The sequence below is a fragment of the Cynocephalus volans genome, chromosome 10 (genome assembly GCF_027409185.1).
Source record: "Cynocephalus volans isolate mCynVol1 chromosome 10, mCynVol1.pri, whole genome shotgun sequence".
Taxonomy (NCBI): Eukaryota; Metazoa; Chordata; class Mammalia; order Dermoptera; family Cynocephalidae; genus Cynocephalus; species Cynocephalus volans.
The window spans coordinates 102,429,080-102,487,321 of record NC_084469.1 but is presented as its reverse complement, the minus strand read 5'-3'; the positions used below and the strand labels follow the sequence as shown (position 1 = coordinate 102,487,321).

General features: G+C 40.9%; 2 protein-coding genes and 2 pseudogenes across 5 annotated transcripts; 2 read left to right on the top strand and 2 right to left on the bottom strand.

Moving 5' to 3' along the window:
* Positions 1–16,147: 16,147 nt before the first annotated feature.
* On the bottom strand, positions 16,148–18,614 carry LOC134387583 (ral guanine nucleotide dissociation stimulator-like; annotated as a pseudogene).
* Positions 18,615–20,281: 1,667 nt separating this feature from the next.
* LOC134387582 (alpha-1,3/1,6-mannosyltransferase ALG2-like) lies at positions 20,282–25,383 on the top strand (annotated as a pseudogene).
* On the bottom strand, positions 24,497–41,392 carry LOC134387214 (zinc finger protein 266-like). 4 transcript variants are annotated; one of them, XM_063109618.1, is made up of 8 exons: positions 41,305–41,392; positions 40,945–41,033; positions 33,626–33,777; positions 33,063–33,154; positions 32,298–32,424; positions 31,387–31,467; positions 30,816–30,892; positions 24,497–30,162 (listed from the first exon to the last, which is right to left on the bottom strand). In XM_063109618.1, exons 3-8 carry the CDS (start codon positions 33,648–33,650, stop codon positions 28,543–28,545), a joined length of 2,022 nt encoding a protein of 673 aa, XP_062965688.1. In that variant the 5' UTR covers positions 33,651–33,777; positions 40,945–41,033; positions 41,305–41,392; the 3' UTR covers positions 24,497–28,542. The 4 variants fall into 4 exon arrangements, with proteins under 4 accessions (XP_062965688.1, XP_062965690.1, XP_062965689.1 ...); XM_063109620.1 differs by having other exon boundaries at positions 33,626–33,770; XM_063109619.1 differs by having other exon boundaries at positions 33,626–33,754.
* Positions 35,323–35,856, top strand: LOC134389278 (malignant T-cell-amplified sequence 1-like). The gene has a single exon (XM_063112805.1). It carries the CDS (start codon positions 35,323–35,325, stop codon positions 35,854–35,856), a length of 534 nt encoding a protein of 177 aa, XP_062968875.1.
* Positions 41,393–58,242: the final 16,850 nt, after the last annotated feature.

Genomic DNA, 58,242 nt, shown 5'->3' with positions numbered 1-58,242 from the left:
CAATCTCTTTTTGTTCTATAAAACAGCTTCAAATGACTAGTCCAATGTTTAGTCTCAGTAATGTCATGAATAGAAATGGGGGTGCCCAAGGTTCCTAATAGACAGGTGCCTCCCATTCTCCAGCTATTAATGCATGAGTGCACCCATGGTGTTCCCTGGTAGCCTCTACCAGTACCTCAACAACAAATAAGTGTCCTGGAGGTGCACATAAAATTCCTGAATAGTTTTGTAAATTGAGCTGGGAATCTCGGGGGAGAGCAGCCACAGCGGACATAAGCCACAAGACAAAGTCCGAACCTTAGGGTTAGTCTCCCAGTCGGCAGGGCCCAGAAGGTCAGGTTTTGAAAATTGTTCTTTTACACAATCTGGCAAAGGCTCAAAGTGCACAGTTTCAGTCTTTTCCCATTCCGCCTTAGTCAAATCAAAATAAGCTTCACAAAGAGTAGTAGTTTGATTAGCAGTTCTGGTGCAGGCCAAATCCAAATAATTCCAGGAAACAGCGTCTTCAAACCCATGAAAATCATATATGCAAAATTTTTTGTCAGGGAAATTTTTTAGATGTCAAATTAGTTAATTTGTGAGCTAAAGTACCATTTACTGGATAGCTACAATTAATAATCTTAGGGTATGAAACAATTTCTGTATGAATCCAAACCTTTGACCTAGGAGTTACAAGGTGGCACTCTAACCAGCTGAGCTAACCAGACAGCCCTTTAGGTAGGATCTTTTTCAAACTGGATAATTCGTAGTTGATATGCAGTCGGGAGAGGTTTACTGTATTCCACAGTAAATGTGGAGACTTCATTATAAACAGCATTAGCGATGGGTCCTGGTTATCTTATACTGAGAGAGATTCAGGATGACAAATCCAACAACAAGATAAATTCCCTGTTGTGGCCAACATTTGGGAAATTCTTATCATAGAATTACTATGCCGTGCTCCAATTGAAACCCAAAACCCAATAATATAAAAGAATAACATCTTGTCCTTGACAATATAAAAGGTTATTAAATGAAAGGTTAATTTCTTCAAGGTGAATAGCAAGTTTGATTAATGTTCTGGTCCCAGTTCACAGTGATACTGATCAGGTCCAGGCAGTGTTGCTGTTGGACCGCTGGAATTGGGATGGTGAATCTGGGTTTTGTGGGTTCGTGGTTGGGTCTGGAACCAACTTCATGTGGGTATGATGGACCCAAAATCTTATTCTGCCTAGTTTAACAGAAGAATGTGTTACAAGTAAAACCTGGTAAGGTCCCACCCATCAGGGTTAGAGTTGATTCTCAGGATGTTTCCTTCTCCAAGTTTTAAGGAGCACCAAATTCCCAGGTTCAGTGTGATGTAAGGGAACATCTGTAGGATACCTCGTTCTGTTAGAAGCAAATTCATAGATAGCATTTTAAATCAACCCCAAAGATTGTACATACCTGATGGTGCCTAACTCTTTAATTTTCAAACCTGAAGTTTGTTTATTCGTCAGAATAAAGGAAGGGTCTCCCATACAAAATTTCATAAAGACTTAATTGAAGCCTGCTTCTAGGGGTGACTCTGATTCTAAGTGTTGCAACCAGTAATACCTTATCCCGAGTCAAATTAGTTTCTTGACAGACCTTCTTAGGGTATGGTTAATTTCTCAGTTTTTCCTGTAGACTGAGGCCTCCAAGATGCATGTAAATTTCATTTGGTTCCTGATCGCTTAGAAACTTCTTGAGTCACATTAGCAATAAAAGCACTGCCATTGTTACTCTGTGTTGAAGATGGCAATCCAAACTGAGGAATAATTTTCTTAAGTAAAACTTTCAGCACCTCTGAGATCTGTTCTGACTGACAGGGAAACACTTCCACCCATCTGGTGAAAGTGTCCACCACCACCAACAAATAGCAAACATTTCCTTGGGCTCTAGGCATCACAGTGAAATCTACTTGCCAGTCCTTTCCTGGCTCTTCTCTTCTGGCCTGGACTCCTTTTGCTAAGTGGGGAGACCCTCCCTTAGAGTTATTTTTAGCACAAACCATGCATTTCTGAGTGACTCTTTGTATAGTTCTTTGCATGTTGGGTCCAATTAAATACCTTTGAATCCATTGGAGAGTAGCGTCTCTCCCATAATGAGTGGTTTGATGTGCTAGTTCAATTATTTCTTTCATTAAATGTTTGGGAATTAATATAATCCCTTGTTCATTAACAAGCCAAGTGTCAGGTTTTAAATGGGTAGTATCAAATCTCCATTCTTGTGATCTTTTTAAGTCTTCTGAAGAATACTTCAGACTAAAATGAGTTAAGTCTACATTAGGTATCAAAGCCATTATTAATAAGGCAGTTAGGCTCAAGCTCAAGTTTTGGCAGCTTGGTCATCCTTATTTCCCTGGCCAACATCACAATGCTATGGCTGTTTTTCAGGTGCACAGGGCTCAGGTGCTAAGTTAAATTTACACTGTCAGGATAGAAACCAGAATTCTTGCTTGGTATCTCTAACTTCTTTCACTGGCTGTCTCCTCCCCCATCCTTCAATCTAATTTCCTATCAAATCCTTTGATTTTTCTTCCAAAATTTATACCATATTAATCAGTTTCAATCATCCCTGCTGCTCCTGTCCCTGTTGGACAGAGTCAATGATTACATTTCTTTCAATGGGATTTGCCAAGAGCGTTTTGCATTTTTTCTGTACAGTGTCTCTTCGTATGTCTTGCCTTCTTTTCAGGATTGCTGGTCTTTTTCTGTATATTTAGAAGCTTATGCGAAGTAAGAATTTAGCCATATGTGTGGCCTGGGGGGAGCTCAATGGGGGGGTGACAGGTAATCCTGTAGATAAGACACCTGTTGAAGGGATAAATGGACATTGGATCTGTGAGGGGGAGGAATGGCATACTGAGAACACTTTGTAGGGTACAGAGAAGTGGGTGTCAAGGCTTTTATCTAGGCTTCTGATTAGAGCTTCAGGGCTTTAGGTCTAGTATTTGTTTTTTTCTTACCTAGATGGGGAACCAAGAGAAAGTGGGAGATCAGGTTTAAGGGAAGGTCAGTTCGGGTGTGACAAGTTTCACTTGAAGTACCCATGGGGGATCCAAGTGGCCAGAGTCAAGCAGATATATGTGCTGGGAGCTCAGATTTGAGATCCAGGCAGAAATTCAAGACAAGGCCATGTAAACATGGAGGCAAGAAGCTGGGATTGATGCTGCCACTTTCTGGTTGAAGAGGAGCTTGTAAAGGAGATGGGGTCAGATGAGTAGAATAGGAGGGAGATGGCCAGGGGAGTGTGGTCACAAAGGCTTCTGGAAAAGAGTGTACCTGGGGGGGAGAGAGGCAAGTAAGAAGGGCACGGGGTATTCTCTTGGTCATTGGTGATCTTATTAACAAAGATGGTGCCCGGGGAGTGGGGAGCAGGGCTGGCATGGGCCTCTGGATTGCAGTGTGTTGCAGAGCAGATGGCCGCTGAGGAATTGGAGGTAGTGAGAGTGGAAGTGGACAACTCTAGCCAGAAATTGTTTTTTGTTTTTGATTTGTTTTCTTGAGAAGGGGAAGAGAGAACATAGGCAGAAGCTGCAGGAAAAAGTGCAGTGTGGGTGGGGGAATAGTTTCAGGATGGGAGAGGTCTGAGTGAGTTTAGCTGCTCATGATAAGGTCTCAACAGAAAGAAAGGGGAAGGTAAAGGAGAGATGAGATTAATGGTTGGCTTCAGAGTTGGGGAGGCTGGCCTTAGAAGGGCATCTTGTCATCTGTTCCAGGACACTAGGAGGAAACCTGGTAGCACAAAGGAGCGGTAGCTTGCTTTCATGGTTACCCTCTTCTCTGTGAAATAATAGGAAGAGCATCTGCGGAAAGTGAAGGCAAAGGTGCGAATGTGTGGATTTGGATAGACGAGAGAAAGTTGGAAACGGTCTCCTCACAGAGCAGGAGATGGCAGAGACAACTGTAGTCATGACAAGGGCCCTTGCCATGTGCTGACTGTGCAAGCTGATCTGCCCAGGCTTGGTCATGTGTCTCACGGATGGTTGGGATCCTCCAGGGTCAGGGTCTGCTGGTCAAAGGTGCTGTCGGGGCACAGCAATGGAGGAATTTGGGGCTTAGGCAAAGAAATGATTGAAATATTGGGCCACAGTATCCAAGTTGAATAGATGGAGAAGTTGTGGCAGACGGTTAGCAGGAAGTGGAGTGACTAAGCCCCCGTGGGTAGAAGAGAACATGGTTGTGAGTTAATGAGCAACCAAGTAGAAAAACAGTGATGGGCTTTGAGTTACTTGTGGTGGCGGGGTGCTGTTTCAGGCAGTAACTAGGCCTTTGGAACGTGAGGCCAGGGTGCAGTGAGGACAGAGCCTTGGACATGAGGAGGCTGTGGTTCTGGCTGGGCAGGAGACTGGGACTCAGGTTTCATGAGTGAGGGGTCTGGGCGGTGCAGGCTGTCAACAACAGCTTAGATGGGCAGAGAGAGGCATGAGTTTCCCTGGAGCAGGGCTTTTGCAGTGGGCGGTTCTGTTTATGCTCTCAGGGATGGAGATGTTTGGAGATCCCCAGTGTCTGAACCCAAAAGAATGGCTCAGGGTCAAAGACATAATTGGCATCGAGAAGGAGCAGCTGATGAGACTGAGATTGTCCTTACTGGCAGGAGAAGGAGAAGCTGCCAGTGGCCATTAATGGCTGTCATAAGCACAGCAGGCCTGCCCGGAGAGGACTGGGAGCAGGACAAGCAGCGCCCAAGGATTCCCACACGTCACTGTCAGACCCCAGGATGGCAAAGTGTCCCTCATCACACAGTACCTTCGGAGGTTGCTGCCCTCAGAGACCAGGATTAAGTGGCCCCAACACCACGGGGTGGGGAGAGAGGAAGGGAGGCTGAGCAGCCATGGGCAGAACTGGCATGAGAATCTGATTCCGGACTAGGTGGGAGTGGAGCCCCCAGTAGCCCCGAGTGTGCTCCTGTCTGGGTCGGTGTTTCTTAGGGTCTGAGATGATGGTACGTGTGTGTCTGGACAAGGGGGGCAATGTTTGTTAACTCGGGCAGTTGACCGGCTGAGTCTCTGAACTTGAGTGCCCTCCACCGTCACAGGAGTTTACTAACCTTCCTCACCGGCAGCCCGCCCCACAGCCTTCCATTCTGGCTGTGGGAGAGACTGGACTGCTCAGGCTTTGCAGGAAGCCTGCGTGCGTGGGTACGTGCCTGCATGCGTCTATGGGCACATGCAGGTAGTTTGCAGCCTCCCAGCTTGTGCAGGCTGGAATCTAGGGCGTGGCCTGGCTCTCACACCTCCTCTCTTGTCCTCCTTTTGTGCCTGTACAAGACTGGCTGTGTCTAGGAGGGGGACGTGGTGGGGTTAGTGATGTCCCCAGGGCTTCTCACACCCCAGTCACAGGTAACTGAAAATTCCCACCTTTCCAACAGGGCATCTCCCTTCCCTGAGGGTGGATATGTCTCCTTCCAGTGGCCTGGAGCCTGCCAACCCGATCAAACTTGTCCCCAGCCTTCCCCAACATGCTTAGTCACTAATGGTGGCTGGGAGATTTCCCACAGGATGCCCGCATTGCCTCAGGGTTGTGAATTTTCAGCCTTACACATTGAAGCTCAGTAGTCACTGCAGGGCTGTGACAGAAAACCAAGAAAGGCTATGAGACACCTTTACCCCAGGAATTCATGGACTCATTGGGGAAATCATTCATTCATTTACCAAGTGTTTCTCCTGGCATGGCATGAGCTCAGAGCTGTGTGGCAACTGACTGTGGGGACCCAGGTGGGATGGGTTTCCAGACTAGTTGTGGATAGAAAACTTCACCCACGTGTTAAAGAGGCTGGGTGAGATTGCTGAGGGTGTGTGAGTAGAAAGATGAGGCGAGGGCCACCGCATGCACTTCCTGTGCCTATCTTCTCTCTCCTTTGGTACCATCAGCCTCACCCCCCAACCCTCCTGGACTCTCCCGGGCATGGTCTTTGGCTGAACCAGAATGATGTTTTAGGACTCAGTGACCTGTAAGGAACTGGTGGTGGACTTCTCCCAGAAGACGTGGATGTTGCTGGACCTTGCTCAGAAAAATTCCGTACAGGGATGTGATGCTGCAGAACTATAGGAAGGAATCTGGCCTCAGTGGGTAAAGCTGACTTCATAGGTTTTTCTTGCAAGTATTTCTTAAGCCTGTGACTTGAGGACCAGTTCATGCACCCTTCAGCTGAATGAACTGGGCCTGGGGCTTGTCCGTCCAAAGCAGACCACTAAGTAGCCTCAAGGACTTTTACCATGAAAATGGGATTTGCAGGCCTGAGCACTGGCTGGCCAATGGGTGGCATGGCTAGCTCACTCAGAAGCAGGACACTTGGCTCCAGGTACAAGGGGATGCCTGCTGGTCCCAGAGCCGTTTGTTGCAGACTTGATGGGGTCTCCTGGACCCTGGCTGCCCCAGCTCTGGCCTAGGGCTGTGCTGCTCACAGACTCAGGTCTGGAGTGTAAGGGACAGGGAGGTTGCATCATAGTCCATGACCTTGACTAGTACTATTGCCCTTGGACCCTCACTTTCCTGGTGATGTCCACTTGGTCAGTAGCCAGAAACATTCCTAGAAGTCCTGGAGGTGGCTGGGGGAACAAGACAGGCTTGGGCACTGTCCCCAGGGTTGGGGGCTGTGTGAATACCTGGGAGGCATGGGACCCCAACTCTGCCTGAACTGGCCATGAGACCTGGGGCAAGTCACTGAGGTCTCTGGCCTCCACCTTCTCACCTGAAGGACAGAAGCACTGGAACCCACTCAGGTTATATTCATTCGTACATTCATTCATTCAGTAAATATTGACTGTCCGTCCATCTGTAGATGCCAGGTGACTTTGTCAGCATTGTGCACATATTAACTCTTTAAACCTGTATCACCACCCCTTGGGGGTGGCAATCATCACCCCCATCATACAGATGAGGAAACAGAGACACAGAGAAGTTTGGTACCTTGTGCAGTCTTATAGCCAGTACGTGGCAGGGCAGAGGTCAGAATCCAAGCCACTGGCTGGAGCCTGTGCTTTCACTACTACATCACCCTGCCCAGGAAAGGTGGCATGAATGAAGCTGTTGCACTGGAGGAGCTCAGTGACATTGACCTGCACTGTATTTACTATGAATGACAATCCCAGCCACCAGATAGTGTCTTCTAAGTGCTCCATGACAGATTCACACCCGCTGGTCCTCAGCAACCCCAGGAGGCAGTTGCATCATTTCCACTTCAGGGGCCAAGAAATTGGGCACTAAAGGGTAGAGGGACTGGGCTCAGCCTGGGTGCTAAGTGGAGCTGGGAGTCAGTCCCCTCCCTAGGACAGCTGGAAACTGGGTGGCAGTCTCATAGCCTGAGAATGGTGCTGGCAGCCCAGGGCTTGAACAATTGTTCTGGGCCCTCCCTAGGGTCAAGGGTAGGGAAACACAATGATGTCACTGGCTGGTCACTGACTAGCCTCAGCAGTTCATTGAAGAGAGGCAGGGACCTGGACAGCCCACAGGCCTCCTGGAGACATGGCTTGGCTCCACACCCACCTGTCTCCACCAACATGAACATGGCCTTCCACATGCCCTCCATGCCTGCAAGTCCACCTTTATCTCCCATGGCAGTGGGCAGAGGACCACAGGGCTTGGGCAGACAGGTGGCACAGCAGGCAGAGGGCAGTCAGTAGTCAGCCCTTTCATAGGAAACTTGGGAGCACTTATAGTGAAGAGAAGTCCTAGAAACAGAAGCACATGAGAAGGAAGGCCTCGTTGGTCCCACATGTGAGCAACTCTGTGACTATATTCTGTACAGAAAAGCCTGCAGCCAGGACTTGAACTTCTGCACAAGAGAATGCAGAGTAGGAGAGAAGCCTTATAAATGTTATAGATATGGGGCTGCTTTTATCAGTGTCTTATCCTTAAAGTGTATTTTGCATTTATTAATTCAATTAATGAATTGAATTTGATTAATCAGTTGAATTCAATAATTCAGGCTGTGTTTTTGAGTATAAGCTTTAAAGTCGTAAATGTCCCTCTAAATACCCCTTTAGCTACATTACATGTGTTTTGATTTAAGGTATTTTTACTTTGGCTTAGTTCTTTTATTTTATGGTGTACAACATGATATTTAGAAATATGTATATATTGTGGAATGGCTAAATCAAGCTAATTAACATATGTATGGTTTGGTTTCAAATACTGTTTGATATCTATTAGATGTGTTTTAACTCACAGCCTCACTTTACTTTTAGCCTATCAAAATGCTACTTTATTTAAATTTCTTCTTTTTTGCTTTTTTTTTTTTTTTTTTTCTTTTGGTGGCATGCTGGTAACGGACTGAACCCTGGACCTTGGTGTCATCAACACCACACTCTAACTGACTGAACTAACTGGCCAGCCTAAATGTCATAGCAGCATGTTCATAATAGTCAATAAGGGGAACCCAAAAATTGACCACCTGGGTAATAGATAAATAAAATGTACTTATCCACACAATGAAATATTATATGGTAATAAAAAGACATTCTGATACATGCTACAACATGAAAGAACCTTGAAAACATTATTCTCGGGCCGAGCCCATGGTGCACTCGGGAGAGTGCGGCGCTGGGAGCGCGGCGATGCTCCCGCCACGGGTTCAGATCCTGTATAGGAATGGCCGGTGCACTCACTGGCTGAGTGCCGGTCACGAAAAAGACAAAAAAAAAAAGAAAAAAAAACCATTATGCTCGATGAAAGAAGTCAGTTATAAAGGACCACATATTGTATAATTCTATTGTGTGATTTTATTTATATGAAACATCCAGATTAGGCAGTTCCATAGAAGCAGATGGTAGGTTAGTGGTCACCTAGAGCTTAGGGTGGGAACAGGATTAATTAGAAACGTGCATGAGAGATCTTACTGGGTTGATGGAAATGTTCTAAAACCGGATCATGTTGATAGTTGCACAGGTCAGTAAGTTTACTAAAAATCATTTGAATTGTATACTTAAAACAGGTGAATTTTATGGTATGTAAATTATACTTCATTAAAGCTGTTATAAAAGGTGCTTCCATTGTGTATTCCTTTTGACAGATCTAGCTGCAATCTCCATTGTGGTAGGATAAGGTCACAATGCCCAGCTTTGAAATCATCCTTGCAATTTTGGTGTTCCTTGGAGAGGACAATAGCAGTATATTTTGCCAGATGATATGGGGTTCACTTGTTGATGAATGCTTTTGGAATGGATGAATGGTCTAAAGAGTATAATACTCTAATTCATTTATTTGGATTCAGACTAAGGATACTTATTTATCTTAGCAATTTCATCTTCTGTTTGAGGGTCTTCCTCCTTTCACTTCATAGTTTCAATGCTGCACTTTTTAATTTGGTTCTTTTCCTTGTGTTTTAGAAGTTTTTTTTGGACTTTTTGTGAGACATTGAATGGTTTTCTTTCATAGGCTTTGGACCACAGACAAACTGAACCAGGGGGTAAGATTTCTGGAGAAGTCCTAGAGATAGATGTATCTTGGTGGCCCTCATAGATTTTTCTCTTTGTTAAGTGTTGCATGTAGCAACCTTGCCACATTCTTATTCTAATAACTTAAATGTAGATCCTTTGGGGGTTTTCTACAGATAATCATCTCTAAAACTATAGACAGATTTTGTTTGTTCCTTTTTAATCCTTATCCCTTTTGCTGCCTAACACTCCTGCTTGGGCCTTGAACTAAGTAGAAATGGCCTTAGGAGCTCTCTTGATTTTAAAGGGCATTCTTTTATATTTCACCTTTAAGTTTGGTGTTCACTGTAATATTTTTACAGATGTCTTTATCAGGATAAGGAAGTGCCCTTCTTTTCCTGGGGTGTTAGGGTTTTTCTCATGAACAGATGTTGAAGCTTTGTCAAATGTGTGTTCTGCTTCTCCTGAGATGGTTATATTTGTTTGCTGGTGTGTTTTAAAACTAGAACAATGGTAGAACCCATGGTAGGAACTCAATAAGTATTTGCTGAATGTATGAATAAATGTAGCTATTCTTTTTTAACATGTTAAGGTGGTCAATTAATTGATTTTCCAATATAAAGAAAAAGTTTTCATTTCTTGATAGTTTGGCTATAACATATTTATTACACACCGTAGTTCCTACTTAGCTAATAGAGATATATAGGATTTTTGCATCTTGAGTGAGATTGGCGTGTAATTTTCCTTTCTCATGTTGTGCTTTTTGTTGTTGTTTCAAGGTTATGGTAGCCCCAAAATTACTTAGGAAAATTCTCTAAAATTCCATTCCTTCACCTAGATTCACCAGTTGCCAACATTTTTTTTTTTTTTTTTTTTTTTAAAGATGACTGGTAAGGGGATCTCAACCCTTGGCTTGGTGTTGTCAACAACATGCTCAGCTAGTGAGCCAACCGGCCATCCCTATATAGGATCCGAACCTGTGGCCTTGGTGTTAGCACCGCACTCTCCCGAGTGAGCCACGAGCTGGCCCGCCAACATTTTTTGACAGATGTTTTATATCTTTCTTTGCATATGTGTAATTTTCCTTTTTGGATGAGCCATTGCAGACATGAGACTTTACCTTTCTTTTGCTTTTATCCCAAGAACAAGGACATTGTCAAGGCAATGACAAATCTGAGGTTTCTCCCTACTTGTAAGCTAACAAGTTTGTGTGTTACAGTTTCATGGATGCTGGCCAGAGACACTAGACTCCTGGTCAGAGACCAAGGATTTTATTATGGCACAGCAGGCAGCATGAGGTTTATGTTCCTGCCAGTTCCTCTCTGCTCTCAAGTCCTACCACAGAAATGACATGAAGTGGCCCAAGTGGTCGCTGTACACGCAGTGGGTTTGCCTCACAGCTGAGGAACCCCAAACATTTCTCTAAGGAACTGGAACCAACCAAACCTGCTCAACCTTTGTCCTAGAGGGGAACATTATCTTTATGATACTGCACAACAAGAAATCTGTCCCCTGCTCTGCAGGATGTTTGCTGTATTAACATCCTTGAAGAGATAGTCCAGAGCAAGGACAGCCAGTGCCTCTTCTTGTAGAACATGTGGACACGTGAGCTACCCACAGGGAATTGTCTCTTGACAGACATTCTCCTCTATAATCAAAATACCATTAATTCATTCAAGAAATATAGCATCAGTAAAATAATGTTACCAGCTCACAACCTATATTCAAATTTCTCCCACTCCACAAACATTCTTTATTGAAGATTTGCAGTAGAGTTTAAAAAAATTTTTTTTAAATATCTTATGTAAGAACGCTGGGAAAATAGAGACTAAATAGAGCCTTCTGGAAGAAGTCACTTTATTCAACTTGAAAGACAAGGCAGAGCAGGAACTGTATACTGCACAGGAAACAGTTTGTATTAGGAAGATGTGAAAGTCTTCATATCCACTCATCCTTGAATGACACACGCAAGGACACACTGGAGGGAAGTCCTTTTAGTACAATAAATATGGAAAGTCTTCAGGTGTGGGTCTTAGTGCTCGCAAGAGAACTTGTTCTGAGGGGAAGAGACCATGTCAGCGTTGATGTGGGTTGCCTTTGTGCTGGGTCCTAAATTAACTCTAGCTGGTTAACTTCTGTTCTTTCTTTCATAATATAAATACTCAAGGCCTCACATACCCCTCTGAATGCTCTCTTAACTCATTGAACAAGTTGTGATAGGTGATCTTTTCGTTCATTATGGCTCAGGTCTAGATATTGTCTCGTTTCCATTTTCATGACTTGGATTCATGGGTTTTTTGGAAATGTGTTTTCAAGTGCATTGCAAGGGGGTTTTAGTCCCCTTGGTTTTCATTTCTGATCTAGTGTGGTCGGAGTCAGTGATCTTTAGCATATGATTCTTTGGTGTTTGTTGAGATCTTCCCTCTGACGCAGTGCAGCACCAGCTGCTGGCTCTGTGTCCACTCTCCCTGTTCTTACTCTCAGAACCTGCAGTTTGCTCAACTTGTTAATGTTTACCTTTTTAAAAAAAAATAAAAAATAAAAAAGGCTCACTCTCTCTCAGTCTTTCTTAAAGGTGTGATCATGTCTCACAGCCCTGGACTGTGACAGGCAGGCAGAGTCACTGGTGTGGCTTCTGGGAAAGTTCTAGAAAATGGGACAGTCCTGATGCTGGTTGTCTTCACTTTTTGCTCTTGGTCCTTCCTCCTTCTCCCTGCCTGGAAACTGGATACAGTGCCTCGAGCTGTGACCATAGGCAATAGCCACAGGCAAAGATGGCCTGGCAAAAGCACAAGACTCCTCACTCCCCAGGGGTTTCCTGGAGTGGCCGAACCAGCCCTGAATCAATTATTTCTGGACTCAGGTAACATGAGAAAAAGAAACATTCCTTCCCCCACCCAGAAAAAATCCCAGCTGGCTGGTTAGCTCAGTTGGTTAGTGTGTGGCTTCATAACACCAAGGTCAGGGTTTGGTTCTCTGTACTGGTCAACCACCCCCAAAGAAAGACAGTCCCCTTTGTTTTTTTTTTTTTTTTTTTTTTTTTTTTTTTTTTTTTTAAAAGATGACTGGTAAGGGGATCTTAACCCTTGACTTGGTGTTGTCAGCACCACGCTCAGCCAGTGAGCGAACCGGCCATCCGTATATGGGATCCGAACCCGGGGCCTTGGTGTTATCAGCACCGCACTCTCCCGAGTGAGCCACGGGCCGGCCCAAAGACAGTCCCCTTTGTAATTTCAGGGAATTTTAAAATTATTCCTGGGAAATTTTTAGTACTCCCAGCTGAGTACAGTTTCTGCTAGTGTGGTGGCCATGAGAACCCACCTCTTGGATCTTCTGCTGGGGACTGTGGTTGGCTAATGACCCCCCCCGAACCTACCCCGGTGGTTTTGCTGAGGCTGCTCCTAGTAGTGACTAAGCATGGCCCAAGGGATGGAACTGGCAGGAGCATAAACCTCATGCTGCTTGCTGTGCCATAATAAAGTCCTCGGTCTCTGACCAAGAGTCTAGTGTCTCTGGCCAGCATCCATGAAACTGTGGCACACTAACTTGTTAGCTTACAAGCCCATTCCTTTGGGTCTTCTAGTGAATGGCGGAGGCTCGAGAACCCCCTGGGCCTAGCCAGAACTTTCCCAGAGCTACACTGAGGTCTGAGACTCGCCCTACCCATCCCTGCTTGGCCCATACCCCTTCTTCTGCCTGGATTTGACAGTAAATATAGAAGTCATCGATGACCTTATCAAAGCTGATTCTGTGACCTGCTGTCTACAAAGGCATAAATCTTGTTAAATCAAGATTATAGGAAGACATTGTTTTGGACTAAGTTCCTGCACTAGGTCCCAACAGACCAGACCAAAGTAAAATGGAGTCACTCATACTAAAGTTCCACGTCATTCAACCTAAACTGAGTTGTCATGTGATGTTCTCAGGAATCAAGAGAAAGAAAGAGCAGCCAAATTTCCCAAACAGGTCGGTTTTAGTAGGCATTGATAATAAAGTTCACTCTGCTTTGAATCCTTACCAAAAAAAGTAATCTGATGTAACAAATCAGTTATTCTTCGACCATTCTTTCCCCATGTTTCTGCCTCACAAGGAAAGTGTCTTTGGAATAAGCAATCTGTTTTTTGTTCTCCGTTTCTACCTTCTTCAGCCCTTTATTGTCTGTAAAACCAACTGCCTATGCTCAGCTCATTGGAACACTTTTTATGGAATTGTTTTATGTTGCCTAATTCTAGAATCACAAATAAAGCCCATTAAGACCGTTAAACTAAATTTATTGAAATTTTGTCTTTTGACATCCAGTTGAATGTGTTCAGAAAAAATAGGAGAAAAATTGGAGACAGCAAAAGATTTTTAAAAAGGTTAATTTTATTTAATGGTATTAAAGCTATGCCATTTTTCTTCCATTAGTATTTATTATATTATTCTCCACCCATTTCATTTAAACCTTCTGTGTACTTGAGTTTCAGTGTGTTTCTTGTAAATACCATTTGGCTAGATTTAAAAAATCTGATCTGAAAATGTCTTTCAATTTATAAATCAATTTAGTTAGTTTTTTATTGTGGTTCCTAATATATTGGATTAGTTTCTGCCATCTTATATTTATGCTTAATTTTCTGCATTTTTTTTTGCTTTTTTAAAAAAAATTGGAAATAGAGAAGACTAGATGAAAATGTGTACATACAATTAAAAAACAATAGTGTACCCATCAGCTAAGCCAAGTGATATAATATTGCTGTACCTCAGAAGTCTCATGTGTATACCTTCATGATTGATTATTCTCAAGATGAAATAACTATTGTGATTTTTTAAAATTAACATTTCATTGCATAACAACAGCCTGTTGATGATTGGGGGTTGGCCAACATGAGGGAGTTTCACTGTGGTGATGGAACAGCTCTTTATCCCGATTGTGGTAATGGTTACTTGAATCTGCATGTGTGATAAAATTTTGTAGAACTATATTACTCAGAGCTGTATTATCCACCCTCCTCTTCCCACCCTTACCCTCCCGAAAAAGAGTGCATATAAAAACTGATCAAATCTGGGTAAAGTGTGTACCTGAGTTAATAGTATTGTAGCACCAGTGTCCTGGTTTTGACAATGTACTGTGATTATATATTATCATTGGAGGAAGTTGGGTGAAGGGTATATGGAGCCTCTGTAGTATTTTTGCGTCTTGTTATGAGTCTGAAACTATTTCAAAATAAAAAGTACTAAAAACAAAAAAATCAAAGGAAAAAAATTACATGAATATGTTTATACATTGATATATGACATATTCTTACATATTTTTGAGATTTATTCATGTGTCACATGTAGCTGTACTTTATTTAATTGCTGCATAGGGATCTTTTGTATGAATATACCACAGCTTATTTATCCAACCTGCGGTGGACAGAACTTTTTGGGTTGTTCGCATCTGTTTTACATTATGAATGATGCTGCCATAAACATTCTAGAACATCTCCCATGCACAAGTAGATGAGCTACTCTAAAAACGAACTTGCTATGTGTAGAATCTGTGTACAAAGGTACTTTTAAAAGCTTGTGGAAAAATACAATTAAAAGATAATATGAATCCTTCCATGAACTTTTTCAAGTACCCTTGTATGTTCAAAATCTTTTTTGTGTTTTGTGGTTTTTGTGTTGAATACTAATATTTTAGAATAGTTACGAAATGCAATTTCATTGAGGTTTTAATTTGTATTTTGCTGATTACTAATAACAATGGGTATCTTTTTATATTTTTTGGTTATTTTGAGTTTTCTCTGAGGAAGTGCCTGTACATGTTTTTTTGCTGATTTTTCTTTTTATGTTTGTCATTTCTCTGTGATTTTTAGAAGTGTGGTATCTTTGATACCAATTCTTTTTTTGGCTGTAAGTATTTCTCTTTATTGTGTTTTGATGAGCAGAGATTTATTTTAGTAGAAACAGGACTTTAATATAATATTCAAGTCTAGCATTTGCTATTTATAACAAATAAATATTGCCTCTCCCCAGCTGGTAAACATTTTTTTTTCTTTTTATACAGATATTCAGTTGCCCTCCCGCTCCTCCAAGTCCTGCTTTCCCACTAACCCCTGTTTCTTGTGGTCTTGTAAAGCCCTGGATGCATTGGTGAATGGTACTTGCAGTGGCATGAAATTTGACATCAGTGGGACTCAGCCGGGACTGTCCTCACTCACCAGGTGAAGAATGTGGTCCATGAAGAGGATTTCTCTATCCTCTCCCATGGGAGGGCTAGGGTAAGTGGTGGATGAGACTCCCTCACTCTCAGTTGACCCTGATGATGGAATCTTTGGTACAGCCTGAGAAAGGATAGAGTGGTGGGAGGAGGGTCCAGGACCCCTGTGTAGGTCATGGGCCAGGGCTCATGAGCATGAGGAGAGAACTGCAGTGGTCAGACCCAGTGGGCGAGTGGGTGCTCTGGGGTGCCCACGAACACAGCTGCACCTGGGAAGGTGTCAGGGAAATGTACAGAGGGCAGTGCCCAAGGGTAGCTCAGACACCATGCCCATTGGCAGTGCTCCTTGGCAACAGTCAGCTGGTTCTCTGGTTCCAGAGACCAGAAGGCACCTGAGGCAGTAAGTGGTCCATGGGAGGCCAGGTCAACCTGTCGAATAGCAGGCATCAATCCCAGCAGCAGGAGAGGTTCAGGATAAAACAAGTGTGGGGGTGCCCTGGGCTGGCAGGTGGGCAGAGGTGCCCAGATGGCCTGGCCCACTGTAGTCCTTAAATACTGGCCAGCTGGATCCTGGGGAGATGCCCTTAGAAGATGCCCTTGGCAATCTTAAGTCCTTTTTGAGGGAGGGTTGAGCTGGCTCCATGCTTGACCTTTGTCCCCTTGGTGAAGGTCCACTTCTTCAGGACAAAGTCATAGTTGGTGGTAGGGTTCATGGCATAGAACACATTGGCATTTTCAGGGATCTTCAGCTTCTGAACATCTGTAATAATCTGTACCAATTCATAATCATCATCATCATCTGGCTCATCCTCATCCAGGTCATGTTTGTCCATGGCCTTGCAGATTATGGTCGAACCTTATCTTGGCTGGCGACCAGGGTGCTCTTGTGCATGTTGCCGTTGTCCATGTCCGGGCTGATGCAGATGATGCAGCAGTCGCCCACCTGCTGGTTGTAGAGTGGCAGCAAGGAGTTGTAATTGCAGACCCCCTGAGATGGAGTGCTTGTGGGTGTGGGTGGCGGCCACAGGTGTAGTGGAGGCTGAAGAGGACGAGATGCTGCTGGAGGCCGAGCTGATGCCAGAGGTCTCCAGGGAAGACTGGGAGGTAGATTCCCAGAACTTCTTTTCCTGGTTATTGGGGGACTCTGGGACAAAACCCATGGTGATCTCATCCACATCGGAGCTGGAGGAGCCAGCTAAGTGCATGCTGAGCACATCAGCAATGTCCCTGCTGCTAAGGTAGGGACCGCACCTGAGCTGGTCACAGGACTTAGAGTGGGAGCTGCCACTGATATTGAGCTCTGTGCTGGGGGCCTGGTGGTCGCTCCATCGCTTGACAACGGCTGTGCTCTCCCTTGTCTTGAGAGTGTTGCTGTCCAACTTGGATGGGGGCTTCAGCTCACACAACAGGTTATAGCTCTCCTTCTCACACAGCTGCTCCATGGCTCAAAACCAGGACCCAAAGAGCTCCTCAGGTGCGATGCTGTAACTGTTGCAGGCTGACTGTAGCAACTTGATCTGGGTGATCACTTTAAATTCCTTCCTTCTATTCTCAAAGTTGATCAGTCTCCCATATAGATAGTCCTTCACGGCAGTGTCCAGCATCACTAGCTCAGTGAGGAACATGCCCAGGTAGGGAATGGTGCCCTGAACGACATCCCTCTCCTTCAGCCACTCCTGGGCTCTCTCTTGGGGTTCATCTCTAGGGTGGCAAACTTGGAAGTTCCCTTCTTTCTGCTGAAGGAGTGGTTCTCATCTGAGAAAATCTCCGACAGCTTCTGAAAGATTTGGAAGCTGTCCCTGGAAACCTCTTCCCATGTCTTCTTCAGATAGTGAATTGAGTTGCTCTGCAGCGTAGAGAGGATGGCATAGAGTGATGAGAAGTCCTTGAGGATGCGATACTCCCTGGCCACCTCGATTCAGTGCTATACCACCCTGGCCTTGTCTGGGGCTTTGTGCTCCATTCCCCAAGGCAGGTAGTGATAACACAATTGGCCACACTGTTCAGTTGGGTGGTGCGGATGATGGGTGCCACGTGCTCCTTGCCACGTGCTCCTTCCTGTTCCACTGGGATCAGATGGAGCCCTGCCAGTGGTACGGCACCGCCTTCTTGAACAGCTCTGTATCCATCAGTGTACACTACTCTGCCACCAGATTGGGAGGGAATTCACTCAGCCCATTCTCTGTAGCCACAGGCAAAAGCCAGGAAGGCTCTAATGTTGGAACTGGCACTGGAGCCAGCTCTAGCTCTAGAGTTTGTGATAGAGTTGGTTTTAGAGCTGGTGCTAGAGCTGGAGATAGAGCCTCAGGCTCTGCCTCAGTGAATTCCAAGTGTTCCAGCTGGGCCAGGAGAAGATGGGCACGGTGCTTCAGGTCCAAGCTGGGCATATTGAGCTGCATGTAGGTCACCAGTTTTTAAGTTGGTCCTGGGGTTCTGGGGTCCACCATCCTTGTCGGAGTAAGGGAGGATGCAGCCATATCTGTAGAACAGCAGGTCCAGCACCTGCTAGGTGCTGGTGACGACTTTGTAGATGCACAGGAAGATGGTGACATAGGAGGGGTTGCTGCTCTGGAAGGTGGGCCCCAGGTGCTCCACCAGCCTCTCCAGCGTGCCTGCTTTACAGTCTGCTGGCTTGGGTGTAAGAATGAGTCTGCCCTCAGCCTATATCCTCCATTTCTTTTTATTTTTCTTAATTGACCCATGATAATTGTATATATTTATGGAGTACAATATTATATTTGGGTACATTGTGTGCCATGATCATATCAGGGTCCTTAGTATATCCATCACCTCAAATGTTTGTCACTTTTTTAAAAAGTTTATTATTGTTTTTACATTCTACAGTGTGTGAAGTGGGGCAGTGGGGAAGGGGGAGTGTAGTAGAGAAATGGAGGTGGGGTGGGGGAGGTGCTGGCCCATGGCCGCCTCCTTAGCTGGCCTGAGGGAGGCATAGCTGAGTCCCGTGGGCACCCCCAACTCTGGCTGGAGAGCCCAGGGGGTTCTGGTGGCTGCTTGGTTGTCACTGGGTTGGATGCAGGTGTTGTGGGGCATGGCTGAGGCCCTTGGCCCTCGTTTCAGGAACCTGGGACAGCTGGCTGGCTCCATTGCTGGCCTGGTTGCTGTCTTTTTAATTTTTTGAATTTGGTTCCACACTTAAATTCTTGATTAACCTGAAATTGATGTTTGTTTATGACAGAGTCTGACAAATTCATTGGCTCTCTATGTTCATGGGTTTTGCATTTCTGGTTTCAACCAATCTCAGACTGAAAATATTAAATAAATAAATAATACAGAATGAAAATAACAACAAATTAAAAATACAGTGTAACAATTATTTACATAGCATTACATTGTATTAGATACCATAAGCAATCTAGAGATGATTTGAAGTATAAGGGAGGATGTGCGTAGCTTTTATGCAAACACTACCCCATTTTATATAAGGGACTTGAGCATCCTCAGATGTGGTATCTACCAGGGGTCCTGGAACCAGTCCAGTCCCCATGGATACCAAGGGACTACTGTACTTCAATTAAAACAACATATCACAACAGATTGATTGTGTAAGCAGATATGAGAATCCATCTGCCATTTATTAAGCCAGACATTAAAGAAAGCTGCAAAAATGCAACGTAATGTCATTCTTTTCCCTCCCTAAATGTTTTTAGAAAATATACTTTTTAAATAGATCCGTGATTTATATGTACATGTAATGTAATGGTTTATTATTGCTAATTTTAACAGATTAATAAATATTTAATAATAAATATTTAAGTTTTAATTTCTGACATCGTAAATATCAATAGATGCAACTGACAGAAGCAAAAAAGCTCTTCGAGAGAAGGGAAGTTGAGGAAAGCATACCTGTTCCCTTCAAATGCATGTAGTGTTGTGTTTAGCCAAAATCGTGTCCCAGTAATATTTCTTTTCTATCTGGCTGTGTGCTTGTATTTGCTGGGTAGTCTAGCCAATGAAACAGATGAACCTCAAAGTTTCAGTGTATTTCTTACTCGTGTAACAATCTAAGTCAAGGTGAGTTTCCTCATCATGGTGATGCAGAAACCCAGGATCTTTGCATCTTGAGACTCCATGTATATCTAGGTGAAAAGGGAAAGAGAAAATAGGGAAAGCACATTTCTCTTTGGCCACCTTTTCACACATTATTTCCTCTAATATTTTATTGGTGAATACTAGTCACACTGGCTAGTGCTGTCCCTGGTGGGGCAGCCATTTTCCAGCAATAACTCCGAATCCTGAAAGGGAAGCTGAAATGTTGGGGGGGATGTTCTCCCATTCTAGATTCTGCTCACTTAATTTTTTTCTTTTTGCCCTTTAGAAATTTCTTGTTTTGTTTTTGGTTATCAGTGCAATTGAAAATTAGGGTTTTTTGTTTAATATTTTGCTTTTTGGTTTTGGGGGGGGGGTTTGGTAGGACCTGAAAGCGTCTTTGAGAAGACAGTTTTTGAGAAAGCGTCTTTGAGAAGACAGTTTGCTAAACTTCCAGAAGCATTGCCCAGACTATAATTAGTTTCTGCTTTCCTGGAGTTACCAGACAGTGTGAAAGACAAATGTGGCAAGTTTGATAATTATAGAGCATTATGATAAGGCCTGTGATAAGGGAATTTCCAAGGTGCTGTTGGGGGAAAAAAAGAGTATGCCTAACAGGACATTTTTCCCAGAGTAGGCAAGATTGAGTTGAGTTTTGAAATACATGTAGGATGTCAAGTGGACAAGAAGAGAAGAATGCAAAAGCCAAGTCAGTAATTCTCAACCCAATCATTAGAGTAGAATTTCCTGGGAACTTGAAAAACATACCAGGAGCTTGAGTCCTACCCCAGACCAGCTGAATTAGCATTTATGGATATGTGTCAAGGGCATCAGTATCTTAAATAGTCCTCTGGTGAATATAACATGCAGCCAGTGTTGAAAACCATTGCCGTAGGGCAGCAAGGACCTTGGTATATTCATGAAAGTTAAGTTATTTTGGTAAGCCTGCAGTCTCTAGCCTAACTATGGAACTTTACAACATTAAAACTGGGAGTAAAACATCACTAGTTAACATCACTATTGAAATTTAACACTGTTTAAAAAGATCTGAAAAAAATTAAGGGCTGGCTGATTAACTCAGTTGGTTAGAACATGGTGTTGATAACACCAAGGTCAAGGGTTCAGATACCCCTGCTGGCCAAACGCCAAAAAAAAAAAAAAAAAAAATTCTGAGCAGAGACTTAAGACATTTTAGAGAAATAAGAGAAACTTATGAGAATGGATAGAGATCAAGGCAAGATGGTATGGCTAAGAATCAATTGAAACAATATTAAAATTAATAATAAGTAGAAGTATATTATATAAAAATACAAAATTATTTTATTACCCAGTATAATTAATTGGATATGTTGAAAATGACAGAAGAGGGAAAAAAAGGGGGACTAAAATTCACAGGTTGAGATATAAAATTAAAGATTTAAAAATAATACTTTAGAAGAAAAATAAGGGAAGAAAAAAATTTTTTTCTTTTAAAAGATGACAGGTAAGGGGCTCTTAACCCTTGACTTGGTGTTGTCAGCACCACGCTCTCCCAAGTGAACCATGGGTCAGCCCTGGAAAATATTTTAGTAACCCAGATTTTGGAGACACTTTTAAAAGCACAACAGGTCATCTAGAAACTATAAAGAACAGACAAATTTGACTACACACAAATTAAATACTTTGTATGGCTTAAGATCCCATAAAATTAAAGGAGAAAAAAGATATTTATCAATTCAGTAGAAGCATTAAAAATGTGATAAGTTCAACACACTTTCACTATAAGAGCTCTTGGCAAACCAGCGATAAAAATTAATTTCTTTCACCTATTAAAGGTCATGGACACCTCCATACCACAAGTATCATAATTAATGGATAAACTTTAGGACTATTGCCTTAAAGATCAGTAACAAGACCAGAATGCTATTATAGATATCACTACTATTATATTCAATATAGCATTGAAAATTCTGACACCAATGCTGTAAGATAGTGTCAAACAAAGTAAATGAACCACCTAGTAGAGATATTAAAAACAAAGAAAGTTTGAGAACTCGGTAAGTGACTCTAGAATCGGACAACCAGTGCAGACCAGAATAGTTCAGAATGCTCCACCCCCACCACGTGTGCAGGTCCTATTTATAGCTAGAGAAAAAGGAAGTGACATACAGAGACATCCTGATCAGCAGCAGTTGGAATTTGCATTATAAGGTCATGTTTTGGCAGCACTCAAGCCTCTGATGGCTGGAGGTTCAGTTGCTATGACTGGCTGAGACTCAGCTACTTGTTACAAGAGTATACTTCCACCTTAGGTTACAATCTGTTTGTCTATGGGGTTGAGTTATATTTCAGTATGCATGAAAAATCCTTTAGGCCAAACTCAAAATATGTATGGAGTCAGCTTTAGGCCAAACTTGTTTCAGAGTGTTTCCAGTTAAGATGTGCCTGAAACTCAAGCTGAGATGGCCTCTCCTCTCCATTTTAGGTCCCTTAACCAAACCAATACTATTTTCTTTGTCAACAGTGAAACCTGTGAGGTTACGAAAGTTTGCTTATCCCTTTAGCCTGTTTTTAGCCTTGCTAGTAAAATTCCACTAACAAAATTCTTTCCACAAAACTACTAATCCCTGCACATCTAAAATAGTTTTAAGATATTAAGACCTTTCTGCTCTGTTCCTTAAGATGTCTCTGATGCAAAAGTCACAAGTTGTTTGCCTAAGATGTTTTTCAGGACCCTTGGAGTTGGCTTTGTCCAGCACAAGCCAGTTCAAATTGGCCATGCCCACAGACATCTCTTCTGGTGAAGCAGCAAGTGCTGATGTAGAAACTGCTGTTATCCAAAAGGTCTAGCTAAGATCACTGCTGAAGGTGGTGCTGTGAGTTGAATGTGTCCCCAAAGGATCACGTGTTGGAAACCTGATCTCCATTATAACAGTGTTAAGAGAGTAGGAAATCCTATTATGGCAATTGTAAGGTGGGGCCTTTGAGAAGTGATTAGATTGTGAGGACTGTGTCCTAGTAAAGAGATTGATGCAATCATGGAATAATTGGCGTGGTTCTTTTTTTTTTTTTTTTTTTTTTTAAGATGACTGGTAAGAGGATCTTCACCCTTGGCTTGGTGTTGTCAGCACCATGCTCAGCCAGTGAGTGAACTGGCCATCCCTATATGGGATCCAAACCCATGGTCTTAGTGTTATCAGCACTGCACCCTCCCGAGTGAGCCATGGTCTGGCCCCACAGCTGCCATTTTTTACAGAAACCTTCAAGTCCCTGTCTCACATAGATCCTGACATCCTTACCCATCTCTGAATGTCGCCGCCAGCTTTGACTCAGCTGTTCCTGAAAAGCTTCATGACTTAGTCCCTGAGGGAAAAAATTCCTGTTTTTCTCTATCAACAGATACGAAAGGAAGAAAAATCTGACTTTGGCACTGTAAGCCCTAGTACAGCTGCATAGAAGATTGACAGACATCTCAAGACTGGGAGAGAGTTCATCTGATCATAGCAGGTGTTTATAACGAGAGTCCTGTAGAACGTGGAAAACTCAGAAATTGAAGAAAATGGTCCAGCAGTCTGACGTTGACCAATATGCGACCTTCCTGCACCCTTTCTTGGACAAAAAAAATCTCACTCCTTCATGGCTGCATGTGTTTTACACACTGAGCAATGAGCACTTTGGCATGGTTTCTCTGGAGGCCATGGACACGCAGTGCCCAGCCGTTGCTGTTAATTCGGGTGGGCCCTTGGAGTCCGTGGTCCACAGCATCACAGGGTTTCCATTTGAGCCTGACTTAGTGCACTTCTCAGAAGCAATAGAAAAGTTCATCCATGAACCTTCCTTAAAAGCCACAATGGGTCTGGTTGGAAGGACCAGGGTGAAAGAAAGTTTTCCTCTAAAGCATTTACAGAACAGTTCTACTTCTGAACAGAGCTCATGATCTACGGCTTCAATATATTCATCTCAGCTTCAAATTCAACTACAGCACCTGCTATGGACTGAATTCTTTAAGCATGTATCTTCTACACTACACATGTAATGCTAAGTCAGTACAGCGCCCCCCTTTACTGGAGGGACACTGGAAAAGGCAGGCAACTTCTCTTGGTGGATCCAGCTGGTATACTGTGAACAGTATGGGAGTAAGGACACCATGCCTTGTGACCCCAACAGTCTATAGACAATCTCAAATGTATTGCCCAGATGCTTCCTCCCCATGACCCTCTTAACATGGTCATCTAATGATAAAAGGACCTCCACTGGGAGAGAGACCCTCAGCACATGCACAGACACTGCATATTCTAGGATGCATGCTGTATGTTTGCCAAACTCCCTCTATGCACCCAAAGTAAGTCTGTGCCCCAGAGGTTTGTTCCCCACAGCCCTCCAGATGTGGACACTGTTTCCAGGCCTTGTCACCATAGTGACACATAAATTGCCTTTGCTTACATGCCCACCAGCCCTTGTCACATGTTCCTTTAGGTGTTTGTCAAACTTCCCCCAAAGCAGACACCATATACATTCCAGGTTTCCTGCTTATAGTGGTATTCTAACTCTCACCACCTGCAGTACTGACATCCTTTAAACATTACTTTATGCTTGAACACTGATGTAGTCCAGCTCAGGCCGGGCAACTTCACCATCCAGTGGGACAAAACGACACTGCAGCCGACAAACTATAATACATTCCTAATGATCTCCACCTTCTAGAATTCACTCTTGGATTATAACCTCTGCTTGAGTGTATGGAAGTCCTCTGATTTGTTTCTAAATAACAGAATATGACACATATAAATTTTACAAATGTTTAAGTTAAGCCCCAAGTCAGTTAGTGTCTGAAGGTGCAATGAAAGCAAAACGCCCACCAAACTGAGAAGGTATCTTAAGAATGAAGAACAAAGCAGGCACTTCCATGCAGTAAGGCAAAGAATTTTAATTGAGAGTAATTTACTTAAAGGATAATTCATTGGGTGGGTGACAAACCAGGAGCTTACACAGTTTCTCTAACTCACTTCCCAAGTTTATACAAACAGTTCACACAAAGCAGTAGAAAAAGCCAATAAGCAATTACTAAGGAACAAGCTAACGTGACTAACTTCAAATGTCTTATGACAGTGATTCTTATCTTTGGTAGTCTTGTGGTCCAGGTAGCCTGATCAGCTGTGGGCATACCAGTACTTAATCATTAGGTCCCTTCTCTGCCTGTTGTTCTAAACTACCTTACCGCTGGTTACTGTATGACTGCTGTGGGCAGGTTCACACAAAGGACATAAGCATATGGCAAGACCTTTCAAGATGGAGTAAGTTATGTTCAGTCTCACAGTAATTTTGAGTATTCTTACTCCAGATGAAAGTGATTTTTATCAATTTTATTGACTTTCTTCTTGTAAACAAGTGCCTCGCAGTTAAAACTAAAATCTGTTCCTTACTTTCCTTCAGGAGAGTTTTTAAACAAAAATTTTTAAAGTGGATTAAAAAACTGCCTGTGGTGGATTGAACTGTGTCCCCCCAAAGTTTAATGAGTTGGAGGTTTGGTCCCCACTATGACAGTGCTAAGAGGGTGGGAAATTCTTATTAGGGTACTTGAAAGGTGGGGCCTTGAAGAGGTGATCAGATTAAGAGAACCCTGCCATAGTGAATGGTTTAATGGTGGTCATGGGTATGGTTCTGAAGGCTTTAAAAGAAGGGCGCATTAATTCTCTCTGCTCCATCATTCTGCTACGTTACTCATGCAACACTGTCACTGCCAACGTGGGCTTCACCAGATGTGTTCTCTGGACTTCCCAGCCTCCAAAACTAAGCAATAAATTTTGTTTTCTTTATAAATTACCCAGTTCCAGGTATTTTGTTATAAGCAACAGAAACAGACTAATACACTGTCAACTGGTACAAGATCCGTGAGAGGGAAAAAATTTGATGTATGGTAAAATTAAATGTGCTTTTGCCCTTTGATCTAGACATCCAACCTTAAAAATTACCCTGAAAATACATCTCCACAAGTGCAAAAGAAACAGAATTTTACTCACTATAGGTTACTCAGGATGTCCAAGCTATTTAAAAGAAAGGTTGCTGGGGAATAAGATGCTCTGAGTATAAAAATATCAACTTCAGCCCGTGGTCTGATGGTTAATATTCTGTTTTTGCACTCATGCGGCTCCAGTTTGATTCCCAGTTCAGGAATTGGAGATATAAAACTTTTTGGAGTGTGAACATCCAGGAAATTAGCAAAATAGCCCTAATAGCCTGGCAAAAGCAAAGTGAAAAAAAGAAATTAACTGTGTACATTACTTAAAAGACTATTTCTACAGTAGAGTGATCTCATAATCATCACCCTAAGCAAGTATCAAACTTAGCATCACTAACAGAAAGACATTATAAATATATGTCTTCCTGATAAAATGTAATCGGAAATACACATGACCTGCAAAACAGTTTACAGCTCATCTGCAGACAAAACTAATGTATGGTGTTTGATGACTGTTGATTATTAACTGTTATAAACAGGCCTCCAAATAACCCTGTATAAAGAAGGATGGAGGTTGGCTCTATCCACTTAGATTTGTAAGCTGCCCTGAAGTGATCTGGGCATCTGCACAGTGTTCAGGCACATTTCACCATCAGCCTCACAGGATGGCAGCCATTGATTTCTCCTATGGTTAAGTCTTGCTGATGCTCTTTTTCACACTCTACAATAGGTACCCACTGTACAATATACAGTCCAGTGGTCTGGCCCTCATTAGCATGTTGCTGATTCATTTAGGAGGAGCTTAAGTGGAAGAGGTTCATACCACTGAAAGAAAAGTTTATTATTCATAATACCAAGAGGAGATAGTTCAATAGGATGCAGAACATGAGAGAGCAGAAAAGTACAGGCCAGTCTTTATTGGGATTTACACCAAAAAGTCAAGGTAGGACAGGACAAAATATTTAGGATCTGTTACTGTGAATAATTCAGGCAGGCTCACAGGCATAGATGTCCCTAGTGCCTTACCCTGGGCTGACATACCAGGGGAAATATTTGCTTAGTGTGCCAGAGTTAATTTTTAAAAGTGGCTGGGGGGGGGGGGGCTGGCCCCGTGGCGCACTCGGGAGAGTGCGGTGCTGGTGGTATCAAGGCTGCAAGTCCAGATCCTATATAGGGATGGCCAGTGCGCTCACTGGCTGGGCGTGGTGCAGACCACACCATGCCAAGGGTTGCGATCCCCTTACCGGTCTAGCTGGGGATATAAGATTTGGATTGGTTGGTTTACATGTGAAATGTGTGCTCCCAAGCAGAACGACCTGTCCAGGGGTTGGGGGGTGAGTCTCCCCCTAGCCAGCAAGACCCCCCAAAATGTCAAAACATATAGGGATTCATAAACATAATACAAGTTGGTCCTCTGATGGTTTGACATCACACTAAGGACCTCTGGGATGATGACAGTGGAGATTGACAAACAGGAGGGTATAAGTTACCCTAAACAACACAGAAAATGTATTATTATGAGCAGGATGAAGAACTGCCCATAGAAGCACAAGCAGAAGTTGTAGTCCTGCCCATGAACTTTTCCATTATATATGCCATTACTCAAGAAAATAAATTTGAAATATTAGGTAGTCAATAATATCTTTGTAGAATTATAAAGTGGGCTAAAAGTATGATTTTGATTATGATCAAGGAAGATCTGCAATTATACTGTTCAAGAGTATAAACTGACAAGTTAGTAAAATATATGTAAAGACTAGTGGTATCCTGTGAACCCAAGTAGTAGTAATGAGGTCAAGACAGAGAGCTATAGTAGGGAGCGGAAGGCAGTGGGAGAATGCTCAGGTGCCTCCTGTAAAGCCAAAAAAAAAAAAAAAAAAATGTTTTTATCAATTTTCAGAATAACACAGTAGCAACCTCTATCATATTTTCCTATATGCATATTGTGTAGAGCTGTTATGTTTTAGCTGACACTTAGGATCATGAGCTGAGCTGCCAGCAAGCTCAGGCATGTAACAGAACCAAAAATATCAAATAAAAGCAAAAAACATTTTCTGACAAATCTGTGCCTTAGGTGCACCAGTCTACAAACATCTTCACAGAAAAAGTTCAGGTTAACTGGGTGAAGTATTGTCTGTCAGCAGACAAGATTTCAGTACACAGGGCAACTATTCCAATATTCCATTCCTTGAGTTTCTCTTTAATTTGAATCACTATATGATAACTGAAGGTTGAGAAATATATGTACAAAATGATGACTTTCCAACATTTCCTACCTCCATAAAGATTTTCTACACTGTGACATCACAGGTGAATGTCCAACTATTTAGCAGAATTGCAAGTTTTCCAACTATCTTACGTTGATAGGGTTTCTCTCCATGGAGAGATCTCACATATTTTTTAAAAACCCATGGAAATAGTGAAGGGTTTCCATGTTTCCTACATTTTATGGCTCCAGGGTGAGTTCTTCCATGCTGGATTATGATGAGATTCCAATGGATCTCCAACAGTTCTTAAATCCATGGGGCATCTTCAGAGTGTTACTTGTTTCATGTCTTCGAAACAAAAGGGAACAACTGAGGGTTTTGCTATAATCCTTACACTATGGTTTCTCACCAGTGTGAATTTCAATATTGTTAATTAAGGCATAAGGACTTCCTAAAGGGTTTTCAACATTCTTTACTTTCAACGGGTCATTGTGAAATTCTCAATGTTGTTAGTGAATGAAACCTACTGTAAGCTTTCCCACATGCTTATATTTAAAGGGTTTTCTCCAGTGTGAATTCTTACATGGGTAGGTAGGTTTGAGGAAGTGCAGAAGGCTTTCCTTCATTCCTTACATCTACAGGGTTTTTCTCCAATGTAAATTCTTACATGTATACTTAGATTTGAGGAAACAAAAGGTTTTCCCATATTCCTTTCATATATAAGGCTTCTCTCCAGTGTGAGTTCATGTATGTTACTAAGGGCAGAGCAGAAAGTGAATCCTTTCCCTCATTCCTTACATTCATAAGGCTTCTTTCCAGCATGTACTCGTTGATGATTATTAAGTCCTGAGCGACCAGAAAAGGCTTTCCCACAGTCCTTACATATGTAGGGCTTCTCTCCAGTATGAGTTTGTACATGTTTATTAAGGTCAGAGCTCACAATGAAGGCTTTCCCACAGTCCTGACATTTATATGGTTTCTCTCCAGTGTGAATTCTGGCATGTATACGTAGATTTGAGGAAGCATAAAACGCTTTCCCACATTCCTTACATACATAGGGCTTCTCTCCGGTGTGAGTTCGCATATGTTTAGTAAGGGCAGAGCAAAAAGTAAAGGCTTTCCCACATTCCTTACATGCATAGGGCTTCTCTCCAGTATGAATTCGTACATGTTTAGTAAGATCAGAGCGCACAATGAAGGCTTTTCCACAGTCCTTACATTTATAGGGCTTCTCTCCAGTGTGAGTTCGCACGTGTATAGTAAGGTTAGAACGCCAAGTGAAGGTTTTCCCGCAGTACTTACATTTATAGGGTTTTACCCCAGTGTGAATTTGACTGTGATGATTAAGGGAGGAGGAATTACTAAAAGATTTCTCACATACCTCACATTCAAAGGTCTTCTCCCCAGTGTGACTATTTAAATGTTCAGTTAGTTGGTAAAGCCAAGTGAATGTTTTTCCACATTCCTTACAGTCATAGGGCTTCTGTCCAGTATGAATTCGCACATGTTTAGTAAGGTCAGAGCGCCCAAAGAAAGTTTTCCCACAATCCTTACATTTATAGGGCTTCTCTCCAGTGTGAGTTTGTACATGTCTAGTAAAGATACAGCGCCAAATGAAGGTTCTTCCACAGTCCTTACATTTATAGGGTTTTATTCCAGTATGAATTTGACTGTGGTGGTTAAGGGATGAGGAATTACTAAAGGATTTTCTGCATACTTTACATCCAAAAGGCTTCTCCCCCATGTGAGTATTTAAATGTTCAGTTAGCTGTTTAAACCTAGTGAAGGCTTTCCCACATTCCTTACATTTATAGAGCTTCTCTCCAGTATGTGTTCGTTCATGATTAGTGAGCTGTGAGCGCTCAGTGAAGGCTTTTCCACATTCCTTACATTTGTAGGGTTTCTCCCCAGTGTGAATTCGCATGTGGCGATTAAGACGGGAAGGATATCTAAAGACTTTTCCACATTCCTTACATTCGCAAGGTTTTTTTACAGTGTGCTTTTGAACAGGTGCAGGACGGCTTGTGGAGTGAGTAACCGCTCTCCCACACTGTTTCTGTTCATTAAGTTTTTCTCCATTGTGAGTTGTCTTGTGTGCCTGAAGGTGTGACTGATTAAGGAACACTTTTCCACAGTCACTGGATTCCAAAAGTTTGTCTTTCATGCACATTCTCTGGGAAGCACCATTTGGAATGAGGATAAAGGGTTTTCCACACTGACTCAACCCAGAAAGTTTCTCTCTAGCAGAGATTTTCTTGTGCAGAGTAGAAAAGTTTTTTCCATAGTTATAGTCAGAAGTGTTCCTTGGATTCTGAGTTCTCATGTGTGGCTTAAGGTGTGAGTGTTGACTAGAGATGTCTCCACACTGCTTACCATCACTGGGTTGCACCCTACTGTATCTTCCTGCCTGATGAGGAAGAAACAAATGATGATCAAAATACTTTTCAGACTTATTGACAGATTCCATCCATATGAAGACAGGAACATTATTATGATTACGATTTTTACTGTTTTCATTACATGCATATAGTTCCCACTCAGTGGATTTTGTTCAAGTTGAATGAAGAAAGTCTCCTATAAGAATCCTGTGCCATGTAGGGCCAGCCCGTGGCTCACTCGGGAGAGTGCAGTGCTGATAACACCAAGGCCTCGGGTTCGGATCCTATATATAGGGATGGCCAGTTAGCTCACTGGCTGAGTGTGGTGCTGACAACACCAAGCCAAGGGTTAAGATCCCCTTACTGGTCATCTTTAAAAAAAAGAAAAGAAAAAAAGAATCCTGTGCCATTTACTCTAATCTTGAAAAGATTCCTGTACATATGGATACATTTTTTTATAAATCTCAAAACTTAGTAAAACAGGTGGTAATGGTACTTGTAGAGACAAGTTTCAAGATAGAATTAGGATATACAAAATTCACCATATTCAGAGTGACATTCCTTCCGCTTGAGTGAAGGCTACTTCTCTCAAGTATCTCTCATTTGTATACCGATTTTCTGTAATGGAATTCCCCATCTTGTATGAGTGTGGTAAATAAGGACTCTCCCTTCTTAATCTTACCATTTGTATCCCATCTGATGTTTTTAACCAACAAACACTCCACTGGCTTGCTGGTCCTTTGGTTTTAAGTCGCCAGTCTGAAGTAAAACAGAATAAAATATAATATGCAGAATGAAATGGTAGCTTAAATAAAAATTATGAAAATTATATAGCTCATTTGCATTTTGTTTTCATATTATACATGTTAAAAAAACAAAGCAATGCAGATTTGAGTAGTTTGGACAATCATAAGGACCTGGGGTCAAAATTTAGCAATTTTTAAAACAACTTATTCTACGACAATTAGATCTGTTGGTGAACAGAAACAGTACTATAGGAAAGTAGGAAAGATCTGGATGAAGTGCACATATTAAAACCATAAACCCAAACAACAAAATAGCAGGACGTCTGTAAGATCACAAAAAAGTCCGGGTAGAAAAAAATAAAGGCTTGCATGGAAGCCGAAGACATCCTAGAACTACCAAGTCCAATGGCTTCAACTTCTCTGACAGAGTGCTTCTTAAAAAGTTTCCTCATTAAACTTCCAAATTTACCGAACTTCTCACCGACCAGGGATGTTCTTCACACTTACCTCGGAGAACTCCTCTCTGCACTGTCCTCAACTCTTCCTCCTCCAGCCAAGAAATCAAGCTGGGTTTGGACAGCTGGTATCCTGCACACAGAGCAAGATACATCAGTGGAAGAGGTTCATGCAAGATATGATAAACCTACCCAGGAAACAGAAACTACACTTCTAAACAAAGCACTGAAATTACTTCAAAACAGGTAAAAATGCAAATGATCCCCATCTTTCCATGCCCAAGAGATTGGTAATCTGTTACTACTGATACTCATATTCAGGCTTAATGACGTATTTAAAAACCACTAAAAGTTCTATTCAAATAGTAAATAATGTAAGTAAGAGAACAAAGAAATCTTCATTCTCATGGCAAAATACTACACCAATGATTCTCAACTGAAAAGTGAGTCAGATTCATGTGAAGGGCTTGTTAAGATACAGATGACATAGCCCCAACAGAAGACTTCCTGATTTGGTTTATCAAAGGTGTAGTCTGAAAAAAAAAATTTTTTTTGGTGGCTGCCAGTACAGGGATCATCTCAGGACCTTGGTGTTATCAGCACCATGCTCTACCCAACTGAGCTAACTGGCCAGCTCCCTACATTACTAACAGAGTGACAGTGATGCCACTGAATCCTAGGATCAAACCCTGTACCTTGGTGCTATCAGCACCGTGCTCTAACCAGCTGAGCTAACCAGCCAGCACCCCCTACATTTCTAATACGTTACAGTGATATAAATGAATCCTAGAACCACATTTTGAAAATGACAACACTACATTAAAACACATTAGTTCAATGACTATGTCTCTGTTATTTCCCATTGTATTAAGATTTGGCATCAAGGGTCTTGGAACACAGTAAGTACATAGTATGCTGCTTTATCTGTTCTAGAGGAGACTACAAGAAATGATCCAGTCTTACCTACTGACTCCAGGTTCTTGTAGTTCTCCAACATCACGTCTCTGAACAGGCTTTTCTGAGTTTGATCCAATAAAATCCACTCTTCTTGAGTGAAGTGCATAGACACATCCTCAAATGTCACTGGGTCCTAAATCATTACACACATGCTGGTTTGAGTCACATAACATGTCCACAAATAATGCACTAGATAATGATAATGCACTAGATAATGAAGAGGGATCCAATATCTATAAAAAATTCTGAGGGCTTCCATTTCCTACCCAAAGGATCAATGAATGGTCTTAGGTAGTATCTATCCACACCCACTCATGGCCAAACTCATCCAGTCATATGGTTTTAATGGCACCTCTTAACACCTGAACCCATCTCACCACCACTGGACAGAAAGCTCTTCTCATCTACTACCCTTTATTGAAGCCAATTCCTGAGCACCTTAAAAACACATGCTACAGTAGTGATGTATAAATATAATCACTGACAAAAGTATGGTTTCATCTTCCTTACATGTGCCAGAGCACTCAGCAAGAAAAGAAACATGCACTTGACACCATGAAGGTCAAAATAAGAAGTAATGTCAGCAAAATTTGAGATGATTTTCAAGGTAATACCTAATCAACACAGAGAATCCACTCCCTGAAGAAATTCAACTAGAGATTCCTTCCTTGAGTGAGGCTTTATTTGGTTTAAGAAGCTGTCTGACCAGAAGGAAATGTGTGTACCTGATGGACAGATGTTACTTTTTAGAAAAATACATTTTCAGCATACCTGATTACAATTTATCAAAGAGTCAGTAACCATCCTTGCTGCTGGTATCTTTTCTTTGTAAAGGCAGATTGGGTCCCCAGAAGGACCACAACCTGTAAAAGAAAGAAGAAATGAGAACCCAGAGTTGACAAAAATTTCCTCATTCATGTGCCTGGAAGTCATTCCATCCTAGTATAAAATTCCAATATAATCCTGCATGCTCATGAAAACTCACACATATACACAGATACACTGACACAGCAGGCTCTCACCTAGAGCCAGAAAAAAAGGTGAGCCACGATGCCCATCAGGAAAAAGGTAATAGTATCGTTTTACAGGTAAGTAAATTCAAGCCCTTACAAATGTGTCTCTATTTGCACGATAATACTCATGAAGGAGATTATGGATATGTTCACAAAGCACACATACAAAGGGCTCATTTACAAAAACTTCATTCTCTGACACACATCAGCAACCTCAAAATCATTCAGAGGTATATCTGCAGAGGCCCAGATCAGGGGGCTCTATATTGAGTAGGAAGACCCAAAGCAGAGTCTTCAAAAAAGAACACCAGCAGGACTTACTGTGGGACAAATCAATGGCTGCCATCCTGTGAGGCTGATGGTGCAATTTGCTTGAACACTCTTTTCCTTGATGCAAAGACCATGTCAGGACAGCTTAGGAATCTACATGATGGCACAGTCTCCACCTGTCTTGACACAGGGTTATCTGAAATCTTATTTCATATCAGTCATTCGTCAACAAATATTAATCAGTTATCAAATGTCATACATTACTTCTCTCTCTACAGATGATATATGAGAAAGCCACCAAAACCAGGATACTGCATGAGTATTAAAAACATCAACTGTCATTACAAGAAGCAGTATGTGTCAGAAGTCTCAGTAGAGGCCTTACATATAAGCTCACTTAATTATCATAACAATTCTTCACAATAGATATAATTATCATAACAATTCTTCACAATAGATATAACCCCTACTTCATCGTTAAAACCCTTAGATTCACATAATCCAAATTATTGGAAATCTATCTCATTTCTTTCCATTTTGTTTACCGTGGGTACTAAATATTTATAAGTAATATATATGACCTATACAAACAACACTGGTCTAGACAGCTGCCGCACATGATGAAGAGTAGAAAACTGAAATTTTTTATTTGGCTGACTCCCTTGAGGTTGGAGCTCTGTGCCTCCTTTGAAGGTTTCAGCTCTGGCTTACTGCTTCATTCTTCTTAGCAAATAAGAAGTTCTGACTTTGCACCAGGCACTGAACAAAGAGCAGTGAAACATACAGAAAATGTCCTAGGCCTAATAGATCCAACATTCCTACGTTAGAACATAAGCCATGGACTATTAATTGATATATCGGTTTGTAAGTGCTATGGAAAAAAAAATGAAGCAGGTCAGAAATAAATGCTGCCCTACGGACAAACACACACACACGCTCTGAGAGCACAAATATTGCAAATTGGTTCTTGGGCAAGATGATGGTAGAAAAGGGAGATAATCATTAGCTATTCCACATTTGAGCATTAAAAATTAGAAAAAGAATGACACAGTTTTACAAAACTTACAATACATTTAAAGTACTAGGCAGCTTCAATGGGGTCTTGGTTGGAAACATTCAATTCTAACAGGTCTTCCCTCCCCCCCTTCCACTGGCAGAGGGGCAATGCCAAATCAGATTGAGCCCAACATGTGTCTACTTTACGTCCATCTCAGAGAAAAACCTTTTCATAATATTTACCAGTTTTCCTTTTTCACCCAGTTTTGCTTTTATTTTCATTCATTTCTTTCTCAGATTCCCTCACGTTTATTATCATACAACCACATGTAGTTTAAAGATTAACTCTTCTTTGTTAAAAATAACAATCTTTAATAAACCAAACACAGATCAGCAGTCCAAATGCGACAAACACTGAAAGTTCCACAGTTTATTATTCATGAACCAAATTCACCCCACAACTGCAAAATCTTTATTCTGTGAATAAAAGGACTAGAATCCAGACATTTCACAGGCTCAAAAATATATCTATATTCCTAGTATAAAGTGCACTTACTACCAGCGGTCTCAAACCAAAAGTCATTGCAGAGCTGGCCAGTTAGCTGACTGAGTAGAGCATGGTGCTGACAACACCAAGGTCAAGGGTTCAGATCCCTGTACAAGCCAGTCACCCCCCCCCCCCAAAAAAGAAAAAGTCACTGGGCTTTCCCATCCTGGGCCCTTCCCTATTGTCACCCCCTTCACCTTGGATCATGTTTAAGAAATTTGATGAAAAAGAAAATGTGTCCAACTGCATCCAGTTGAAAACCTCAGTTATTATGGGTATTACAAACCAATCGATAGAACAATTTCCAGGTAGTGAACCATGGCTTAATCAAATCATGCCTAAGAAAGATACTGTCAAAATAGTCCAATGCCATAAACATACAGAAATCCTTACAGTAAATGGAGAATTACTATTTTTTAGGCAAAGAGAGGGGACTTTTTATCCAACCCTAAAGTTACTACTTCACAAATATCCTTTTATCCTGCCACAACAGCAGGTTGATAAAGAAGCCATCAAATTTGTACTCAGTGCAGTAAATATCGTGTGTCCAGGCTTAAGTGGTCCTGGAGCTAAACTTTACCCTGCTGCAATAGATCCCATTGTTGCAATTATGGCAGAAGGAAAACAGCATGCTCTGTGTGTTGGAGTCATGAAGATGACTACAGAAGATATTGAGAAAGTCAACAAAGGAATTGGCATTGAAAATATCCATTGTTTAAACGATGGCTGTGGCATATGAAGACATATAAATGAGCCTCAGAAGGAATGCACTTGGGCTAAATACGGATACTGTGCCGTATCTGTGTTCGTGTCTAGTGTGACAGCATGAAGACAATGCCTCCATGGTTATGCTGAATTCAACAGATGCTAAAAAAAAAAAAAAAAGACAAAAGTCACTGGGCTAAACAGGTCCACAAATGTGTTAAGTTTTGTGGCACCTGCATAATCTTTTCCTTTAAAAAAAAAAAAAAAATATATATATATAAGAAAATATATATATATATATATATATATTATATATAAAATATATATATAATAAAAAATAATCAAATGAGTATAACAGAAGTGTGCAGTGGATGAGTTCTGATGAGTTCACATACTTGTGTATTCCCAAGATATAGACCATATTCATCTCCCCAGAAAAAAAGCATTCTAGCCCTTCAAGTCCATTCCCTCTTTCACTCTGAGGCAAGAAATGTCTGATTTCTATCAGTTACTAACTACAATATTCTGAATCCATATATTAGGCAGTACGCACTAATCACTTTATTATGTATATCCTGATTTTTTTCTCTATAGTTTAGAAAAACATGCAAAAAATACAGTAAAATTTCACACTGGAATTCTTCACTTGTCCATTTCTTCTTGTATTCTGTCATGTATTCCTTTACATATTTTGTAATAATATTACCGGGTGAATACACACTTTTAATTTTTAATGAAAGAAAATCTTTTATCTTAATTAACACTGTATGTCTAGCAATTTTTTTTTGATAATGTTGTCTAAAGTTAGAATGCTCTGTCCTTTGAAGTTTCATAAAGAAAAACATACGGGCTAGCTGGTTAGCTCACTAGGTTAGAGCATGAAGTTGGTAACACTGAGGTCAAGGGTTAGGATCCCCATACTGGCCAGCCACAAAAACAAAAAGAAAAAAATAAAAAGGAAAAGGAAAACATAAGGGAAGTCCACAGAGAAAAACATGTAAGGTATGGTGCCCATGATCTTGGGCAACAATAGAATGCAAAGGTGCCATTATCGAGGATAATGTATCCATAGATTGCGGCAGTGTGTTTAGCCAAAGGGAAAGAGTTGTTGTGGCGGTCATGGTCAGAGATACAAGGGAAGACACTGTGGAGGAAAAGATGGAAGGGGATGGTAGGAACAGAGTTCAAGGAGTGGGTAGCCCTCTCCCCAGAAAGTAAAGGGGTTGACTGATATGTGTCAGATGCTTCTTAGAGAAAGAAATAATTTCCATTAATTTTAGTAACCAGTACCAGATTTCCCATTAGGCTTGGAAGTGTAGTGTATGTTTTACCAAAGAACAAGAAGGATACCTGGAGTTCTGGTCAAGATGACGGAGTGGATGGTCCCCAGCATCACTCTCTCCCACAAATCAACCAATTTACAACTATAAAGGTGTAACATCAGCCAAGCTGGGGCCTCTGGAGCTCAGGGGAAGAGGAGAGACCTACAGAGTTCATGAAGGCAAGGGAATACATGATGAGAAAGAAAAAACTGCTCTGAGCATTTTGGGCCATGGCCACTTTAAGGCTGGAGCTGATGAGCTCATGCAGCAGGAGCTGGCAGAAGCCGCAGCTGTGCACTTCGGATGGAGCTGCTTGGAGGTGGCAGGGGAGAAGAGGGCCTTGGCGGCCCCCAGGACAGCAAGACCACTGATAGGGTTCCCGTGGACCCACACAGGAGTGAGGAGCCAGAACAACTGAAAAAAGGGAGCCATTCAGAAGCCGGTGAGTCATCGCAAGGGACCGGCACAGGGCCCATCCCATGGGAAGTGTTTGGAGCACGGGCAGTGGGGGAGATGGGCCCACTGGGAGAACACTGGGATACAGCAAGAACAGCCGATCTGCCCCCCAATCTGCACAAGATCACTCAGAGGAGACTGGTCGAGAATGCAGAATTGCATGGGGTACAGTTTGATGAAAAGACTCAGGCCTGGATCAGAGTTTCTATACAACCCAGATCTACCGGGTCTCTGGAGAGCCGGAGGTACCTATGAGGTCAGCCATTAAACGCTGGGCTGCACAAGGAGCCTTCCCTACGGAGACAGCAGCAAAGCAGGAATTTAGGTCAACCACATAGCTCAAGTACTGGTTCCCATACAAAGTTCCCCCATTTTAGAAGTAAGCAAAGGACAAAAAATTAGTTCCAGCCCAGGCACACCACTAGCACCTGGGGGCCTGCCTGGGAACCGGAGGCTTGGAGCTGGGGACCAGAAGCCCCTCCCACAACCAGGCACACTGCCAGCATCAAGGAGCATGTAAAAACACCACCTCCATGTGGGTGGCCCACCACAGCCACCACAATAACCATGGCTGCCATGAAAGTGGCTAGACGCCACAACCACCACGCAGATGGTCCACCAACCACTGGAGTGCATCGACACAAGAGTCACCAGCAGAGATAAAGAAGAGGATGTCTCTCTCCACAAAGCCCATTTCAGAGCGACATAGGAAGCATCTGCTCTATGATGGTAGTGGGGGACCTGATCACAACTCTCGGCATTGGATAGATTACCTAGGCAACAGATCAACAGAGTAACCATTATTCTTTCACAAGGAGAGAAGAAATTTAGGGTAATTAGAGGGGGGAGGGAGCGGGGATGGGGAGAGATTGGACAAGGTGCATAAAGAATAATTACAATTTGTAACAATATATATGCTAATAATATTGATTTGATCAACATATCTAAACGTTGAACCCAAAAAATATGTATAATCAATTTTGATTCAATAAGAAAAATAAATTACAAAAAAAATAGCATACCTGGATCACAAGCTAAGAAGACAGTAAACTCCGAAAGAAAAGGAAAAAAATCTCCTATACCTAATATTTGCCTTAGGAGAGGCAGTCCATGGGTATCACTGCAGTGGAGTTTCAATTTAAGGGGGTGCTGTTAATCTTGAAGACAAGAGAGAAACTATCCAACAATGAAGTCTTTGGTGCAGTGTCATCTGAGGTGATGCCATCCCCCAGCAGTGAGATTCTGGGCTAAAGTCTGAGATGCAGAACTGGGGTATCCTTTCCAAGCGGATACCTACTCGAGCTGATGTGGTTCTCTGGATTACAAACCAAAGGATGTACTCAGAATAGCAGTAATAGGACTAATACTCAACTCAAAATGTTGCCTCTGCCCAACGGGGATGTTCCGCAGCCCTCCAGATGTGTACACTGAGAGTCCCAGGCTTTGTGACCACAGTGGCACCCAAACTGCCTCTGCGTAAATGCCGCCAGCCTCAGTTCACCTGTGCCCTGGAGGTGTGTTTTTCACGGTTTTCCTGAGCTAAACACCATGTATTCCAGACTACTTTGTGCCTGTAGTGAACCCTAACTCCCTGTGAACTGGCCCACCACCTGCAGATGGTCTACGCCTTGGAGCTTTACTTCATGATTAACTGGTGATTACACACCAGGTCAAGCCCAGATTAATGCAGCAAACATCTCCACCATCCAATGGGCTACACTGTCTATTTGCCACTTAGGGGTCCCAATGATTGAGCTTGACAAAGTGAAACAACTGATGAGGGCTCTGAAGATAAAGCTGGTGAAGATCTGCATATACTGCTGATTATGGAGTATATTGGAGAAACTATTTCAAAGACAGAAGTATAAACATATACATATGCATACAGTATAACACAAAAGTATAACTAGTTTTTCGCAATTGTGAAAAAACATATAAGGAAATTTATTCACTGCAGGTTACTCACAGATGCTACAACAACTGAGTAGAAAGCACGCTGGGGGATCATGGCCCACAGGCCTGTTTTTGTAAATACACTATTGTTGGAACAAAGCATGCCCATCTGTTCTTACACTATATGAGTATGGCTGCTTTACCACTACAAAAAAAAAAAAGTTGAGTAATTTGAGGACTTATGGCCCCCAAATCATGAGGTACTTACTATCTGACACTCTTCAGACAGAAAGATTGCCAACCTATTCTCTAGACACAATTATTGTTTTACAGGAAATACGAGAAATGAAGGAATCACTCCAACACAACATGAGAAGACAATCATAAAAATCAGAATGTTTAACTTTCTAAAAGAATGTACGTCTCTTCAAATATGCAATATATGAAAAAACAATAGTGACTACTCAATACTCTCCAAAGAAACTAGAACACATAAAAAAAATGCAATATGGAAACCCCAAATGGATCTCAGATCCATAAACACCCAAAAGACTAGTTTGAAACAGTGGAGAATTTTAGTTTTTTACACAGAGTAGATATCAGATTACATTATTGTTTTTCATATCCTTGGTTGAAATAATAATACTGTGGGGTTTTAGTAGGACAATGTCCTTATCTTTAGGAGGTGCACTACCAAGTCTTTAATGGTCAAGTATCATGTCTACAATTTACTCCCAACTTACTTACTCTTACATAGTACACCATAAAATATTTTTATGTATCTGGGGAGACAGCAAACATGCAAAATACTAAAAATGGGTGAATCTACTACAAAAGTATTCATTCTACTGAATGCTCACATTACTAGTAGGTTTAAAATTTTTTTCAGAAGAAAAATGTGACAAAAAGTATACTTAATCCAACAATCCTGTTTATGGTAAATTCAATTAGTCTAGTACCAGTGGAACAAAGTCTCTATCCTTTCTTCCTGGAGGCCCATTTTAAAGCTCTGTTGGGATTTACAGGCCTAAGAACTTCAGATGAAGAGAATGACTATTTCTCTGGTAGAAAGACTTGCACTTTACAAACGTTTATATTCACATACAGAAATATACACACTCTAGACACTTATGAAAGCATATTTACATTTCCACCTAAATGCGACATGTCAAAAACATAAGATGCACCAAGAGACAGCCAAATTCTCCAGCGCCTTTTGGTCGGCCCGTTCTTGCCATGTGACACCCCGGTCGCCAAGTGACCCTGTTTAGAGTTCCCACTAAGAAAGTCCTCACCAAATGCGCCCCCTGAACCGTGGACTTTCCAGCCTCCAAAACTGAAATACATTTCATTTCTTTATAAACTGAAAAATCAACTCTCCGGTGAAACATTCTTTTACATAGGAAAATGAGGACCAGGCCCTCCTGAACCAACTTCCACCCAGTACTCACCAGAACGCGCCGCAATCGCCAGGTCCGTGAAGAAGAGAGGACGCAGGGCTGGGGTCAATGTGACTGGAACGGAGGAACTTCTTTCCCTTCTGGAAAAAAATCCTCAAAGACTTCTTAAAGGTGTTTGAAAAGGATGAAAACACCCGGGACGCGCCACTGCCACCCCCGACCCGGCTTCCGGCAGGGACGACTGCCCGAACGGCGTGTCGGCCCAGGTCGCTCAGGGAGGACACGCGGCCCCGGCAGACGCGAGCAGAGCTGGCCAGGCCTCTCTGCGGAGGCCCCTAGGCCGCCTGGGCCACACCCGTCCTTTGACGACCCCTTGGACCTTACACAACCTCCCACCGACCCGGAACTCACCGACGCCGCGGAGAGCTTCCCAGCGACGGGCCGAAAAGGGTCACCGGTCGCGCAGACGGGGCCAAAGGGTGAGGCGCAGGCCGTGACGTCACTTCCGCCTCTAGCCGCCAGAAGGGCGGGGTTCCGGAGCTCCGGCCTCCGCCACGTTGGACCCGTTTAGTCAGTCAAATACTAGTTTCTCCTCACGTGGGGCGGCTGGGCTCCGGGGTCCCCTAAGAGCGGGGGATGTGGACAAAAAACAGGCTCAGACGCGCGGTTGCGGTTAGAACCCGGCTTGCGGGCGTGGCTGCGGGCGGGGTGGGGACCGTACTCGGGGCAGGGGGCGTGACCAGGGACGGGAATCAGGGGCCGGGGGCGGGGTAGGGGCGGGGCCCACACCCAGGGGCGGGACTGGGCTGGAGGCGGAGCTGGGGCCTAGGCGCAGCGCGCGGTTTGGACGGCAGAATAGACCGGAAGGGCCAGGCTCCTCAGCTAGCTGGTTGGCTCGCTTAGTCAGAGCGCTCCGTTCTGTTTCTGTTTTTGGTTTTTATCAGGCGGCTGGCCTGTACGGGTGTCCGAACCCCTGACCTTGGTGTTACAGTGCCGCGGTCTAGAGAGCGTGGTGTTTTGACACCTAAGTGAAGCTTTCAGATTCCCGTGCAGGCCACTACCCGCCCCTCACCGCAAAAGAGAAAGGCCGTGACTGAGGCCAGGGCTCACCCCACAGGGAGCTCACAGGAAGCTTTTCTCCCTGCGTCCCCCCGACGTTCCTAGAGTCCTCACAATGATTCTCCCATGTTGATGAATTTGCCAATCCATAAAATGGTCCATTTCTTCATTTAATCGATTCTGTTTATAGGTATTTTCCCCCTTTATCTATTGTTGTTCTTACGGTATTTGGATATCATGCTTAAACTCTACAGGTCGATTCCATTGCGTTTTCAATGTAATGATTTTTGGGGGGAAATCTTCAGGTTTTTTTCCTTCAAATATATATTACTGTTTTTATTTTTCAGATTGTAGCAAACGGTACAAGGGCTCCCTTACTACTTTGTGAAATAGTACTGATGCCAACCCAGCTTTACCACTGTACTGAGTAAAGTGTCTCCGGTAATCACTTTTTTGGAGTGGCTTTTGTGGAGTTAACAGTTATTTTAAACCCCGATTTACCAGCACATCTTATGAAGAATTTTTCTTTCTTTCTTTTTTTTTTTGGTGGTGGCCAGTATGGGAATCTGAACTCTTAATTCTGGGTGTTATCAGCACCACGCTCTGCCTAGTGAGAAACTGGCCAGCCGTCAAGAATTTTTCATGTACATTATCTGGTGCGTTTTACGGATCTAGAACTTGGTAGTTGTTGTCTACGTTAATATTTCAAGTTTTGATATACAAAATATTTAATTTTTACTTAGCCAAAGGAGTTTGCTTTTTAAAAGAACTTCTCCGTGTTCCACCTTGCTTTAAAAAGACTGATTAAAGGGCCGGTTTGCTCAGTGGCTGAGCGTGGTGCTGACAACACCAAGTCAAGGGTTAAGATCCCCTTACCGGTGATCTTTAAAAAAAAAAAAAAAAAAAAAAAAGACTGATTAAGTCTTTGATTATATAAAGATTTTCTAATTTTGTCTTGAAATGTATTTATTTAAAAAATTTTAAAATCTTTCCTGGAATGTACGTATTTGCTCACATGGTGTGGGGTAGTGGATCCAATTTTTTTTCCCCTAGAACTTTGGTCAGTTATTGTAGGAACATTGGTAAATAATTCTTCACTTAGTGACATTAAAGTTCCCTCTATTAAACAGTAAACTATGTATATCTGTAATGGTTTTTAGTCCTTTCTGTGCTAGTAATAGATTTATCCATGCCAATAACAGTATCATAACTTCTCTCAAAGTCATGGGTTTGGATCCCCATACCTGCCATCACCGAAACAAAACAAAACAAAAACCCAAATATCTTACTCCTTTCATTCCAATGGTTTCATATCAAGCGTTAATATTAAGCAGTAAAAATATAAGGGTAGGTAATGTTTGTTGCCTCTTACTGGTCTAGGTGGTTCATATACATTGAATTTTTCGTGGTGACGATGATTTTGGTACTGTCATAATTTTCTTTCGTTTGCTTTTTGGGACAGCTTTATTGAGTTACATTTCACAAACTGTATAATTAATGAATTTGAAAGTATACCATTTAATCTTTTTAAGTGCCGTATATTCACAGAATTGCACAACCATCATGATTTTAGATTCATTTCCTCATCCCAAAAGAACCTTTTTGCTCTTCCAGCCCCTATTTCCCTCTTCCCTTAACCTTCGTGATCTTTGTGTCTCTACAGATTTGCCTTTTGTGGACATTTCATATGAATGAAATCATACAATCTTTTATGAATAGCCTCTTTCTCTTAGCATGTTTTTCAGAATTCATCTGTGTTATAGCATATATCATTTCATTTTACTGCTAAATATTATTCCGTTGTATGGATATACTACATTTTATTTATCTATTCGTCAGTTGATGGATATTTGGGTTGTTTCCACTTGTGGAGTTTTATGAGTAATGCTGCTCTTCACCTCCATCTTTTTCTGTATACAGGTTTTTATTTCTCTTGAGTATATACTGAGGAGTGGAATGGCTGGGTCAATTATTAAGTATATACTTAACCTTTTGAAGAACTACCAGACTGTTTCCCAAAGTAGCTCTACCATTTTACATTCCAACCCAAAATATGTGAGTATTCCAATGTCTCCACATTTTTGGTAACACTTGCTATTATCTGTCTTTTTCGTTTTAGCCATCCTAGTGGTGTGAAGAGATATTGTGATTTTCATTGTATTTCCCTAATGACTAGTGATATTGAGCATCTTTTCATATGCAAGTTGGCCTGTTTGGCTTTTTTCAAGTTCATGTTCTCTGTATGTCTTGTTGGAGAAATGTTTGTTCAAACTTTTGGTCCCGTTTAAAATAAAATATGATTGTTGGTCTTTTGATTATTGAGTTCTAACTGTTCTTCATATATTCTGTATGCAAGTTCCTTATCACAAATATGACTTGCAAATAAATTCTTCCTTCCATGGGTTGTCTTTCACTCTTTTTTTCTCTTTTTAAACTTTGTTTTTCAATTGACCTGTATTGACTGTTCACATTTATGGGGTACAGAGTTATATTTCAATACATGTATACAATGTGTGATGATCAAATCAGGGTAATTAGCATATTGATCATTGCAAAAATCCATCATTTCTTTGTGATGAGACCATTTCACCTTACCTCTTCTAGCCATTTGAGAACATCTAATAAATTATTGTTAGTTATAGGTACCTACCACTACTGCATACTACCAGAACCTATTTTTCCTCTCTAGCTGTACTTTTGTATCCTTTAACCAACCTCTTGCTATCCCCCCACTTCCCTTCTCAGCCTCTAGCATCCACAATTTTACTCTCTACTTCTACAAGCTCAACTTTTATTTTTAGTTCCCAATTATGTGAGTGAGAACATGCAGTATTTATCTTTCTGTGCCTGACTTATTTCACTTATCACAATGTCCGCCAGGCTCACCCATGTTGCCACAAATGACAGGATATCATACTTTTTCATGGCTGAGTAGTATTCCATTGTATATCTATACCACATTTTCTTTATTCATTCATCTGTCGATGGACACCTAGGTTGATTCTATATCTTAGCTACTGGGAATAGTGCTGCAATAAACATTGGGGTGCAGATATCTCTTTGGTATGCTAATTTCCTTTCTTTTGGATAAATACCCAGCAGTGGGATTGCTGGATCATATGGTAGTTCTATGTTTAGTTTTTTTGAGGAAACTCCATACTGATTTTTATACTGGCTCTACTAATTTACATTCCCCCCAACAGCGTGTAAGAGTCCCTTTTTGCTAAGGCCTTGCCAGCATTTGTTACTTTTTGTCTATTGGTAATAGCCATTCTTTTCTTTTCTTTTATTTTGTCAATATACAATGTGGTTGATTATTGTGGCCCATTACCGAAAACTCCCTCCCTCCTCTGTCTCGTCCCTCCCACCCAACAGTGTCCTTTCTGTTTGCTTGTCGTATCAACTTCAAGGAACTGTAGCTGTTATGTCTTCTACCCCCCCCCCCGGGGGTGTGTGTGTCTGTGTGTGTGTATGAATTTATTTATTTATTTTTAGCTCCCACCAATAAGTGAGAACATGTGGTATTTCTCTTTCTGTGCCTGACTTGTTTCACTTAATATAATTCTCTCAAGGCCCATCCATGTTGTTGCAAATGTCAGTATTTCATTCGTTTTTATAGCGGAGTAGTATTCCATTGTGTAGATATACCACGTTTTCCATATCCACTCATCCAATGATGGACATTTGGGCTGGTTCCAACTCTTGGCTATTGTAGAGTGCTGTGATGAATATTGGGGAACAGGTATACCTTCAACTTGATGATTTCCATTCCTCTGGGTATATTCCCAGCAGTGGGATAGCTGGGTCATATGGCAGATCTTTCTGCAATTGTTTGAGCAACCTCCATAACATTTTCCATAAAGGCTGCACCATTTTGCAGTCCCACCAACAATGTATGAGAGTTCCTTTTTCTCCACAACCTCGCCAGCATTTATCGTTCAGAGTCTTTTGGATTTTAGCCATCCTAACTGGGGTGAGATGGTATCTCAGTGTAGTTTCGATTTGCATTTCCTGGATGCTGAGTGATGTTGAGCATTTTTTCATATGTCTGTTGGCCATTTGTATATCTTCCTTAGAGAAATGCCTACTTAACTCTTTTGCCCATTTTTTAATTGGGTTGCTTGTTTTCTTCTTGTAAAGTTGTTTGAGTTCCTTGTATATTCTGGATATTAATCCTTTGTCAGATGTATATTTTGCAAATATTTTCTCCTACTCTGTTGGTTGTCTTTTAACTCTGTTAATTGTTTCTTTTGCTGTGCAGAAGCTCTTTAGTTTGATATAATCCCATCTGTTTATTTTTCCTTTGGTTATACGTGCTTTTGGGGTCGTATTCATGAAGTCTGTGTCCAATCCTACTTCCTGAAGTGTTTCTTCTATGTTTTCCTTAAGAAGTTTTATTATTTCAGGGTGTATATTTAATTCTTTAATCCATTTTGAGTTGACTTTAGTGTACGGTGAAAGGTATGGGTCTAGTTTCATTCTCCTGCATATTGATATCCAGTTATCCCAGCACCATTTGCTGAAGAGACAGTCTCTTCCCAGTGTATAGGCTTGGTGCCTTTGTCAAAGATCAGATGGCTGTAGGTGTGTGGGTTGATTTCTGGATTCTCTATTCTATTCCATTGATCAATGTGTTTGTTTTTATGCCACTACCATACTGTTTTGGTTATTATACCTTTGTAGTATAGTTTAAAGTCAGGTAGTTATGCCTCCAGCTTTATTTTTTTTGCTCAGCGTTGCTTTGGCTACGCGTGGTCTTTTGTTATTCCATATAAATGTCTGGATAGTTCTTTCCATTTCTGAGAAAAATGTCATTGCAATTTTTTTTAAATTTTATTATGTCGATATACATTGTGGTTGATTATTATTGCCCCTTACCAAAACCTCCCTCCCTCCTCCCTCTCCTCCCTCCCCCCAACAATGTCCTTTCTGTTTGCTTGTCATATCAACTTCAAGTAATTGTGGTTGTTATATCTTCTTCCCCCCCCCCGGATTTTTTTTCTTGTGTGTGTGTGTGAATTTATATATTAATTTCTAGCTCCGACCAATAGGTGAGAACATGTGGTATTTCTCTTTCTCTGCCTGACTCGTTTGGAATTTGGATGGGGATTGCATTGAATTTGTATATCACTTTGGGTAGTATGGACATTTTCACTATGTTGATTCTTCCAATCCAAGAGCATGGGATATCTTTCCATCTTCTTGTATCCTCTCTAATTTCTCTCAGCAGTGGCTTGTAGTTCTCATTATAGAGATTTTTCACATCCTTGGTTAATTCAATTCCTAAGTATTATATTTTTTTGGTGGCTATTGTAAATGGGCAGGCTTTCTTGATTTCTCATTCTGCATGTTCACTATTGGAGAAAAGAAATGCTACTGATTTTGTGTGTTGATTTTGTATCCTGCTACTGTGCTGAAATCATTTATCAATTCCAAGAGTTTTTTTGTAGAGGTTTTAGGCTGTTCGATATATAGGATCATGTCATCCGCAAACAGGGACAGTTTGACTTCATCTTTTCCAATCTGTATGCCCTTTATTTCCTTCTCTTCTCTGATTGCTCTGGCTAGTACGTACAACACTGTGTTGAATAGGAGTGGTGAGAGTGGGCATCCTTGTCTAGTTCCTGTTCTTAAAGGAAAAGCTTTCAGCTTTTCCCCATTCAAGATGATATTGGCAGTGGTTTTGTCATATATGGCTTTAATTATGTTGAGATACTTTCCCTCTATAGCTAACTTATAGAGGGTCTTTGTCATGAATGAGTGCTGAATTTTATCAAATGCTTTTTCAGCATCTATATAGATGATCATATGGTTCTTGTGTTTGATTTTATTAATAAGGTGTATCACATTTATTGATTTGCATATGTTGAACCAACCTTGCATCCCTGGGATGAATCCCACTTGATCGTGGTGAGTAATTTTATGTATGTGTTGCCGTATTCTGTTTGCTAGTATTTTAATGAGGATTTTTGCATCTATATTCATCAAGGATATCGACCTGTAGTTTTCTCTTTTGGTTATATCTTTACCTGGTTTTGGTATCAGGATGATGTTTGCTTCCTAGAATGAATTTGGGAGATTTGTGTCTGTTTCAATCTTTTGGAATAGTTTGTAAAAAATCGGTGTCAATTCCTCTTTGAATGTTTGGAAAAATTCTGCTGTGAATCCATCTGGTCCTGGGCTTTTCTTTGTTGGGAGCTTTCTGATAACAGCTTCAATCTCCTTTATTGTTATTGGTCTGTTCAGATTTTCTATATCTTCATGGCTCAGTTTTGGGAGCTTTTATGTGTCCACAAATTTATCCATTTCCTCCAGATTTTCAAACTTGTTGGCATATAGTTTTTTATAGTAGTCTCAAATGATTCCTTGTATTTCAGCTGAATCAGTTGTAATATCACCTTTTTCATTTCTAATTTTTGTTATTTGAATCTTCTCTCTTTTTTTTGTTAGCCATGCTAATGTTTTGTCAATTTTATTTATCTTTTCAAAAAACCAACTTTTTGATTCATTGATCTTTTGTATTGTTTTTTGGGTTTCAATTTCATTAAGTTCTGCTCTGATCTTAATGATTTCTTTCCATCTGCTAACTTTAGGTTTGGATTGTTCTTGTTTTTCTAGTTCTTTAAGGTGAAGTGTTAGGTTGCTCACTTGCCATCTTTCCATTACTCTGAGGTGAGCATTCAATGCAATAAATTTCCCCCTTAATACTGCTTTTGCAGTATCCCACAGGTTTTGGTATGATGTATCATTATTTTCATTAGTTTCAATAAATTTTTTGATTTCCTGCTTGATTTCTTCTTGGACCCATATGTCATTAAGTAGAATGCTGTTTAATTTCCATGTGTTTGTATAGTTTCCAGAGTTTCGTTTGTTATTAATTTCTAGTTTTAATCCATTGTGGTCTGAGAAAATACATGGGATAACTCCAATTTTTTGAATTTGCTGAGACTTGATTTGTGACCTAATATGTGATCTATCCTGGAGAATGATCCATGTGCTGATGAGAAGAATGAATATTCTGAGGTTGTTGGATCGAATGTTCTGTAGATATCTGCCAAGTCCAATTGGTCTAGAGTATTGTTTAGATCTTGTGTTTCTCTGCTGATTCTTTGCCTAGATGATCTGTCTAATATTGACAGTGGGGTGTTCAGGTCCCCTACTATTATGGTATTAGTGTTTATTTCCTTCTTTAGGTCTAATAGAGTTTGTTTTATAAATCTGGCTGCTCCAACATTGGGTGCGTACATATTTATGATTGTTATGTCTTCTTGATGGATCAGTCCTTTTATCATTACGTAGTGTCCCTCATTGTCTCTTTTTATGGTTTTTAGTTGAAAGTCTATTTTGTCAGATATAAGAATAGCTACTCCAGCTCGTTTTTCTTTTCTGTTTGCATGGTAAATCTTTTTCCATCCTTTCACTCTTAGTCTATGTGAGTCTTTATGGGTGAGGTGGGTCTCTTGTAGGCAGCATATAGTTGGGTCCTCCTTTTTAATCCAGTCAGCCAGTCTGTGTCTTTTGATTGGGGAATTTAAGCCTTTTACATTAAGAGTTGTTATTGAAAGGTGTTGATTTATTCCTAGCATTTTATTGATTATTGTTTGGTTGTCTTAGGTGTCTTTTGTTCCTTTCTTTCTGATTTACTGTTTGTTTTCTGTGTTTGTTGGTTCCTTAGGTTGTAGATAGCCTTTTTTTTTTTTTTTTTTTTTTAAAAGATGACCGGTAAGGGGATCTTAACCCTTGACTTGGTGTTGTCAGCACCACGCTCAGCCAGTGAGCGAACTGGCCATCTATATATGGGATCCGAACCCGGGGCCTTGGTGTTATCAGCACCGCACTCTCCCGAGTGAGCCACGGGCCGGCCCTGTAGATAGCCTTTTTGTTTGCTTGTTTTCTCTTTATGAATGCCAGTTTTTGTTATACAAGTGGGTTTAGATTTTTCTTGGGTTTTTATGGCAGTGGTAGTTATTTTTCAGGAACCAAACCCAGTACTCCCTTGAGGATTTCTTGTAAGGGTGGTTGTGTGGTGGTGAACTCCCGCAGTTTTTGTTTCTCTGAGAAATATACTATTTGCCCTTCATTTTGGAAGGATAGCCTTGCAGGGTAGATTATTCTTGGCTGACAATCTCTTTCTTTTAGTATTTTGAATATATCATCCCATTCCTTTCTAGCTTTTAGGGTTTGTGATGAAAAGTCTGATGTTAGCCTGATTGGGGCTCCCTTATAGGTGATTTGACGCTTCTCTCTTGCAGCTTTTAAGATTCTCTCTTTGTCTTTGAGTTTTGCCAGTTTGACTATAACATGTCTTGGAGAAGACCTTTTTGGGTTGAATATGTTTGGAGATCGTTGAGCTTCCTGGATTTGAAGATCTGTGATTTTTCCTATACCTGGGAAGTTTTCTGCCACTATTTTGTTGAATATGTTTTCAATGCAATCTCCTTTTCCCTCCCCTTCTGGAATACCCATGACTCGGATATTTGAGCGCTTAAGGTTGTCTGATATCTCTCTCAGATTTTCTTCAGTGCCTTTGATTCTTTTTTCTTTTCTTTTCTTTTCTTTCTTTTTTTTTGGTCTGCTTGTGTTATTTCAAACTGCCCATCTTCAAGTTCAGAGGTTCTCTCTTCAACTTCCACAAGCTTGCTGGTTAAACTCTCCATTGTGTTTTTTATTTCACTGAATAACTTCTTCCGTTCGGCAAGCTCTGCTACATTTTTTTTCAGGACATTGATTTCCTTGTACATTTCCTCTTTCAGGTCCTGTATACTCTTCCTCGTTTCATCATGATGTCTAGCTGAGTTTTCTTGTATCTCATTCAGTTTCCTTAGAATTATCACTCGAAATTCCTTGTCAGTCATTTCAAGGGCTTCTTGTTCTATAGGATCTAGAGCTGGAGAGTTATTATCCTTTGGTGGTGTACTTTCTTGATTTTTCGTATTTCTGGTATCTTTTCTTTGATGTTTATTCATTGTGGCAAGGGGTTTCACAGTCCACAGGTTTGAGACTATTGACTAACTAAGATGTTGCTGTGGTTGCCAATTTGGTATGGCTACCTCAGTGACTGCTCAGTTGGCCACTAGTGCCTTGCGTGTGTGGTTGCCTCGGGTCTTGGGCCTCTCCGGGGAGCCACCTCTCTGGTCAGCTTGGACTCTCCTGGGCTGCTGGATCACGGGGTGGTACCATAGGGTGTGTGGTTTCTGCTGAGCTTCCACCTCCCATGCTGGACTTCTCCCTGTTCCGTGCACTCTGGCCCGGGGTGCTCGGATGCGCCGGCACCGCAGAGCATGTGGTCTCAGCAGAGCTTCCCCTTCCCCTGCAGAGTGTCTCCCTGCTCTGTGTGCGCTAGGCCGGGCTTAGGATGGAGCTGGGTGGCGGCGGTGAAGCCTACCTGCTGCTGGATTGTGCAGCGGCCGCCCCCCCACAGGCTGTGTGGACTCTACGGAGCTTCAATCTCCCTTGCTGGACATCTCTGTGCTCCGTATGCATTGGGCTGGGCTGCTGGATCGCACGGCAGTGGTGTGGGCTCTGTTGAGTTCCCGCCTCCCCTGCCGGACATCTCCCTTTTCTGAGCACACCAGGCCGGGCTGGGAATGGAGCCAGTTTGCCTGCAGTGAAGCCTACCTGCTGGATCACGTAGTGGCACCCCACAGGGTGTGTGTTTTCTGCGGAGCCTCTGCCTCCCTTGCTGGACGTCTCCCCACTCTGTGCGCACTGGGCTGGGCTGGGAATGGAGCTGGGTGGCGGTGGTGAAGCTTATCTGCCGGATTGTGCGACGGCGGCCCCGCAGGGCATGTGGTCTCCACAGAGCTTCTGCCTCCCCCGCTGGATGTCTCCCCGTTCCATATCACTTGATGTTATGTATTTATAGTTTAAATCGGTTGATTTGTGAGAGAGAGTGATGCTAGGGACAGTCTATTCCGCCATCTTGACCGGAACGGTAATAGCCATTCTAACTGGAGTGAGGTGATATCTCATTATGCTTTTTATTTACATTTCCCTGATGATTAATGACGTTGAGCTTTTTTTCATATTCTGTTGGCTATTTGTATGTCTTCTTTTGAGAAATGTGCCCATTTCTTAGTGAGATTATTTGGTTTTTTGCTGTTGAGTTCTTTGAGTTCTGGATATTAATGTCTTTTGCTGTTGATGGTATCTTTAGAGTACCAAAGTTTTTGTTCCAGTAAAGCTCTTTCTATCTGTCTATCTATATTTGGCTGCAAGGCACTCATGTTCTCACATCTAAAAATCATTGTCAAATATCATGTCATTAAGCATTTCTCCTATATTTTCTTCTGGAAACCTTGTAGTTTTAGATCTTACATTTAGGTCTTTGATCGATTTTTTTTCAATCTTGCTCCTTCTGAAAGTCTTCAATCAATTTTGAGTGCATTTTTGTATATGGCCTACGTTAAGGGTTAAGCTTCTTTTTTTTTTTGCATGTGGATATCTGGTTGTCCCAGCACCATTTGTTGGGAACATTCTTTTTTTCCCCCCATTGAATTGTCCTGGTACACTTTTCAGAATTCAGTTGACCATATAAGTAAGGGCTTATTTCTGTGCAGTCAATTCTGTGCCATTAATCCACTAAGTATCCTTATCCAGTACCACATTGTTTTCATTAGTATAACTCTGTAATAAGTTTTGAAATAGAAAAGGGTGGGTGCTCCAACTGTTTTTCTCTTTTTTTCCAGATTGTTTTAGTTAGTTGGTGTTCCATTTCTATATGATGTTAAGGCGTAGCTTGCTCATTTCTGCCAAGAAGACAGTATTGATAGGGATTTTGATAGTGATTGTATTTAATCTGTAGAGAAATTTGGAGGTATTGCCATCTTAACAATGTTAAGTGTTCCAATTCATGAACATGGGATGTCTTTACTTTTCTTCAGTTCTTCCTTAATTTATCAAGAATGTTTGTACATTTTCACTAGATGAGTTTTATATCTGTTGTTAAATTTATTTTTAAGTACTTTATTCTTTTTAATGCTGTTATAAATGGAATTGTTTTCTTAATGACATTTTTTGTATTCTGCACTGCTAGTACATAGAAACTCAACTAATTTTTTATATTGGTCTTGTAATACTGTGATCTTGCTGAACTAATTTATTCTTTCTAATAGTTTTATAGTGGATTCCTTAGCATTTCCTACATACAAGATAATATTATCAATGAATTAAGACATACAAGCTGTTTTGAGCTAATTTTTGTATAATATGTGAAGTTCAGGTGTAGGTTTTCTTTTTACATAAGAATATCCAATAGTTTCAACACGCTGTGTAGAAAGCATTGACCTTTCTCCATTGTATTACATTTACAACTTTGTTTAAAGAATCAATTACTTATATTTGTGTGGGTCAATATGTGAACTTTCTGTTCTGTCTTATGGTAAATATTGTCAGTATATGAGATTCCTTTTTAAAAAATTCTTTCTTTCGAAATTATTTCAGCTGTTCTATGTCTTCTACCTTGTAATATAAATTTTCAAATCAACCCATGTGTATCTGCAAAAATCCTGCTGAAATTTTATTGGAGTTCTACTAAGTTAAGAATTAATATCTTTACTATGCTAAATTTTCTGAAATATAAACAAATATATTGTGTATATGTTTAACTGCTATTTCTTTACAATATATGTGACTATTCAGGTTATCAATTTCATCCTCAGTAAGTGTTGGTACTGTGTTTTTTGTTTATTTCTATGGAATTTGGTGGGAAGATACTGTGTTTTTTTTTTTTTTTTTTTTTTTTTGTCTTTTTCTTGACTGGTACTCAGCCAGTGAGCGCACCAGCCATTCCTATATAGGATCCGAACCTGCGGCGGGAGCGTCGCTGCGCTCCCAGTGCCGCACTCTCCCGAGTGCGCCACAGGGTCAGCCCTGGAAAGATACTGTGTTTTAAGGAATTAGTTCATTTTATCTATTATCAAATTTGTTTGTAAACTTGTTATATTATTCCCTAATTTTTTTAATGCCTTCAAGTTCTGTTCTGATATCTCATCTTTTGTTCCCTGTATTGGTGATTTGTGTCTTCCCTCTTATTTTCATTGTCAGTCTAGCTACAAATTTACCAGTTTCATTAAGCTTTCAGAGAAGTTTTGGTTTCATTGATCTTCTGTAGTGTTTTCTACTTTTTAAAAAATTGGTAGACTTTATTTTTAGAGTTTTAGGTTTACGGGAAAATTACCAAAAGTACAGACAGTTCCAATATAACCTTCTCCAATATACACCCCAATTTCCCTATTATTAACATCTGACAGTGTGCTACATTTGTTACAATTGATGAACCAATATTGATACATTATCATTTATTAAAGTCCACAGTTTATATTAGGGTTCATTCTTTGTTTTGTATATTTCTACAGATTTTGACAAATGTATAATGATGTGTTCTCCTTTAGAGTATCATACAGAGTAGTCTCACTGCCCTAAAAATCCTCTGTACTCCACTTATTTACATCTCTTTTTCCTTAACCCTTGGCAACCACTGATTTTTTACTGTTTCCATAATTTTGTCTTTTCAAGAATGTAATATAGTTTGACCACATAGTATGTAACTTTTTCAGATTGCCTTCTTTCACTTAGTAATATACATACAAAATTCCTCCATATCTTTTCATCACTTGATAACTCATTTCTTTTTAGTGCTGAATAATATTCCATTTTATGAATATACCACAGTTTGTGTATACATTTGCTAATTGAAGGACATTTTGGTTGCTTTCGTTTGTTACAATTATGAATAAAACATCTATAAACACTCATGTGCCAGTCTTTGTGTAGACATAACTTCTGAACTCATTTTACTTCTACTTTTACACTGAATTTCACTCCAATCTTTATTTTTGCCTTCTGCGTCCTTTCTTTGGGTTTATCATGCCCTTGTTCTACTTTATTTTTCTTGTTTGTTTTCTTTTATGGCTGGCTGGTATGGAATCCAAACTCTTGATATTCCTAGTTTCTAAATGTGGCAGATTAGATTATTAATATGAGATCGTTCTTACTATTTAGTATAGCATTTTTTTGCTTACTTATTAATTTCTTTCCTTTTCCTTTTAAAAAAAAATAGCATTGAATGCTATAAATTTTCCACTAAGTATCGTTTTAATTGCGCCCAACACAATTTGGTGTGTTTGTTGTATTTTCATTTTTTTCTTCTTCAGAACACTTTTTTTTCTTCAGACTTTCTCTTTAATCCATGAATTGTTTTGAGTTTAATTCTTTAATTTCCAAGTCTTTGGCCATTTTCCTCTTATTGTTCTGTTATTGATTACTAGTCTAATTCCATCAGGTCACAGAACATAATATATTTCCTTTTTTTTTTTTTTTAGCAGCTGGCCAGTACAGGGAGCTGAAGCTTTGACATTGGTGTTACCAATATCAGGCTCTAACCAAGTGAGCTAACTGACCAGCCCTATGTTTTATTTCTTACTTAAAGATAGTTAAGCATTTTTACATGCCCCCAGGATGTAGTTGATATTGGAGAACATTCCATGTCACTTGAAAAGAATGTGTATTTGGCAATGTGCAATGACATGTTCTATAAATGTCAGTAAGGTCCTGTTGATTGATATTATTGTAACTTTGTCTTCCTTGCTGAAATTCTGTCTACTAGTATTTATTACTGAGGGAAGAGAGCTGAATAATTGTAGATTTGTTCATGTCTTACTTCAGTCATATCAATTTGCTTCACGTATGATGATGAAGCTCTTTTGGAAGGTGCATGAATAGTTCATACACTTATGTCTTCTTAGTGAATTATGTTATTATTATGAGAATTGTTATGCCCTTTTTCTGTAGTAATTTTTTTGCTCTGAAGTATATTTTGTCTGATGTTCAATATAACCTCTTCACGTTTTTATTGCTTAGTGTTTCCTATGCTATGTAAAGTTTCAATTATTTTACTAATAACCTGCTGACATCATTGTATTTGAAGTGAGTTTCTTGAAGACAACATATGATTGGGTCATGGTTTTAACTCATCCTATCTTTTCTGTTTGTTGGTTTGTTTTTGTATTTTTGATGGCTGGCTGGTACAAGCATCTGAACCTTTGACCTTGGTGTTATAAAACTGCACTCTAACAAACTGAGCTAACTGGTCAGCCCTATCTTTTAATTAGTATGGTTAAATTCTGTACATTTAACGTTTCTGATATGTGGATTGAATTCTACCATTTCATTATTCATTATCTTTTTGGCCCTTGTATTTTTTATTATTCTGTTTCCCTTTTATCACTATTATTTTGTGTTATTTAATCATTTTTTAGTACTCTATCTTATTTACCTATTGTATTTTTATCATTGTACATTTCTTTGGTCATTAAAATATACATACTTAATTTTTCAGTCTACAAGCAATCATATTTTACCATGGAAATGGACTATGGAACCATACAGGTCACATTACCCTTTTGTCTTTATGTTACAGTTGTCTTGTGTGTTGTATCTACATAAATCGAAATCCCTGTAAAAGGGTATAATTTTTGCTTTCAACAATCATATGTTGTAAGGAACTCAAGAGTAGAATACTCTATTTTAGTTACTCAAATATTTGCCATTGTGTTGTTTTTTTCTTCCTGATATTCCAAGTTTCCTTCTGGTATAATTTGTCTTCTTAAGAGAAAGAGCAGGTCTTCAGGCCTTGATTCTCTCGGTTTCACTTAATCTGAGAATATCTTTAATTTCACTTCATTCCTGAAAGATATTTTTGCTAGATATAGCATTCTGGATTGGAAATTTGTTTTGTTTCATCACTTTAAAAATGTTCTTACATTTCTTTCCCACTCTTCTTTCTGATAAGATCTACATTCAATGAATTGTTACAAGAAATGTGTCATTTTTCTCAGCCTCCTTTCAAGATTTTCTTTTTGTCTTTTCCTTTCAGAAGTTTCATTATGCTGTTTGGGCTTGGTTTTCTTTAGGTTCATCATGTTTTGTATTCACTTGAACCTCTTGAATTTGTAGATTTATGTCTTTCACATTTAGGAAAATTTTCAGCATTATTCTTCAAATATGTGTATAGCATCAAACTTTCTTCTCTACTTAGGGCTCTGCTATCATGAATATTATCTTTTTGGTATTGCTGTACAGACCTCTAAGGCTCTACTGCTCATGTGCTGAATAGTTTGGGATTATATTCTGGACATTTTTTTATACTATGTTACAGCAATCTGGGTCTTTAAATCCTATTGAGAACACAGATATTTTGTTTTCCCAGACAACTAACCAGTTGGGTGTAGTGTGCAAGTTTCAATCAACACTCTGTAGGGCCGGCCCAGTGACTCACTTGGGAGAGTGCGGTGTTGATAACACCAAGGCCATGGGTTCGGATCCCATATATGGATGGCTGGTTCGCTCACTGGCTGAGCATGGTGCTGACAACACCAAGTCAAGGGTTAAGATCCCCTTATGGGACATCTTTAAAAAAAACAAAAACAAACAAAAAAACAAACACACTCTGTGGATTGTGGTTTGAATGTGTGTTCCATTTTCAGAATCTTTGCATTGCTATTCATGTGTCTCCTAGAGGCTAGTCTACACCAATGTTGGTCTATCTCATAGTCCCCCAACTTGAGTTTCTCCAGAATGAAAAGGTTGACATAACATTGCAAAATCAATCATGTCACTACATTTAAAAAATCTTTTATTTATTTATTCATTTAAATGTTACATACCTATCATAAGCAGGTATAGTTCTAGGTACTCGAATTAAAATTAAAATATCAATGCATTAATATGCTCACTCAGCAGAATTAGGAAAGCATTAATAAATTCAAAAGGAATTCATGAGAAAGCCTACTCAAAGTATGGAAAGTAGGAAATATCCTTAACCTTGTAAGATCTAGAAATAAATATATATTGAAGGCTAAAATGGAACGAACATCCTATTAGAAGAAGACAAGTATGCTGCTTTTACTACTTCCGGTCATTATTGAACTGGAGGTCATGGTCAGTTGGTGTATTAGTTTATTTCTGTTCCTTATAACAAAATGCCTGCAACTGGGTGATTTATAAAGAAAATGAAATTTACTGCTTACAGCTTCAGAGGTTAGGAAGTCCAAAGTCCCGGGAACACATCTGGTGAGGGTCTTTCTTGGTCGTGGTGACAGTGATGGCAGAGTATCACATTGCGAAAATGGTGAAGCAGAGAGAGCAGAGAGAACTAAACTCCTCATGAACTCTCCTTTTTTTTTTAAAGCCCTCAGAACCATGCCCCTGACTACCATTTTTAATCCATTCATTACTGCATGGCCCTACAATCCAATCACCTCTTCAGGGCTCCTCCTTTCAATTACCATA

Coding starts and splice junctions, on each gene's coding strand:
- LOC134389278 (XM_063112805.1), top strand. CDS start 35,323: ATGTTTAAGAAATTTGATGAAAAAGAAAATGTGTCCAACTGCATCCAG.
- LOC134387214 (XM_063109618.1), bottom strand. CDS start 33,650: ATGGCAGCCATTGATTTGTCCCACA. Junction 33,155..33,625: donor AGCCATTGATTTGTCCCACA/GTAAGTCCTGCT, acceptor TTTCTTTTACAG/GTTGTGGTCCTTCTGGGGAC. Junction 31,468..32,297: donor CAAGAACCTGGAGTCAGTAG/GTAAGACTGGAT, acceptor CTCTGTGTGCAG/GATACCAGCTGTCCAAACCC.